Source organism: Quercus suber, unplaced genomic scaffold, assembly GCF_002906115.3.
Source record: "Quercus suber isolate HL8 unplaced genomic scaffold, Cork oak 2.0 scaffold_102, whole genome shotgun sequence".
In the NCBI taxonomy this organism is placed as follows: Eukaryota; Viridiplantae; Streptophyta; class Magnoliopsida; order Fagales; family Fagaceae; genus Quercus; species Quercus suber.
Genome location: NW_027069567.1, coordinates 627,123 through 693,040, shown reverse-complemented (window position 1 = coordinate 693,040; position 65,918 = coordinate 627,123). Strand labels below are relative to the sequence as shown.

General features: G+C 33.0%; 5 protein-coding genes across 7 annotated transcripts; 1 reads left to right on the top strand and 4 right to left on the bottom strand.

Annotated features, from left to right (window-relative positions):
* Positions 1-4,987: 4,987 nt before the first annotated feature.
* Positions 4,988-11,933, top strand: LOC111984596 (uncharacterized). The gene is given in 7 exon segments (XM_024016221.2): positions 4,988-5,472; positions 7,314-7,508; positions 8,701-8,737; positions 8,740-8,816; positions 8,924-9,073; positions 10,688-10,746; positions 11,550-11,933. Coding segments are annotated over 7 exon segments (888 nt in total). The 5' UTR covers positions 4,988-5,238; the 3' UTR covers positions 11,686-11,933.
* Positions 11,934-16,065: 4,132 nt separating this feature from the next.
* Positions 16,066-30,249, bottom strand: LOC111984597 (uncharacterized). The gene is given in 14 exon segments (XM_065774971.1): positions 16,066-16,397; positions 16,758-16,797; positions 16,932-17,041; positions 18,588-18,783; positions 21,933-22,071; positions 24,128-24,210; positions 25,115-25,127; positions 25,195-25,311; positions 25,431-25,666; positions 27,043-27,096; positions 27,911-27,977; positions 28,409-28,499; positions 28,813-28,905; positions 29,807-30,249. Coding segments are annotated over 14 exon segments (1,746 nt in total). The 5' UTR covers positions 30,144-30,249; the 3' UTR covers positions 16,066-16,227.
* A 5,279-nt stretch (positions 30,250-35,528) lies between these two features.
* LOC111984554 (probable thiol methyltransferase 2) lies at positions 35,529-39,916 on the bottom strand. Of its 3 annotated transcripts, none has more exons than XM_024016186.2 (8): positions 39,591-39,916; positions 39,120-39,250; positions 38,322-38,408; positions 37,522-37,622; positions 37,344-37,443; positions 36,985-37,031; positions 36,733-36,811; positions 35,529-35,822 (listed from the first exon to the last, which is right to left on the bottom strand). In XM_024016186.2, exons 1-8 carry the CDS (start codon positions 39,832-39,834, stop codon positions 35,760-35,762), a joined length of 852 nt encoding a protein of 283 aa, XP_023871954.1. In that variant the 5' UTR covers positions 39,835-39,916; the 3' UTR covers positions 35,529-35,759. The 3 variants fall into 3 exon arrangements, with proteins under 3 accessions (XP_023871954.1, XP_023871955.1, XP_065631042.1); XM_024016187.2 differs by having other exon boundaries at positions 35,529-35,813; positions 39,591-39,913; XM_065774970.1 differs by lacking the exon at positions 35,529-35,822 and having other exon boundaries at positions 36,999-37,031; positions 39,591-39,915.
* Positions 39,917-47,562: 7,646 nt separating this feature from the next.
* LOC111984583 (inositol 1,3,4-trisphosphate 5/6-kinase 4) lies at positions 47,563-57,135 on the bottom strand. Its single transcript, XM_065774968.1, is given in 12 exon segments — positions 47,563-48,133; positions 49,064-49,220; positions 49,463-49,589; positions 49,695-49,761; positions 51,088-51,221; positions 51,497-51,645; positions 52,892-52,918; positions 53,254-53,323; positions 54,488-54,627; positions 54,768-55,996; positions 56,099-56,141; positions 57,019-57,135. Coding segments are annotated over 8 exon segments (825 nt in total). The 5' UTR covers positions 53,280-53,323; positions 54,488-54,627; positions 54,768-55,996; positions 56,099-56,141; positions 57,019-57,135; the 3' UTR covers positions 47,563-47,995.
* A 1,641-nt stretch (positions 57,136-58,776) lies between these two features.
* On the bottom strand, positions 58,777-65,271 carry LOC111984594 (putative disease resistance protein RGA3). The gene is made up of 4 exons (XM_024016220.2): positions 65,046-65,271; positions 63,412-63,722; positions 59,912-63,159; positions 58,777-59,082 (listed from the first exon to the last, which is right to left on the bottom strand). The coding sequence occupies exons 2-4, from the start codon at positions 63,709-63,711 to the stop codon at positions 59,058-59,060; spliced, it is 3,573 nt and encodes a 1,190-aa protein (XP_023871988.1). The 5' UTR covers positions 63,712-63,722; positions 65,046-65,271; the 3' UTR covers positions 58,777-59,057.
* Positions 65,272-65,918: the final 647 nt, after the last annotated feature.

Below are 65,918 nucleotides of genomic sequence, written 5' to 3'. Positions count from 1 at the left end.
TTCTAAAACTCTAGGGTGAAAATCTAAACACCTTAAAACTCTAGGGAGTAAAATCTAAATACTCCTAAAATATAGGGGTAAAATCCAAATTCTAAAACGTTAGGGTATAAAATTCAAACATCACCAAACTTTATGGGATAAATACCAAATTCTGAAACTTTAGAGTGTAAAATCCAATCACCTCTAAACTTTAGGGGTGTAATTTGTAATTTACCTTTATTATTTTAAAAGTGTGTTATGGCTTGTGAACTCTTTCATTTCACAGCTTGAGACACCTTTTTTTTTTTTTTTTTTTTTTTTTAACTTGAGATAAAAAATTTTCTCTTGTATAATCTAAGTTCCTATAATATCGACCACAAGTCCCTGCACATAAGTGGACATCCTCTTCAAACAATGCTTCTCGCAAATACGAAGGTAAAACATGAAACAACTAATACTATATTTACATAGAAAGCCGGAGAAAAGTAGAACAAAATTTATATTAATAATATATGTGGAAAAATCTTGATACTGCACGTTATACACTTAGCAATGTACACTCAGTAGTCAGTACACGTTATATCCAAAAATTGCGTGTATCATATCCGTGATAAAATGTGAACAGTAACAATGTACAATAGCAGTGTATGATAATCACTGCTCTTAACATCTTTCTCTGGTCTTTTTTTGTTGTTCAGGCCGAGCAAGCCTCTTAATTCTGACTGTAAGCCTCATTGAAAGTGACAAGGATCTCCTTTAATCTTGTTCAAATGAAGGCCGCAAAATGGAACACAAAGTAAAGGTGACTTATTGTACGACCATAAAAGAATTTGAATTTAGTTGTGATTTTCACTGTTGGGTTGAAACCCAATATCACTCTTATGGACGCAAGAATTACTGAGTGAAAGTAGAAGCGTGTTTACAAAGGGAAACTAAAAATCCCAAGTGACTACTATGTGGATCATAGAAGAGCTGTATACAGTGTGGATGATGGGGTTTTGAGTATTCGGGTACCTACAGGCTACAAGAGAGCTCCTGAGACTTGTGGAGTTGGCGTACCAGAGATTCCTAATCCATAGTTTTTGAAGTATTTTGTTTAAAATTTTACTAAGTTGATATCTTGTGTTACATGGGTTTTGAATGTATTTGATACATTTACTTCATGTTTTGTTGCCTCAAAACTCTCAGCTTAAATGCTAGGTTTCAGCTTTTATTTTGAACTGGTTATAAAAATTACTACGTAAATATACCATTCCTTCCCCATGTTTGGAACTCAGGCTCCCGCATTTCCCCCATACACTTTAAGGCATGGGGAGGTATCATCTGGCTCAACTCACCACGTGCTCCGTGTTTCAAAGCATTATCTAATGGCAGGTCTGCTCTTCTTCTGCTATTTAATGATGTGCTAGTTCATTCATTATAATGTTAGGGGTTATTTGGAGTTTTAAGGAGCCATTATTTAGTTGTTGGTTTTTATTTTATTTATAAATTATATTGTGTTATGAACTGGAAAACTGTAATGATAGTTTGGTCGTTGAGATGACTAATCTCCTGAACGGGGGTGAGAGAAGGGAAATTTGGGGTAAACTTTGCTTCATCATTTATTATTTGCTTACGCTCTTAAATAGTCTCAAGCAGAATGCTCAACTAGGAAATTCAAATTACAACTTGATAGTTCTGCAGCAAATTCAAATAATGAACTAATCCTAATCAACAAGTTGAAATAACAAGGGAATAACAATCGGATAGCAATAAATTTGGATGGAACTTATTGATAACTCCTTATCTGGTGCATGCAGCAAGCTTATCTTCTCCCACAAGTTCAGATGTTTTACGCAGAATGGTCTCATCCTTGTCTGAGTCATAACATATTGTTATTTTTTTTTTATGGATTGGTGGAGGGCTGTTTATGTTAATGTTTGATGGTGCATAGATTAAGAAACGATAAAAATATTCTTATTTTTTATAAAGAAACTTAAAGGTTTCACATGATCATTAGCATTACTCAAAGCATGCCAAAACAAATGCTTTAGATAAATATGCACAAGGTGCATATCTGCTTTCTAAACTTCATATAAGAAAAAAAAGAGGGGGGGGGGGTTGGTTGTTTATCTTTTGTATTAAATAATACCATGTCATCCGTATCAAAACGTAATAAATAAGAGACATGTGATTATTTACTGTAGTGCAGTGTGTATAAATTGCTCTTTAACTTTTTTTTTTTTTAATTTTATTTTTTAAAATTGGGTGCTGTGCTGAATATGTTCCATTTGATACTCTGATAATGCCATCAAAGTAATTTAAAATTAGAAATTGGGGCCTAAATACCTGAATTCAAATCTTCTATCCAATTCTTTTTAATCCCATTTTATGTTCCACAAATTAGAACTTTTCAATTTATTCCTTATTGAATGCCTTTTTCTTATATCACACACCTAATCTGGTTGTTCAAAAAGCCAAGGCCATCATGGAGAGATGCATGTTACACTATGATTTGAGCTCAATTTATCCATGTGCCTACCTTGCAATGTGGATCTTGGAAGTGGTGAATTTCAAGCACTAAAAAAACTGAAGTCATCTGTTTGATTAATGATGTTACTCTTTTGGTTTTATGTGACATCCTGAACATTTTATAAATGTGGATCTCTGTTTTCAGGGTACTTGTTATTTGTTACTTCCAGAAAGGATAGTAGGTATTGTATTTTTGAGTTGTGACTTGTAATTTAATGATATCCTAGTGCCTGTGTATGTTTTGAGCAGTAAGCATATAAATATACTAATTTGGTGTCCACCACCACCAAATCTTAGCTAATGGAAATATATGTAGATACTGTAACTAATAATGTCGAATCTAGTCAAAAGTCAATCAACTGTTGTGGGTGAGAAGCCGTACTAAGAACCTTGGACCTAAACACCAAAGCAAAGGCAATGAAAAGCATCCTAAATGATCAGGCTGCTATGACGTCTTAACAGCACATATCTTATCTCATGAGTCCTTAAATATTCTAACTTTATTTTACATAATAATTATCAAAAACAGTTTTAGTTTGAAATAACACAGAGACAGAATAGTTTTCCTCTTTTAGATAGCAGAAGAAATAAATAATTAGTGCATTGCAGTGATACAAATTTTTTCACAATGTATGCTATGATTGACACATATAATAATATGAGTAATGTTTATTATACACACACAACTGTACACACACCACTTTTGTACATAAATCGTGACTTCAACTCACAGTTTTAGTTCAATATAAGTGTGCTATGTATATAGTTGTGTATAAAAGACATTAACCTAATAATATTAGTGTTAGTAGTGAGTCCATGTAAAGTGATGTTGTTTTGTTGCCACTTTTGTAGAAAAAGATATGAAAAGAAAATTATGACCCTAGGATTGCTCTAAAAGAAAACCAACAAAAATAAAATATGCTCATGATTTGAAGCTCTTTAGAATACTTATTTTTTATTGCAAAAGGTATGATTAGAACATGGAATTTTCTTTTCTAAGACTTCAAACAGCACTTTGTTGGACTCTTTTAACAAAAAAAAAGAAAAAGAAAAAGGCAATTCACAAACAAATATGCAATCTAAGATCATTGCAATACTTTTGTTGTTGTTGCAGCAAATAGTGTGACTAGAACATGGAATTTTCTTTTCTAAAAAACTAAAACGCCTTGCATAAAAAAAAAAAAAAAAAAAACTAAAACGCCACTTTGTTGAACTCTTGTTACCCAAGAAAAAAAGGCAATTGGCAAACAAATATATGTAAGATCATTGCAATACTTTTTTCTGTTGCCAACAGCATGACTAGAACATGGAATTTCGTTTTTCTTTTTCTTTTTTCCTAAAAAATTTGAAACAACACTTTGTTGGACTCATTTTACCCAAGAAGAAAAAGACATTAGCAAACAAATATGTAAGATCATTGCTAATTTGCCATAACAAATTGTAAAGCCACATGCCTTCTATGGTGACCTTGCACTCTGCAAAAAGTTAAAAAGAGCACATAATAATAAAAGGACAACTTCTATCTAGCATATGTTCTACATTCAACTAAAGGTTGCTCGCTATTAATTAAAAGAAAAAAAAGAAAAAGAAAAGGGAAAGCCTTGTATCTAGTAAGAAACCAAATTTTATAAAGTTTCACTTTTTAATTATGAACTTACTAGGACTGAGGTTCCTTCAACAATAAAGTCTCAAGCAATGGAATATAATATAATTATATTATTAACTTGTCAAATGGTAAAAATGCTTTCGTTCGAGTTTGTATTTTGTATTTTTTTATTATTAAAACAGTGGTATACCAATTTCAGGTTTTTGTTATTTTAACTAAATATAATTTTATAACAAGTACTCTATTAAACCCTATAATTTAAAGATATAAAAAATTATATTCTATAAAAAGTATTAAATTAAACTCTGAAGTTTTAAAAATTAATAAATTAAACTATATAATTTAAAAAATAACACATTATTTTAAAAAATAATAAATTAAAATCTTGAACTTTTAAAAAATAAGAAATTGTTGTCAGGTATCTTGTAACTCAATTGACACTTCTAGGCGTCTCCAACAAAGACGCTTAAGTTCAAATCTCACTTCCCTTATTGTGGCTATGAAGTTATTATAAAACAAAATTGTTCTAATAAAAAATAACAAATTAAACCTCTGTTGATTTACTTTCTGGTTATTAACTTATTACTTTTAAAATTGTATAAGATTTTACATCCCTAAATTAAAAGTTTGGAAAGATAAAAGTTTCTTGTATTTTTTCATATTTATCTTGATTTATCATGTGGTAAAATTCCTTAATTTCAAAATACTTTTATTCCCTTCTTTTGTGCTGATTTTGATAGGTAAAAAGATTCAAAGCTGACCATCCTAACTCACTTTTTTACCAGTCAAACAAAAAAAAAAAAAAAAAAACAATGAACAAAAAGGTTACGTGAAAGGGAACCGTTTTCTTAATTATCTCAAACTACTATATATATATATATATATATATTAATCCATTTGCTCCAATAAAAAAACATCCTTATATCTTTGTTCCTCACTCCGTCTCTCCTTCTGTGTTTTGTGTCTGTGTGGATTCTCTCTTTGTTTTTTCTTCTCTGGAAAAGGGATTAGAAAGAAAGGAGGAAAGAAAAAGCTTTTTATTTTTTTGGCGATAATCCCAAAAGAAAGGAAAGAAAATTCAGAGTTCCTCTCTGCTGTGAAGTGAGAGAGTGAGAGAGAGAGAGAGAGAAAGCAAAGAAAGAATGACTGTACCTTTATCTTCAAGGCTGTGTTTGCCTCTGACCACTACCACTACTTCTCTCTCTTCTTCTTCTTCTTGTTCTTCATCAGACTTTCCTTCCAAATCCCTGAAAACCCTTCACACTGCAAGCCCCAATTTCAGTCTCCACTCTCCCTCTTCCCCTTCATCTTCTTCATTCCCTCATTCTCAACACACATGTACTCGAAAACACAAACGATCTCTCTCCACACCAACGGTATATAATCTTACTCTATGTGTTTGTAGGTGAATTTTAAGTGTTGGGGTTTTTGTTAATTTTGATGTTTTGGATGCAAAAGTTAGTAAATTTTTATGAGCTTGGGAGGTTGTTTATTCTTTGCTTTTGTTTGGAATGCTTAGGCTATAATGGGTTCTGTTCATTCATTGCATTCTTTGAGTGTGTAGGTGAATTTAGGAGTTGGGCTTTGGTAATTGAGATGTTTTGGATGCAAAAGTTTTGAACTTATTTTTTTTTTATGAGCTTGGGGATTTCTTATTCTTAGCTTTTGTTTGGAATGCATAGACTATAATGGGTTCTGTTCATTCATTGCATTCTGTCTGTGTGTAGGTGAATTCAGGTGTTAGGATTTGTAAATATAGATGTTTTAGATGGAAAAGTTAGTAAATTCTTATGAGCTTGGGCCTGGGTGGCTTTCTTGTTCTTAGCTTTTGTTTGGAATTCATGGGCTATGATGGGTTCTGTTCACTCATTGTATTCTTTGTGTGTGCAGGTGAATTTAGGAGTTGGGTTTTGTTGATTTAGATGTTTAGGATGCAAAAGTTAGTAACTTTTTTATTAACTTGGGGGCTTCTTATCCTTAGCTTTTGTTTGGAAGGCATAGACTATAATGGATTTTTGTTCGTTCATTGCATTTTGTAATTTTTGGACTTCTCCCTTTATGTCAAAAGAACCTTACCTTTTCTATTTATTAGATTGGTGAGAGTTGTATTTCCTATGATTGTAGGTGGAACCAATATTTTAGATTTGTTGTTGATTGCTAATAGTGTATGGTAGCTTGCAATGGAGAACTGGGGCTATGTGCTAATTATGAGATTTTAAATGTGAATATGTAGGTAAGAGAATCACATACAAAAGATTGGTAATTTTGTTTATTCAGTACTTGATGGACTAAGTTATTAGAAAGATAGGGATTTTTCTTTTGGAAGGGGGGAAGGGGGATGGGAGACTAGAAAGCATTGCTATAAAAATACATACAGTGATACAGATGAAACTTTTATAGTTTATACATTGAGTATTTGTGGAAAGACTAAAATATTTTTATGGGGTGAGTAGCCATGTATCAATTACTACCCTTCATATTTGGTGTTGGACATATTACCATTGTAAACCTTTTACAGTAAATTTGTTGTAGCTTTATCATTTTTCTTTTCTAATATGCTTTAGAATCAGATTTTATATATTCTTTGAATCTATCCTTTTTGCATATTAAAAGGAGAAGAATCCATGAAAACATTACCAAAGTGATATATTCCACTAAAGTTGCCCCCATAAATGCTAGTTGGGTTTGCAGGAATGTAAAATTATTGATTTGTGTCACTCCCAAAGGAGACTTGCCCTCCCACCAGTTTAAATTAATTGTTAGAAGGTCATAACTTTATTCAATCAAGGACAACCATCTGGTAGATTTGTTTACATGGTGGCACCTGTCAATTTGGCCTTAATGTATCCGCTTGCATGTTGCGTCAATAATCCTTTATGTCTAGAGTTTGAGCACCTATAAATTATTTTTTGATTTCATATGTAGTCAATCTAAACAATTGGGTAAGGCTTTGCTTAGTTTACCATATATCAGATGTAATTATCTCTCTGTTACAATGCATAATTGCTTACAGGGAAGTATCAAGCTTCCTGTAAACCTGCTTGGCCTTGAAATGAACAGGGTTGATACATGTAATTTGCACTGTATGACCATCTTTCCACCACCAACATGAATCAAAGCTCATGTTAGTTTGAACTTGTAGATCACCACTCTTGTGGGCAGTTGGTTTTCACTAATGATTTACTACCAGGGGCTCTGTTTTTATTTGCTGGTATAGTGGCTTTGTGGACATACAAGAAGAGATCAAGACATGGATAATTGGAACTATGAAGAGGAGAAGGTGTTTAACAAGTTTGGTTCAGATGAAGAGGCTGGCAATCAAATTCCAACTCAAGCCCAAACTATTGTAGAAGGATCAGGGGCAGTTCTGATGTCAGAGTTTAAACCTGTTCCAGATGTAGATTATTTACAGGTATGTAATTATCATGTTTCAAAATGGTTCTGCAGTTGAGCATTTATGTTCTTTATTTTCATTTTGATTTAATTTTACTTTTTTCCGCATGGTTATTTGACTATGAAAGGGTCCCATCTAATGTCTCTGATGAATTTGACCATATAGGTTTTTATTTTTTAATTTTTTATAAGTAATAAACTTTATTGATAGAGGAAAAAGTAAAAAAGAAGAACAAAACAACCAAAGCACACAGGGCATGTACTAAGGTAAGCAAAGAACAGACCGAAGCTAAGAAGTACAAGCAAATCAGACAACGAATTATAAACGAAAGTTCGAAATATAAGTTTGACATATTATTGCAAATGGAGGCTTACTTTTGTGCGACTTTTTACAAAATCTTTTTGATTGGCTTAGTTTATCTTTACTGTAATGATAACTAGGCATTTACAACTTTCAAGACAGAACGAGCATTTTGGCAGTTTCTTGAACTGTCTTAAGTTGTACTACCGGATATGTTCTTCAGTTTGTTTTTTAGTTTCCACTAGGGATGACCATGGGACACATGCACATCTAGTGAAGCCATGACCTCACCTTCCATGGGAGGATAAAAAGCTATTTAAAATTTATCTCATTGGAAAAAAAGAAAAAAGAAAAGGTTGGTTAGACTATGAATGGAGGTGAGTACAGAGTGGAGGTAAAGAGCTGTCCAAGTCTTGCCCTTTATATACATTTGTTATTGTTATTATTATTATTTAAAAGCTCATACCTTACACATGTCTGTATGTGTAAATTTGGTTTGGGTGTTGTTAGTTTTTACCTGCTAGCTGCCTCTCAATGTCACACACCACTGGCAATGTTGCAATTCTCTCTCTCTCTCTCTCTCTCTCTCTCTCTCTCTCTCGTGTGTGCATGTCTGTGTAAACATGCATGTCCACTTTGACTTTGAACTCATTTATACCTATGAAAAAACTGTGTCCATCTGAGTCTACAGATTTCCCATGGCGTGAAAGGAAATTAGTGCAATTAAATGCCACAAGGAGAGGAAATAAAGGGTTTGTGAATGACTGTTTTCAATAGGGAAGTAGACATCCTACTGTTCCTAAGTTTGCAACCGTGCCAAGTTTTCTCATTTCAGCTAATTTCACATGTACCTAGAATATGTTTTCAACATAAAGTTCTATGTTTATTCTTTTTTTGCTTTTATTTGCAGGAGCTATTGGCCATTCAACAACAAGGGCCAAGATCTATTGGTTTTTTGGGACAAGGAATATGGGTTTCATGCATCAAGAACTTATTGAGATTCTTAGCTATGCTATGGTTATAACTGTAAGATGCTATAATTGAATTCTTGTATGTGGCATTGTGCGTACACATTGAGAATTTCAAAATTTTCTATACTGTATGTTCCTGATTTTCTGCATAACTTCTTGCAGAAAAATCACATTTATACATCAGGAGCATCTGGAACTAATGCAGCTGTCATCAGAGGTGCTTTAAGAGCTGAGAGGCCAGAGCTGCTTACAGTGATTTTGCCTCAAAGTTTGAAAAAGCAACCTCCTGAGAGCCAGGAGTTATTATCAAAAGTAAGAGTTTGGTTTTACATATTCATTATGTTCATCCTTCATCTTTTGTACTGTTGATTTTTACTTTAGTTTTTCTCATATTTTATACCATCAGATAAACCCAAATATATTGTTTTTCAGTTTATAGCGTTACTTCATACCTGATGTGCCTGATTTTTCTCATGAATAAAATGATTTATTAAAATAAAGAACAAGTTGTGTACTAATGAGCCTAACCAATTACAATATGAAATTAAAAAATCTAGAAAATCTAAAAAATATACAGTAGGATGTTTCCTGGTGCACTCATTTAATCATACAAAGATAATATAATTGATGTGCTTGATCAATATATTTCATAATTTCTGAAAGGGAATCCTACGAAAGGTTTATTATTGTATATAAATATTTATGTTTTTATTTATATGCTAATAGGACAATGTTTGGCTACAAAGGCTACAACCGTCAATAGGAAGATGACATGTGTCCATGTCATGTGCAATACACGACTCACTTAAAATGGTTGTATACAATCACTTAAGTGTGGTTTAGTAAGACCAATATATTAAGCCCAAATAGCCTTTTTTTTTTTTTTTTTTTTTTTTGTAATACCTTATCATTTTTTTTAATGTACTGGCCGAGACCTCAATACTGGCTGAAACACCTGAAAAGCCCCTCGAGCAGGCCGGTATTTTATCTGATATGTTTCAGTGTCGTGCCAGCTTAATGTTTTGTACAGTACGGTATTGACAACTTTGGTTTTAGCATCAATTATGTAGTACAGTATAATATAAAAGGATTGTTATGTTGTACAGTATGGAAACTTACCAATGCATGTCCCCTTCTTGGAGATCGTTAATTCTAATGATAAACATGAATACATGATATTGTATTTCTGACTGCATGGCTTGAAATGTTTCTGAACAATAACTGTGGAGGATTTTACTGATGTCTTATGGTCTTCTGTTTTATTGAAACACTATACTATCTAGATCTTTTAGTCAAGAGTATTAATTGTTTCTCAGTATATATACTTGCTAGTAAAAAATTCTGTGAAACAGGGTGCTTCTAGTAGTTAAATGGTAGATTTCCCTCTTGTATTGGTTGATTTTTATGGTTTCAGAAATTTTGAAGTGATCCAGGTGGTTTGATCCTTCCAGAGTTTTGGTTTCTATATTCTATAGCAATTGTCTTTCTCAAAAGTAAAAATAAATATGAATAAATGGAAGATAGAGAGGTTTAATATTCTTCATGTTTAATAATGCATCTTTTTGAGGTGCAGACTTGTTTTGAATTTATATATTATAATCTTGGGTGATGGTGATAAAATATTTGTAGATATGGTGTATAAAACATTTGATATGCCCCCATAAGAATGCTTCTCGTATTATGAAGTAAGGTCAAATTATTCGTTGCTCATTGGCTGCTAACTGAATATAAATTAGCTTGCCTTGAATTAAGTGACCAAATGAAGTCAGATAAAGGGCATGGAGGCATAGTATTTCTTAGGAAGTTCAATTACAGTTCATATATGTTCCAGTTATTAAGTCTATTCTTGTTCTGACCCAAAAAGGAAGGGATAAAGGAAGAACAGTTATTGTTGTGATAATTTAAGTTTTTTTGTTGGATTTGCAGGTGAAGAATGTGATAGAGAAGCCTCACAATGATCATCTACCCCTATTAGAAGCCAGCAGGTTTGTAATTTATTTTCTCCAGTTACTCGTGTAGTCTTGATGCTTTATAAATGAGCAAGGAATGAGACTCATCTTACTGATGGCCTCTTATCTTGGTTGATACCATATTCATCCTTGGTGTGAAGGGAAACCTGTCATAGCTACATGTAAAATATCAATTTATAGTGGGTGGCTGATATTGGACACCTGTTCGGAAAAAAGGCTGAAGTTACTTGTTAGTGCTGGACAGGGTGAGTTCTATCGGGTAAAGCGTCTTCCTGCTAGATGGAAATTGTTGCAATTGTTGAAACAAATGCTGTCTTTGCATGGCTAAACTCACTGGCTGCAATTGTCAATGAGACAAGCTGACTCTACTCTGGTCAATGCTCTGTTAACCATGTGGGTGAGCTAGATTTTTTAAATAAATCTCAACTAAAACGTTGAGGTTTAGATTTCTAGATGACCAAGCATGAGCAATAATTATGAGCTTGACAAACTTGCGTGACAAGCCTAGCTAAAGTTTACCTGCCAATTTGTTCAAACAAAAACCACTTTGAGAATTGGGAATTAAGTTCTTGCTTATCTATCATGTTTCTCATTGCAATATAGTGATAGCCAACTTGTATTGGTCTAGACTAGTAAATAACCTATCTTATAAGCTGACAAGCCCTAACATAACCTGAATTTGGTTTTGCATCATGGGCTAGTGCCTTGCATAGGTGCAGCCATTTCTCAAGATTTTAGTAAGGCAGACAGCCAAATCTTTTATGAATTTCATATATGGTTTTTGAGAGGAATTTATAGCTTTGATGGTGATCGTGCAGGTTGTGCAACATGGATATCATTTCACATGTACAACAAGTCATTTGCTTTGCATTCCATGACAGTAAGTTGCTTATGGAAACCTGTCAAGAGGCCAAAAATATGCGCAAGATTGTGACCCTCTTCTACTTGGACTAGAGCAGATTGCTCACTTCTGTCCATACATTGCAGAAAGATTCTTATTTTTGTTTGTAAATTAGGGGATTAAATGAGACATTATTTTTCTTTGTAGATTGTAACAGTGAGAAAGGGGGCCAATTTTCTCCATTATTTCTTATTGTTAATAGGAAAGAAACTATTACAGATGTACCAATTCAAATGAATGCTCATGCATGTTGCATGCTTGCAATATGCCAATATATCTGATTCGTTTAGATTCGGTGAAATTAGAATTGTTGATGCAGTTTGAATGAGAATGTCGTGAGCTTGTATAACAGTGCTGCTAATATGCAAGTACTACATATTTTTTGTTAATTGGTTTAATCTTTATAGTCTGATGGGTTGGACTTTTTTAAAATGTGGGGTGGATCACATTTGATGAGCCTTGTATAAAAAAATATAATATATATATATATATAAATATTATACTGTTAGGTCGATTTTGGTTTGGCTCGGTCTGCTTGTTTTTGAAACCGGGATTTAACCGAAAAAAAATCAGCTTTTAAAAATTAAAATTGAAAAAATTAGCTCAGTTCGGGCAGTTTTGGGCAGTCCATTCATTTTTTTTTTTCAGCCATAGTAAACATTCTAGTCTAGGACAGGTAATAATGACATTTAAAAAGATCCCAAATATTGCATTCTTTATTCTTTTTATTGTTTGAATTGGGTGAAAAGAGCTGTTGATGTGGTTCAATAGAAGCAAAATAGTAATAAATGCTATGTTTCAATTGTTAAATATTATATAGATATTGATATTAATTTGGAACATAGTTCCATTATGTTTGATGTGCACAATATCGAGGGAACTAACTCATACAATTGGGCGTGCAAGGAAGTGTAGAGACTCAATTGGTAGTTATGTTTATTAGTTCAAAATTTGAGACTGTTTAGTAGTTCAAAATTTGATTGGTCTCTTGCATTGGGTTTCACCATTAATAACTAGTAAGTTCAAAATTTGAGACTATGTTTACTAGTTCAAAATTTGATTGGTCTTGTTCATTGGGTTACACTAGTAGCAACTAGTAAGTACAAAATTTGAGACTGTTTACTACAAAATTTGATTGGATTCGTGCATTGCGTTTCATTAGTAGTAACTAGTAAGTCCATTCTAGGGTTGTTGCCTTTTGTATTATTTATTATTCTTTAGACTCTTTTGTGTCCATTGTACATGAAGTAGTCTTTTTGCAATAAAATATTTCTTAACTTAAAAAAAAAAAAAAGAATAAATTATATTGACCTCCCATAGGGATTGTTGAAAATACAAACACCTTTCTAGGCTCTTTTGAAATTACACTGACCTTTCCTTGGGTGAAAAAAATGATCTAATTTTAAAGGTGGGGGTTCAATTCAGATTGGTGTCTGGAACTAGTATTACGTTGAAGGTGCTGTTTTAGTTTTGAAGTCAGATTTGGATGGTGATGTTGATGGTAATGGTTTTGATTGCTCTATTAGGATTTTATATTTAGTGAAAGGAGGGGAGAAATGAGCATAAAGATGACAAGGATGTGAATTATTTTCTCTCACTGGGGAGTCGTTATTTTGGATAACAAGTCATGGTTTTGCCTATTTGGATTATCAGATCTCAATGTAATTTACCCAATCAAATAATAAGAACATGAATGATCAATGGCTAAGTATCCAGTCCTTCATGTGAACTTTTTATTGAATATGCAATTTCCTTACAAAAGACGGAAACCACCCAAGGAGGGCTCATGTCAATGTAGAGGAATTGGTCTCCTTTTAACATAGAAGAGTGCATCAGTCAAATACTGAGATCATTGGAGCGATCTCTCTCTCTTTTCCTTTTTGAGCTTTACTTGAGGAAGCATCAAATATCTTTGAGGTGCTCTTTTGGTTTGAAATGGTTAATTTGAATAAAATGTCAAATGATGCTCTGGATGAAATGCCAAATGAAATTTGAAGGAAACCACCCTTGTTACACTTTGTACCTGGGCGTTAAGTTTGTTGTTAACTTGAATTAAAATTCAAAGTTTAGGGTGCAAAGTGTAATTATCCTTTCTAGTCTACCTACATATTACATTTCCTTATTTACCATCCCTATAGCATTGGCTGATAGGTTGGAACATATTCAAAGAAGCTTTTTATGGGGGTCTGTAGAGGAGTGTTTCAAACATTCTTTGGTGGCTTGGGAGAAGGTATGCACACCTTTGGAGATGGGTGGTTTGGGGATTAGGAAGATAGTGCTTTTTAATCAAGCCCTATTAGGGAAGTGGTTATGGAGGTTTGGACAAGAAGGAACCTGTCTTTGGTGGAGGGTTGTCGCCACTAAATATGAAGAGGGTCAAGGGGGGTGGAATACTAAAGTATGTAGAAAGGGCCACGGGTGTGGTCTTTGGTGTGGTACTAATGAAGGTTGTGAGAGATTCTCCAAACATTTGGCCCTAGTGTGGGTGACGGCTCTCGTATTCTTTTTTGGCATGATAGGTGGATTGGGGATACTTCACTTAAAATGTTCTACCCTCAGCTATATGCGTGTTCAAATGACAAGGAAGCTTGCATTTCTAATGTATTGCGTCAACGGAAGGGTGGAAATGATAGTTATTGGAATTTGAGATTTTATAGGGACTTTCACAAGAGAGAATTAGAAGTTGCCTTCTCTTTCCTCAATTTCATTCAAACTCGGATTCCTAGGGGTGCTGGGTGTGACAATTCCCATTGGTGTCTTAATGGGAATGACAAGTTTGATATTAGGTTCTCTAATCTCACCTGTCTTTGACTCTCTTTCTATTTTCTTTTTCCTTTCCCTTTGCTTGGTCAAATTTAGCCTTCGATGGGACTTCTTTCTCCTATCCGTTCCTTTCTCATTTTCTTTATACAGGTTAATGGCTAGATTTGGGTTTGGCCGACATTTTGTGGTGGATCCACTGCGGTTGAGTTAAGGCCATTAGGTTTTTTGGGTTTCTTTACAAAGAAGAAGTTTTTCCTTTTGGTTTTCTTGGCTACCAAGCACTAATAAGATGAGACTTTGATGGGCTTTTTCTTTCGATTTCCTTGGCTATCAAACACGGAATAGAGAAGATTCATATGGCTTTTCCTTTAGATTTTCTCAACTAACCAAACACAGTCATTAATAATTTTCTTTTTTTTCTTTTAATTTTGTTTTAAGAAAAAAAAAATCCTAAGAAAAAAAAAATCCTAAGAAAATCATTATTTGTTGGAAATTCAAAGACAAAGGGGAAAAAAAAAAAATCATTGTGAAAAAAGAAAGGAGCATCAATTGTTTGTGAGTTGTCTATCTTTTATCTCAAAAAAAGTGTTTGTGGTAGGAGTGTGCAAAATATTCGCTTGACCCGTCAACCCGTCCAACCCGCAATTGACCTGCCCGCCTTGTGTGAGTCATTAAGTTAGGTGGTTTGGGTTGGGCGGGTTAGATCCCCAAAATAATGAATTGGGTTGGGTAACAGATTGAAAATTTGTCTACCTGTTACAACCCAACCCGCCTGCTTAATTAATCATAAATTTGTCTACCTGCTACAACTCAAATTGTTCAATTGTATATTTTGTATTTAAATTTAATCGATTCACTTAATCAATTTTTACAGCTAAGCAGTAATAAATTCCTTAAACAAAATATAAAAAGTCAATATTGAAACCCTAAACTCACTTCAATCATATATTACATTCTGTACTTAGCCTTCACCTTCAACCGCTTCCTCTCTCCCACCCCACCCTTTCTTCTTGATGTTTTGTCTTTTTCTTCCTTAACCTTTTTGAAAAAATTGAGGTCATTTAGTTTCTAATAATAGAGTTAATTATACTGTTGTGCACGTGTAATATTCTTAGTGGTTCTTATAGTTTGTAATACAGTAAGTTTATGCACCAAAGTTGGTTATCCTTGTATGTAAGTATATATATACTCTATAGAAATATTGGTCTTTACCTGCCTAATCCAATTTGCACACACCTCTATTTTGTGGGTTGGAGAGAGAGAGTGAGGAAATAGTGTGTAACACCACTTGTGATTAGGGATTAAGTTGGATAGTTTTGAAATGTCCTGAACCTCCTTGGCATTAGCCCAAACCTCCTAGATAGTGTATTTTACCTTTTTATTTATTTATTTTTTGAATGTAACTTGGTCCAATTTGGGGTGTGGTCATGAATGTTTCAGGATTTAAGTTTAAAAGGTGTGGGTAATTGTAGAGAGCTGTTACTTCATGCAGAAATGGCTAAACAAAGATGAAACCTAGGCAGTTAAGGCCTGTTTGGATTGAGGGAGGAAGGAGGAGAATAGAGTAAAGTTGATTAAAAATAGGCTAATTTTGAGCTAATTTCACTCTACTCTACTCTTCTCTCTCCCTCAATCCAAACGAGCCATTAGTTGGGCCAATTGGATTAAGATTATCATCAAACCCCCAGTTCCCCCATTATGTTTATGTTATGATTACTTGTGAATATTGCAATACGTGTGGTAAGAAATATAGTCTACAGTAGTTGAAAGATGCATTGAAGAAGACTGCCATACGAATAAACCTCTGTACATAACTTCTAAAACTAGGAACATTAGCAGTCATCGTCATCAGAGTAGTTGCCATCACTATCAGGTTCATATATCTGATATTCTTCATCACTTGAATTAGCGCCATTTATATTATTATCACCTGCTTCTGTGGATGGAAAACTATCAAAAAGCTCCTGCAAATGGGTTCTCGATATGTTCTCCATGTTTAGATCTAGGCAATGTATAGGAAAGCCAATGGTGACAACAAATCTAAACAAATTTCCACAACAGTTTGCACCGATTGGTCTCAATAATTTTTCTTGGCAAGGTAGGGCAGCGTTATCTTCATGGATTCTTTATAAATGTGAAAATTCTTCTAGCATCTCCACTGTTGCATTGCAATAGAATTTTCTTTTTGGCATGGTACTACTATGTCAAATTGAAATTTTGTTTAGTTGATTTTTTTTTTTTAATTTTTTAATTTTTTTTTTCCAAGGTACGTAAAACATGACTGAGGGCTGAATTATTAATTCTTGCGCCAAAAATAGAGGCTTAAACAAAAGAACATTATCGAAATGGTAAAAAAGGATACATGATTGTGTCTGCAAAGATATTTCACCGTCCTTTTCAGCCTAGAAACAAGAAAGCATTGATAAACACCAAAATAAAACACAAACAAAGGCACGTAAGAAATTAAGACAACATTGATTATATATGTATAGAAAATCCAGCAAAATGTAAATTCAGTTAATAGAGAAGTCAGTACCAGATCAAGTGCCTCATATCCATCCAATTCATCTTCAGCATTGTCAACTTCATCCTCCTCATCATCTTCAACATTATTGGGTTCCCCGTTATCTTCATAGCCCGTAGGTTCTACATCATTAAATTTAATTAGTACTTTCAAGTCACAAAATTAAATGAGTGTGCAAGAAAATATAGATTCTTGCAATCTCTCTCTCTCATACGTTCAAAATTGGAGAGTTACAAAAACCACAGGAACCACAGTAAACTAATAGGAGTTTAAAAAGTATTGACAACCATTTGGAATATCAGAATTATGTGGAAAATACTATGATAGGAAATTAGGGAATGAACCCTAATATTAGTTCAGCAATGTTTCAGTGTAAGAGAATAAGATCATAAGCAGATATGAGGTGACGAAGAAGACAGAAGAGAAGGTAGGGTAAAGGGGTGAAGTAATATACATGCTATGGAAAAAAGCATATATATGGAATAACAAAGAAAGCATCACTATACAACTGATATTTCAACACAACAATTCCACGCAGACAGAAACATGGGATAACTTTCCATTATTTGCCTATAATAAAGCAATGATCCATGTGTACAGGACTTATGCTTGTAAAGATTATTATTATTATTGATTTTAAATTGGTAAAAAAAATAGTTTATAATAAAAGTTATAATTTAAACAATTCTCATAATATTGACAAGATTTCAACAAAATTTACCAAGGAGGATGGGACTAAGTAAAAGATAAACTAATAGATATCTGTGCTTTAGATGTCAGACTGACAGGACTGTTTATTTGTTATTGTAGTTCATTGATTTGATGCACTTTTTCAGCCATTTGTGAATAGTATAGAGAGTGGAATGATGAAAAAGAACATCGACAATTTAAAAATAGTTTCTCCAATTATCAGGTGATAAACCTTCTCACCATAATAATTCTGCTGTATATTCTGTTGATCAAACTGATACTACAATGTTCACATTTGGAGTTCAGAAACCTACCGTTTAACTTATTTGCCGTCTATCTCAAGGTGTCCATGGGTAATCTGAATTTTTGGTATTTTTTTTTTTGATAAGTAAGAATGTTATATATACGAATGGCTACTCTATGCATGAAAAAACATAGAGCAAACCCAGAAAATACAAGAAGAAAAACTGAAAAAACAAAAAATAAAACCAAACAACAAAATAATTACAAAAGAGAGAGAGAGCTAAGAAAGAATTTTTGGTATTTCTTACCCAACAATCATAAAGTGTGGATTGAAGTCAAATGAGTTATAGATGTCTTTTTAACGTGATCTGGCTTCCTGCACATTTGGAATTTCTTTTTTCTTTTTTTTATTTTCTTTTTTTGTGGGGGGAGGGGGGGTTGTTCAGGGCAGGATTGCATGTCTTGATTTGGGATCTTTTCTCATCCTTTTTAGCACTCTTTCCAAACTCATAGTTTATGATAGACTTGAGTTTGAGATGGACATTAGACAAATTAATATAGGGTATGCTTAAATTTTGTGGGGATTACCCTATTACCTGTTGAGCACATATTATTGCTCTAGTAAAATGGGCATTTGCCCTTATGCCTAATAAGGATGACTTCACATTATAATCATTATAACCAAACAAAAATTAAATAGTTGAAGAGTCCTTGAGTTTAGTCAGCGTGTGGTACCTGTATTGGCTTGTTGGTGCTCTTCATGAAGCTTTAAGGCATCTTTGTTGCATTCCTTCTTTAACTTTTCAAACTTTTCAGAAGCAGCTTTAAGTAAGTTTTCTGCACCAGCTTGGGGGAAGACTGATAAAAACCTCACCTTAACACGTTGTCTTAAGCAATCAAGCATGTGCTCTGAGAACCATCCTGCTCCAAACTGCAGATGTAAATAATAAGTTAAACATGATCCAACTAAAACCGAGTATATAGCTTGCACATTCAAATACTTTAGGCATACATTAAAACGAAAAGATACCAGGATTACTATCACTAAATTAACTGTATGGAAGTAAGACAAAATTTTATAATTCAATTTGATAATTTTTCACCAAAATATTTAGGACTTGTGCTAAAAAAAAGTCAGTATCTCTAACCAACTTATTCCATGACAGAAACACAGAATTTCTTACAGGAAACACTGTTACTAGATATACTAAGTTATGTCCATGGCATTTTAAATGAAAAATCCAGCAAGTTGCTTTAAAAAACCCTGGAAGCAACAGAAACAGGTAATAATTCTTGCCACTATACGCTTTAGGTCAAATTAAACCTTGCAAAATCAAGCATCATATTTATAATATACTCAGCCTATCTGTTTCATATTTAAAATATACACAAATCCAAAGAACCAAGCCAGCAGCCTCTACCTCTATCCCAATTCCCACCTTCAAAAACAGTTTTGTAATTCCCTGTAACTTAGGCATCTTATTAAGTTTGTGGCAAAGATATGGATTATGATTATAAGCATTATTATTAAGGGGTTTTGCAATTAGCATTGGCCAGACATGACGTGTCACAATGTTGTTAAAAGCACCAAGCACACTTTAGCACTAAGACCTTTTTAGAACCTAAGCACAAAGTATAAAACAGAAGAGCACATCTAATTGAAGTAAAGCGCACATTGTTAAATATAAAGTAGAATGAAGTCTCATAAAAGATTATTAAATCAAAAAAGTTTTAAATAATTAAAACAGTAGCATATATAGCTTATTAGCTCAAACAGTTGGAGAATTTCAGAATTGTGCAATTGCACAAATCTTGTAGGCTTTAAATAATATATAGGCTATTTCAAAGTCTTAAAAGTTCTACACAGTAAATTTGGAGAGAATTATTTACGCAGAGTATGACAATCAAATAATTATATTAAATTTAAACAAGACGCTGATCATGGACTTTGCAAAATAAAATAGACAGTCCATAGGCAGGGTAGCAATGATCAAATACACCCAGAAAATACACCCAGAAAAAATCAATAACACTAAAACAGGCAAAGTAGTGACTTTTATTTATCAAGCATAGTATTTTCTGTGTGTGAGTGTGTTGACTAATTTTTGACACCAATCTGGCCTTTCTTTTTTTTTTGCTTAATTTTGTTGCCCATGTTTATGTGTTTATAGATTTTTTTTTTTAATTGGATTGAGTTGCTTTTATAATTAATGTAATCCTAGTGCAAACAAAATGTAGTTTTTTGATTGATTGAAACAAAGCATTGTACGGGAGTCCCAGTAACTAGTAAAATTTAGAGGAGCATGATGAAGATAATGAAAGAATCTCAGCTTGATAATCTTGTCAAAAAACATGCTTTCCATTTCTTTGGACCTATAATTGGAGCCAAAGTATCAACCCTGCTTAAGCCAACATGGGTAGCGGTTAGCAAAAGCATAATGAATTCCTTGAGCAATAAGTCAGTAACCACCACTCCCTAGTCCGAAATACACTAGACAGGGTGTAGTTTTCACCTTAAGTGGTTGCTAATGAACCCACAAGACTAAAATTCTCTGGCTATATATATCAGAACTTTTATCCATCAACTTCTAGTCTTAGGGCACATAATAAAGGCTTCATTCTATGGATTTCAGAAAAATAAGGATCATAATATTTAAAGTTTTACTACCCTTCAACAATCAATTTTCAAGTATAATGTTAATTTATTACTTATCAAAAAAAAAGAAATAATGTCAATTTATTTATCCATAAGCATCAACACAAAATTTTTTTAAAATAAATATTTATAGAAGTAAAATTTCATTAAAAAAGCAAAAAGGGTGTCATCCATGTACACATGAAGTCAGTGTTGTTAAAAGCACACTTAAGCGCAAAGTGTAGAGCCGTTGGGGCTTTTTCCCTCTAAAGCAAAGCGCCCTCACAAAAGCGCACATTAAGCGCGTTTTTTGAGCTTTTTTATTAAGCGCAAAGCACGGTTTTTTGAGCTTTTTGTAATTTTTTTTTTTTTAAAATTCCTGATTTGATTTTTAGCCATTAGATATAAATATGTCTGATATAAGCCATTGATTTAATATATAAAAACTACTAATGTGGTGTGCTACCATACACCTAAGCCTATCTCTTTAGATATTTTTTAACTTTTAACCACAACCACACAAACAAACACTAAATCAGGCACTCACAAAGATAAGATTACTTAACATTCTAGTACTTTTTAGCCTTTGCCTTCTTGGTTCTATACTTCTATTCTGATTCAACCATGTTTTGTAATCATGACCATCAAATATCATGGTTGCATATATTTTGTAAAGCACAAAAATATTATATAAATGTTATATAAATTACATAAAATATTTTATTGTAATTTATATGATTAATTGATCACTTGATTGTTGTATTGATCATTAATAATTTTTTTTTACTTTATTAATTTTTTTTTTAAATGTGCGCTTCACATCGATTAGGCATGCGCTTGCGCTTTGCTCCTAGGCTCTAGGAGGCCTTTGCGCTTAAGTGCGCTCAGTGCTTTTAACAACACTGCATGAAGTGTACAACAGATAAACCAAAATTAAAGGCTAAATGAAGCCTTACACTTAAGCATAATGGTGTGGACACCAAATTAGACTCACTAATGCTAATCGATTTTGTTGGACCTGATTAATCACGATTAATGCTGATTGACACAGATTGATGTTATTAGCGAGATTTGATTTTTACTTGAATTTTATCTAAATTTATGATGTAATCTCATTTTGACTTGAATTTCTTTCCATATTTGATGCAATTTTGGAGACTCTTTAAAGGGCCTAGAGTTCCTTATTGTAAGCAATTGATCATGAATTCATAAAATTGGGTTGGGAGATTTCGTCCCGTGATTGGTTCAGATTCCAAGCAAGCCCAGGTGCTGATTCTTGGGTTCATATCATGCCTAGTGCTGATTTCAAACCCCTCCCACATTAGATAGATGGTATGGATTTGATGCAACCAGCAGAGAGTTAAAGGAAAAACATGACTAAAAAATATTCAAAATTTGGCTTATTTTTTATGTTGGGCCTTCTTGGCACCTTTCATGAAACTCACTGTGCAAGTTGTCTGTGTTGAAGGCTTCCTTATCTCTTGTTGAATGTAATCATCAGCTAGTTCAAAAAACTGCAATGATGTATGGAGCTTGTAAGGAAAAACTCGAAATGCACATATGTCCTCCCATCTATGCTTCAACCTAGTCAAATGAATAACAACAAAAACAATCAGAGTAATTACTTCGTACAGTCACTCAACCTGCATAAAGTACGTTCTGTAATTCAATAAATATTTTATCACTTATCAAGAAAAAAATGATGAAGGAATCAGAATCTATAAATATGCTCTATTGTACTCCACAGCTGTTACAGTTCAATTTATGAGAAACTGGATAATCTAGTTCATTGAAGGCAAGGTTGCCAAGTTCTTTTTGCATTTTTCTTATTTTTATTCTTCTTCATCTCCTTTCATATCTGCATTTGTTCTCTGTTTCAATGATTTAAGCATATGGATATCTAGTTTTACTTCTTAACTACTATTTTACCAACTCAACCACCCATTGTTTGCCAAACAACCCTAAAATTAAGATTACCAAGTGAACCTTATATGAGCCCTACATTTACATCAAGCATGTATAAACAGAGTCCTAGATATCTATAATGAAGCATACAAAATCAACAAAATTAAAAAAGCATAACCCACTAACTCTTCATAAATAATTCTCAAAAATTCTTGCAAAAGAGTCATGAAAGTAAACTCCTTTGTCCCTAATAAGATGGATTTCTTAGTCTGCTCCTTCCTCTTAGTCAAATAATTTTCTTTCATAAGTAATAAATTTTTATTAAAAGAAGACTACATGTACATAATAACACACACAAAGAAGCCTAAAGAATTACAATGATTCTCTTACTCAAATAAATTGATACTCTATTACCTTCACTGTAGATATGCAAAATATTAACCTCCAAGTTATTATCACAAAATATTCTTTTACAATCCTGAATGATAATTACGATTTTACAAAGCTCCTTTGGTGTACCTTAAATGCTTTCAATAACAATTTTTGCACCAACTTCAATAAAGAAGCTTCTTATTTAGTCCTCCAACAAGCTAAGATTTATATATTTCTTTTTTTGATAAGTACTTAGATTTATATATTTCTTAAATCCATACGCTCTAAAAGCAGAACCAGGAGATCTCTAACCCAATTGACTTTTGCACATATAGGACGACTAGAAGAATCTATTAAAATTTTGATGCATAGATGCTAAATCACTCTCTTTAACCATCAAAATTTAGGTTTAGCCAACCCTCTATAAAAGAATGCCCTTTATATAATAATGTTCTTTTTTGCTCTCATAGCTCCATTAAAATTAGCACATATTTTTAGACATTTCCTCAAGGCTTTGTTTGAGTGGATAAATGCTTTGACTTTGTTTTCATTTAGTTCTTTGTACTTTCACTGCTTGATGTTGATGTACCTGTTGTACACATCCTGTGTACATGGGTTATGCCTATTTTCTTTTAATTAATGAAATATTTACTTGAAAAAAAAAAAAAAGTTATACCATACGGACTAGGGTTGATCCTATTAAAGTTAAAACAACAAAATAAATCATATTTGCAACTGTTTAGTGTCATTCAGATGTTATCTTTTAGAAAAGAATTCTTTACCAACTTCAAACAGTTAATAACACGATGAACACCTATTAACAATTAGGTCACCAACATGCTCAACTATTGGACACCTAAGGAAAACGGGATCTTGGTTTTCAATATTTCCCCAAGTATGTATAATAAATATTGTCTGTGTTCTTCCTCTTTATTTAACAAAATTTTACTAGGGAGTTTGGCTTTATAAGTAGTTCCTTTCCAGAGTTGCTGATGATTGACAGCATACTATAAAGTATCACACTGTGCAGGCCAATACACTATGAGAATGCAGCTTCAAAAAAGGATCAATTATCATATATCTTAATCATAGAAGTTTACACGAGAAATTATTAAATCCCCTCTCTCTCTCTTGCATCCACACAAAGGTAATCTGCAACATGGTAGATTTGGGTTTGTGGTATGGATATCAGGACAGTACACTTTTGTGCCCAATACACAAAGCAGTGGGGATAGGCTTGGTTTGCTACTTGGGGTCGCATGCTGTTGTGGTGAGCATTGGGGTGCTAATTTGGATTGCTTTAGGAACAACATATAATATGAAATTAAATTAAAAATTAGATTAGGTTTTGAAAAGAACTTACCCTTTGTCTGTAATAGCATCACAATAACTCCGCAATGGTTGTGGTACTCGAAAATCAATTCTTTGATATCTGCATAAAAAATACTAGGAAGATAAGCATCAAAGTAGTAAAGGTTCAAAATCATTCTAATTCTAATAAGGGTTTTGTTTAAAAACATGTATAGGTATATGTATGTACATATGCATGATATTTATGTTACTAGAATGAGAACAAGTGAAGGCATCACAAGTGAGTTTCTTATTATAATAAGTTTACATCAAGGATTAGCACTATGTCTATATTTCTTCACTGGATATGAATGAACTTACTGGATTGATTTAGGATGAAGTTTTGTGGTACCAAAATAAATAAATTATGTATATAATTTTTATAGATGATTTGATTTTAGTAGATAAAACTAGATGGGGAGTTAATGCCAAGTTAGAAATTTAGAGGAATGCTTTAGAATCTAAAGGCTTTAGTTAAATTAGCACATGGAGTGTGTAATTTTAGAAAAAGTAGAAACAAAAATTAACTGGTTGAAGGGTTGTAATATTTGATCATAAAAACGCTTAAAGGTAGTTATTTTGATATCTGGATTAATAATTCATAAGGAGGGAGAAATTGGCGAGCATGTAGATTATAGAAAAAGAGAATGGTGAATGAAGTAGAGAAGTAGGAGCATTGTGTGAGCATAAAATACCTATTAAGTTAAAGTAAAAATTTTGAAGGACTACTATAAGACCAGCTATGCTCTATGGTATTGAATACTGAACTATTTAGAAACAATATATTCATAAAATAAAAGTAGCTAAAACGAGAATATTAAACTTAATACGTGAAAGTATAAGGAAAGATAAAGACACAAGATGAAGAAATTCATTTAAAGATACTATTGGCTCTTATTGATGTAAAGATGAGAAAAAGTCACTTGACATGATTTGTCCATGCGCAAAGGAAATAATGCACCAATGAGAGAGAGAGAGATTTGATTCAAGTCAAGGGAACAAAAAGAGGTATACTAAAACCTAAAATATGACAAGATGTGACAAATGCGTTAAGTATTGATTAGAAATAGAAGTTCAGACATATTCAAGAATTCTCACATGCATGAACCAGGATCTTTGCGAGGATCGTATCCTTTTCTGATCCAAAACCTGAGAAATGGTCCGCTTGAAAAGTAGTATGCAATCCTAGACAGATGCCTGCAAGATCAGATAGTGCAAAGGCCACTGGCAAATATCAGATTTACCCAAGTTCCACAAAACATTCAAATAAAAAATAAGTTAACTACAAATGGGCAAGTTTTTGGGCAGAAACACACCTTCTAAACATCTCAATTGTAAAACTTAAGCCTTTATCAAGTAAACGTTCATTTAGTGATTCCTTGGGCCATATAGGGCGCTCGTCAAAGAGATTAGTAAGAAACATCTGCCACTCCCATTGATTTGAGCCTTGTGTTACATATTCCTCCCAATTTACTTTCTTAGGAATCTGTATGAATGTTAAGTGCAACATGGACAAAACAAATAACATTGTGCAATGCTCATTTTGAAATTTCTCATGTTTTATTCAGTAACAATTATACCTTTTACTGGTACTTCTCTTAACTGACAACAATACTAACAGAAAGAACTCACAGCATTGTAGATTATTAGATAAAATGGTAATGAAATTTTCTAAAACTGACTGCTAAGAGAACCACACAAGCCTTTAGTTTAAAAGTCAGCAACCTTGTTGGAGTGTTAAAATCATTGAAAGAAATGGATATCAGTCAACAGGGGCCTCACAAACATCTAGGAAGGATTGCCTCCAATATATAAACAATCTCAAACGCATCCACAACTGACAACAAAAAAAAAAAAAAAAGGAATGCATTTGACCACACATGAATAACATTATCACATCGCACAAAAAAACACTACATTCTTTGAAAGGGCCCAAAATAGATGTAGAACAGTGATGTGCATGACCTCTAAGCTTACAAAATTCTACTGTAGAAACTTTTTTTTTTTTTTTTAAAGGCAAACTTGCTTAAGACAAAAGAGTGCACAAGTTTCTTATCATCCAACTTATGCAGGCAGCATAAAAAAATAGTCCAACATAATAAAGAGTAATCATGTATCTAAATTTCCCACAAAATAATTAGTTAGTTACATCTTATGTCATCATTGATGTATTTGCCACATGAAACTTTGGGTTGGTCAAAATATCTTCTCACTTAATTTTCACTTATGCTTACAAAATATTTTCTGAGCTATGAGCTATCAACAACTTAAATGACATCAAAAAAGTTTAATTTACAGGGTAAAGGATAATAATAAAGATTTTCTAGTGAGACTGAGACTAAGTCACAAATGACAGAGTGAGCTTCCAAGAAACATAGATTAGTTAGGTTGGGTTCTACCCGATAACAGCTGAGTCTAATAAGAAGTTTCTATAAAGGTAAGCCTCAAAAATCCCAAGTAAATATTCTCATATGGAGCTTCATTTTTCCTTACAAAGGATTTTTTGTGTACTAATAATTATTATTATTATTTTTTAATTTTAGAATAGTTTTTTGGTCTTCCTCCACCCCCCCGACCCCCCTCCTCCCACCCAAAAAAAAAAAAACGCTTGGGATGCGCCTTTACCTGGCTTTAATGGAATATTATTTTAGGGGAGCTTAAAAGGATTTATGACTAGGCTTTGACTCCCTCAACACAACTAAGGTCTCTTTTTTATCATACTAAGGATGGTTGCATGATTATCTTCTATAAAAAATTATAACCATATTATATGCATATAGGTAGATCTGTATCCCATATTTGTCCTATATGGTTAATAAACCTAAGTCCTAACTAAATTTGCTAGTAGAAAAAAACATAACAATGAACTCTACAAGGATGATATCTAAAGTAAAGGTCTACATAGAAAATTAGTTTAATAGAAGTTACAGGAAGGATATCTTTTATGTTAAAATCAATTGCAAGAACTGGCTCCATATCCATCTGCACAGAACAAGATATATAAAAAAAGTGTCATTTTAACAGTTATACCCCCTTAAATATCTTCTAATACATACTATAAAGAGAGTTGAAAATTAGGCAAACTAAAATGATTCATAGGACATTTGGAATGAGACACAATACAAGTCCTAAACAACATAAAAATCTCTGGAGGAACAATTAAATTACATTCATATTTTAAATTGTAAAAACAAAAACAAGGCAGAAAGAAGTTATTTTTTTATATTTATTATTTATTATAAATTTTGATAGTTGGGAGAGGGGAAATTTGAATCCTGGACATTTCCGTGGAAACACCAGGAAGTGCCAGTTGAACTACAAGGCACTGGACAGGAAGAAAGAAGTGATATTAGCAACAATAAGGCCTAAAAGTGGGGACACAAGTGGGCTTGCCTAAAGCTTGGCAAACATTTATGATTTACCTAAGCTTGACCTGCAAATTAATGATATTAATAAGAGATCACACAGACCACCCAAGGCACAAAAATCTCTAGGAAACTACACTTGCCCATAGTAGAGGCAAAAAGTTGTTTGAGCTAGAGCAGAGGTAGATTAAATACGCTTTGATTCCTCAAACTTTTGTATCAGCGTATCAGGAGTATCTATGACACCTAAGTGACCGAATTTCAATTTCAAGTTGAATTTATTATATTAGAAGGTAAGAGAATCAATTAATAGAAGTTTATAATTTTATAGATGTTCATAATCATAAAATCAATTTTGGACTAGCTGGTGTATTAAATAAATAAAATTAATGCATAAATAATTGTCACTGTAGTCAACAAAGAAATTTCACCTTCCAACATTGTTCTGCAAATTCATCTTGTTTTGTTTTAGAACTCAGCGTGGGTGGCGGTCTTAACCTGAAACATAATTAGGCCAATAAAAACCAGTTCAAAAAATGAAAACAATCAACAAGTTAGTTGGAGGATTTTATTCTATGGAATTTTAGAGTATTTTTAAAATTCTAATGAAATTTAACCTCAAATACTCGGATTTGCATAAATGATGTGGAAAGAAAAAAAATTGTCCCAGAACATTTCAGGATCCCTCACTATCCTTGGGCAGGGGAAGCTTAGGTATCCTCAGAGATAAGTTGCATTACATTAATGCTTACCTATGTATTTTTTTCTGCAGTATGTGTTATATAAGTTTCTTTGTCTAAAACAAGAAAAGTGACATGGGCACCTTTAAAAAAAAAAAAAAAAGAATAACAAATCTTACACAAATTTCTTATGCCAAATACAAGAAAAGGATCGGATATAACCAGATAAGAAAATCCACAACATCTTACACTATATTCTCTGGCACATCCTTTGGCGAAAAAAGCGGGGGCAACAGAATCATCACATCCTCATGATCCACATCCATCAGTCCACCCTTATCTAAAAAAAAAGCGCACAAAAAGTTATAGATCAAGAAGCACTTTAATTTGTATGCTCTGTTATAATATTAGGCGTAGGTCAGCTCGGGCTCAACTTCCTATTGTAACATACTTTTTTTTTTTTTTTTGATAAGTTTCTATTGTAACATACTTGCACTTGTAATTACTAATACCTTTGACTACCCTAACTAACCCCAGCTAAATTAAGGGACTAAATAAATGCAGTTATTGACATAGAAAATATGCATTTTTCTCTTCTCTCAGTTTTATAGCATGTTCAAAGTGGTATAGATAATGAAACATATAGACTTCACCAAAATGTGGCTCCTCCACTTCTGCCCAATTTCTCTTTTTCCTTCGTGCAACATCTGCATGAATGGCCACAACATGCTGGTAGTCTACCATTCCTTCACACAAGCGTGCACACGACAATGTTAGAATACCACAGAAAACAGATGTAATACTGAAAAGAAAAATGTGAAAACTTTTAGGGACATAAATGAAAACAAGTCAAAATTAGAGGGCACGATTAGTAATTTAGCCTAAATTTCAAGTCCAAATTGTTAAATAATCCAACTTTCAGCAATTCAACAAAGCAGTAAATAATCCAAACTCTTACTAACAAAACAGATGTAATTCAAAGGAATGAAATGAAACAAAAAAAAAAAAAAAAAAAAAAAAAAAAAAAAAAAAAAAAAAAAAAAAAAAAAAAAAAACGAAACTTTAGGGATGAAAATGAAAACAGGTCAAAATTTGAGGCCATGATTAGTAATTTAGCCTAAATTTTAAGTCCAAATTGGTAAATAATCCATCTTTCAGCAATCCAACGAAGTAGTAAAACAGATGTAATTCAAAGGACTAAAATGAAACAAAAAACGAAACTTAAGGGATGAAAATGAAAACAGGACAAAATTAGAGGCCATGATTAGTAATTTAGCCTAAATTTCAAGTCCAAATTGGTAAATAATCCATCTTTCAGCAATTCAACGAAGTAGTAAAACAGATGTAATTCAAAGGACTAAAATGAAACAAAAAACGAAACTTTAGGGAAGTAAATGAAAACAAGTCAAAAGAATAGGGCATGATTAGTAATTTAGCCTAAATTTCAAGTCCAAATTGGTAAATAATCCAACTTTCAGCAATTCAATAAATAAATCATCCAGACGGTCATAATGAAACAGATGTAATACAAAGTACTGAAATGAAAAAAAGTGAAAACTTTAGGGACGTAAATGCAAACAAGTCAAAATTAGAGGGCATGATTAGTAAATTTAAAGTCCGAATTGAAAAAGGAGCTAAGTGCAAAACCTTCGAAGTGATAAGCCTGAGGGACTCGAGCGACAATGTCGGCGGCGAGTTCGGCATCGGAATTTTGTTCGATTGTTTGAGTTTTGGAGATTTTGAGAAGGAAATTGTTGTTACAGGGACGGAGCTCACCGAATGCCGGGTGCGAATACGGGTCGTCGGGTCGGAAACGGAGCTCCAGTTTGTTGGAAGGCGAAGTGCGTGCCTTGAGGAGGGCTTGGGCGCCTCCGAGAGAGTCGACGGCGCGGGAGGTGGAGGAAGGGTAGCCTGGATAGTGTACCGCGAATGCTTCGTTGCTTGGTAATTCGCCTGATACGGTACCGTTTTCTATCACTCCCATTATTTTCCCATGCAAAGTTTGAGCAAGAGTGAGGGGGGAGAGAGAGAGAGAGAGAGACTGAGAGGTTTGAATTGATGGGCCTTTTTTTTTCCAAATAATACTAGCTTTTTCTAAATTATATTTAGAGTAACCATATTTCATTTGTGTCCTAACATTTCAATTATATCAATTTAACTTCTAATAATTTAGTGCTATGTCAATTTAGTCAATGTCGTTATTTTTTGAATGGAAATTACTGATGTGAGAAATGATCAAAATAAAAAATTGGTTTATTGTCACATCAATAGAAACTAATTTTTTATTTTAGTCGTTTTTACATTAACAATTTTTATTTAAAAGATAATGGTAAAGACTAAATTGACATATCACTGAAAAGTTAGGGACCGAATTAATATAATTGAAATGTTAAGAACTAAATTGAAATATAGTGTAAAAAATAGGAACCAAATACATAGTTTACTCTTATATTTATTAGCAAGTTATATGAATTATGTATTTGTGTGTGTGTGTGTTTTTGCTTATTTTATATGCTAATTATGAGTCCACCTTAGTTTTTGTTTTGGTTTTATTTCAAATAATTTTATTTTTAGTTTTTTGAAAATAAGGTAGCTTTTAGCTTTTTGTCTCATTTTTGTAAATAAGTTGCTAGAAATAAACAATTCCCAAACAAAAACCTCTATAAACATGATTTCACCAAAATTAAGTTCTATGCAAGCCCACAAGTTTAGTAAACTCAAGTTTTTAATTCCATATCGGTCGTGCCACATCACTGGTTACTATTATTATGACATCAATTCCATGATAATTGTTCATTATCATCAGGTGTCCAAGACACTAATTAATTTTGGTATAGCTAGGGGATCGAATTCTATATCTTCTATTCAACGATAAGAGATTTTATGAGTTAAGCTAAGTAAAACCCACTAAAATTAAATTAATTACACTTTTCTCCCCTTAATTATTGAACTAACTTTAATTTCCCCTTAAATTATAAAATCAATCCACATCTCCCATGAATTATTGGAAATAAGCAAAACACATTAAGCGGGTGTAGTTGGATGAAAAAAGAAACTAAACATGCTTTAGCTCTAAGAGCTTTAACTAGATCCACCACCGAAATTTGGTTGCAAGGAGATTCCCTTGTTTGCAGCAAACTAATATATTGCTTTAGATGTAACTCAATATATGCAGGGTAATACACAGGGATTAAAGTTGGGGGATGAATATGGTAATTTAGCTTAGATATTTATGGATTTGTGTACAGTACTGCATACAGTACATTAGCACATGATACGAACATAAATACGTGTATATGATAATTCTGAGACAACAAACCATGAACTCAGAAATTCAACATAGGTGATACCACAATCGGACTCCTAACTTCATGCTTTCCATTTTCCTCAACCCAAACAAGGGCACCAAATTAAACTTCCCTCTTCTCATTCCCTCTATAACCTATGGTAATATTGTATGACTGCTTCTCATTCTTCGTTCCGAACACCAATACCTTTGGTGAGAGAGTAACTATAGAAACTTCTGGTGTTGTCATTTCAGCATTGTACAACTTGCATAACCCTTGCCAACATTCGTTACAGTTCTACGAAATCTTTTGGCCATCCATGTTATATAGTCACTATATAAAGCAATATAGCCGGTTTGGCATTCGGTCCAATTTGGTTTACTTTGGTTCATTTCGGTTCGCTCGGTTTGTTTCATTTTGGTCCAATTCAATCCATCTTGGTTTAGTTCATTTGAAGGTTGAATAAAGTTTTCAATCAAAATATATACAACTTTAAATTTTCTAATAAATATTGCATCATTAAGGTTTCAAATTCTATAAATTGTGGTTTCATAATCGAGTTCCAAACAACAAAATATATTTCTAAAAGGGAGAGCGGTGCAATGGTTAGAAAGATCATGAAAGGAGTTATTGTGATAACAATGTTGCCCATTGTTGTTTATGTTATGGTGCAGGCTTCCTCTTCTTGTCTTTCTCTCGTTTCATTTAATGTCCTGCTGACAAAAATTTTCATCACTAACATGTCTAATTTTTTTTAATAAAAAATGATAGGCAATGGAATTTTTTCGTCACTAAACATTATACTACAATACCTAAAAAAAAAAAAATATATATATATATATATATACACACACACAAAATGCAATGAACAGATTTCGTCACTAAACATTATACTACAATACCTAAAAAAAAAAAAATATATATATATATATATATACACACACACAAAATGCAATGAACAGTCCCATTATCAACTTAGACCATCACATAACGCTATGCAAACTACCTACTTGCTCCAATTCAACAACCCACCAAAATATCAAGCATCATCAATTTCATTGAACAAGTTTACAAATATTCAATATAGATTACTTACTATACTAAAGTCAGTTGCACAAACTTTCATCTTAGTCCATTTGCCCTTCTCTTAGTGCTTTAGTGCACTAGCTTTCCTCCTAGTACACTACAAATAAAAAAAGAAAAAGAAAAAAAGAAAAGCGAATCATAGATTGTAATAAGGTGTGTATGAAGTATGAATATATCAAGTAATAAGGTTACATGTATTTTGGAGATACATGCGTATACCAAATAGTTGAATAGCACATGCTTGGCAAGCATGCATGAACCTTTAAGTAATTTAATTGGCGGGCTGTTTTCAAGCATTATTAATTTGTGTTGAGGAAAGTATCTCCACTGATATCAGTTTAACTTAACTACAGAAATCCCCTTCCCCAGAATCTCCTCTAATGACTGTGCAACTACCATCTCAGGACCATATTTAGCACATACTTACCAATGCAATTGCAGGAAGAATGCTGGGATTTTTGGAAGAACCATGCATTCTTATAATACCACAAGTTTTTTTTTATTTTTTATTTTTTTAGGATAGAATTATAATACCACAACCACAAGTTATATACAAAGAGACTAGGTGAAGATATAGTGATATACTATAAATCCCTATAATATGGACTGGGTTCTATTTAAGGCCCTTTGAAAGATTAATTGTAAATGTATCAAGTTAGTTTGTTCTATGGCCTTGTCCTTATTTTTTTTTTAAAAATCCAAAATTTTCAAAATTCAATGGATTTTATATGATTAAAACTTTTCAAATTTTGGATTAAAATAGAATTTGACTCAAATTTTTGAGACCAAACATATATTTCTGTCAAAAAGTTACAAGCTTTAGTCATCAAGTTACGTCTATAAATCAAGTTAGTAATCGATTTTAATAAATAGAAAGGAAAAAAAAAAAAAAAAGAAGAAAAAAAGAAGAGGAAGAAGACGATGAAAACAACATAATTCCAAGTCACATTTGGAGTCTCCACTTAAATGGTGCAGGAAGTTGGTTGTATTTGAATGTTGATTTAGAGTTTTTTTTTACCGTTTGAAGTTTACCAAGGTGGAGTTATAAGTAAGGCCACTATGAAGACCGTATAATTTCTTGAATAAGAGAGAAATTGGAAGCTGAATTAAATACTTTGTAATAAATGTTTTGAGTAATAAGAACATCTTACATCCTTGTTTTAACCAACACTCTTTGGTTTACACGATTGGCTGGGAAAAAAACTTTGAGCACAAGAATTCATGAAAAAGATGCATAATTTTTTGTTATAAATTATGTGATAAACTTGTCAACATCATATGTTGCTCCATAATTTTTTTAAAAATAAATAGGTATTTAATGATGCCCAGGTATTCGAAAATTATTGTTGTATCCTAAACTGTAATTGAAGCATTGGAAATCAAATTGATGATTCTTGTTTACCTCAATTAAACATATGCTAAAAGAGTTTCATAAATTTGTAAAAAAATGTTGGGTCAAGTCTGATTTTACCAAGGTTGAACAAATTTTCGACCAATCAGTAGGAGTAAGAGCATTCACATCAGCTCATGCATTATACACATCTATTTTTATACTAAAAACTTACTTTTTCTATTTTACACATTCATTTTTACAAAACACCCACATCAGTTTATCTATTATACCTCCTTCTTTTATTTAAATAATCAATTTTATCCATTTTTTTATTATATTCTCAACTACCATCGGTTAAATACGCGGGTTTCTCTTTTTCTTCTCATTTTGTCTGATTTCTTGTTCTCTTTCCATACCCATCTCTCTACTCTACCCATCTCCATACCCATACATCACTCTCCCTCACAGCTCCGGCCCACTCTCTCCCTCACAGATCCGTCTCCCTCACAGCTCCGGCCTAGATCCGTCTCCCTCACAGCTCCGTCTCTCTCACAGCTCCGTCTCCCTCACAGCTCCGGCCCACTCTCTCCCTCACAACTCTGTCTCCCTCACAGCTCCGACCCACTCTGATCCCACCCCTCACAGCTCCGATCTCACCCCTCACTCTCCCTCACAACTCCGATCTCACCTCACAGCTCCGATCCAACCCCTCACTCTCCCTCACAGCTCCGATCCACGCATTAACGAGCTCCGATCTCACCTAGCTCCGATCCACACATCAACGAGCTCCGATCGTTCCAGTCAAGCTCCGATCAGTATCTTTGTTGTTTGTCCGTGTGGGTTTGCTTGTGTGTGGGTGTGTTTGTGTATCTCATGTTTTTTTTTTTTTTTTTTGAGCAAGTGAATCTCTGTGTTGATCGGAGCTGTGTGTGGATGTGTTTGTGTGTGAGTGTGTTTGTGTGTATCTAAGGAAAAAGAAGAAGATGAGAAGTGGTGAAGTTACTGAGGATGTTGAGCACGGAGAAGAGAGAGAAAAAAGGAGCGAAAAAAATTAATAAAATAATCTATACACGAGCTACAGTAACCATGTAAATTTACACGGTTACTGTAACTCGTGTATAGATATACACAGTTTTAAACATTTTTAGAAAGACTGATGTAGTGTAGTTTTGAAGCAAAATGTGTAAAAACAACTTTTTTTTTTTTTCTATTTTACATGATTTTCCATTGACTGGTGCGAATGCTCTAAATGAGTTGCCATCTTAAAAAGCATGGAAGTTTCTCTCAGTTTAACTTATGCTACAAAATCGAATTTGAACTGAGGGAGATTTCAAAATTAGAGTTGAAATTTTTATCAAGTAATCTTTGGGGTTCTTAAATTTCTCCACCATGATCCAAATGAACTAAAATTGGTTGTATTTGAATGTTTTTCAACTGTCTGAAATTCACCAAAGTGGAGGTTAGTGATTAGTAAGGCCAACACAAGTTAGAGGATGTGAGGGTAAAACATGGAGTTTACGAATTATATACGGCAAAAGTTGTGTGTCAAGATCATATCTTATCCGCTCTCTGTTTGTGTGAAAATATCCCAAATAAAACCCAAAAAAATTTAAAAAATTTTACTTTTTACATTGGGGTGAAGGGAAATAGGGAATAAGAAAAATTACCTGAACCAAATCTCTTTTTTAACTTTATAGTATAGGGCTACATAGAACTGCATATATCAACAAATAAATTCAAAATTGCAGGTAAAAGTTGTGTCGCTAGACTTATTGATAACATTTTACAATAATCAAATTATTATAACGATTCTTTATGTTTTATTGTCATAATCAATACGTGAACAACTTCAATGTCCCCAAGTGCTCCACTTTTCACAAGACGACCGACGTTATCATAGTGAGCATTGGGCTAGGGACCTCTTCCACCTGCCAAGCTTCTCTCTTCCCTGTAAAAGCTAATAAAACCAATTGTTAGAGCACTTTAAAGGGTATTATGATATCTAAACGAAAAATTCATTAAACTTCTAAACTCCCCAGACAGAAAGTTACTAATTAATTTTCCTCACTCTTTCTAGGAACATTCCTCTTTCTCAGAAATCATGAGTGGGTGCAAGTGAGTGTGTGTAAGGCATTCGATCAACTTGTACATCAGACCACTACAGGGAACGCTTTTTTGTTTTTTGAGAGAGGATTACAGGGAACACTTAAGTTATGTTTATCAGAGGAAAACATGTTTATTGTTTTCAAGTGTTTGGTGCAGTATAAAATATCCTGGTCAAACTGAAGATATTTCTAAATGCCCACTCCATTTCCAAACTCATTTATCTCCTCCCTCAAAGTATAAGATAGCCAACTTGGTAATTTAGAGTGGAATATCTGTCCACAAAATCAACTTTTAGTGGCGAGTTGCAAAATACCAAGACAAGTATCTCATTCAGTGAAATTCAACCCATTTTTGAACTTTAATGCCTCAAATAAAACATCAATAAAAGTATTTAGCAAGGTTAAAGAGATGATGTTTAATAACAAGTTGTCAAAAACAATGATGGAAAAACTTCAATAAACAAAATTTCAACAAATCAAAACAATAAAACAAAGAATGATACACATGATAAGTGATACAAGTACCTATGCAAAGGAAATTATACAAATAAATTACTTCACTCTTGTCAAGACTCTCGTGTGAGTGTGTTAGATTTATCTGTAAGCTAGCAGGCTGTCCCAATGGCTGTTATTACACCTTTGTTGACTTTTCAAAGTGTACCATGTATCTTAGAGAACTTATTATCATGTGATTAGCATGCTTGATTTTGCAAGCTCTACATTGCGTGTTCTACTGAACTAGGAGAAAATGTTTTGACATACCTTGCGTGGTCCAATAGCCAATTCATTATCCACAATGGATACTTCCCTAAAGCCCATGGGAAGTAATACCTCTTCATAACTGCAAAGATTTAAATTAGTAAGTTTGAAAAAAAAAAGTTGTTAGTGTAGACAAACATCCATGCAAAAGTTTCTTCAGTGATATCGATACTAGATTCAAACTACCAAGCCTCCCAACCCCCAAGGGAAGGGCAGGCAAAAAAGGAAAAAAGAAAAAAGTAAATAAGTGTGTACTCTGAAATTGATACTTTGAATGGGGGTCCACCAACATGATCGCTGATCTGCCATCACGAAAAATTTAGTTTCAACAGAGCCATAAGGAAACCATTTTCACAAACATTTATAAATTCTGAAATTTCACTAATTAATCTGAACTTCACTTTAAAAATTGGAAGGTCCCTAAAATTCTAAGGACATGGCTATTGAGAAGAAAAGCAGGTAAGATTGTGGAAAAAGAAAAGAAAAGAAAAGATGAGAAGGTAAGATTGTGGAATGTCTAATCAAATATCATATGATAGTGTTTTTCACATGCAAACAAGAATAAACAAAGAGAAAATAAGTGGGAAAAATTAATGAGGAATTAAGATCATTACTGGAAACATTAGTGTTATGAGCTCTCCACCAGGTTTCAATAAATCACGAATTCTCTGTGCCCAAGCCAACCTCATGTCTGGTTCAATGGCACAAAAGAACCTGTAAATTCTCCATTAAAATATGATCATATAGAGATTCTTCTCACGGACAACTAAACCACCATTCATGCCAACTCACGTATAATCGAGAATGAGATCAAACAATTCACTTGGATTCCAAGTGAAAAAGTCCGCCTTTAAGAAGTTAAAATAACTTGCATTCGGTAATGAGGAAGACAACTGCATTAACATTAGAACAGACTATTAAAATGAGAAGTAAAGAAAGAGATGAAAACCTATACTAGATCACCTCTTTAAACTGTAAAATAATTTAGATTCCATGACTTATCACAAGTTATAGTCACAAAAATACCAGCTTCTTATGAAATAGTAACTGAATCTATCAGGTTCAACTCTCTATTGGTCTAGGTAATCCCCACGCAAGACGTTTGCAAATGATCGCCATAGTAATTGGTCTTTACAGTGCTCTAAATTTTTCTATAACATAAATTTCCTAAGCATCAATTTTAATCTGAAAATGAATAATGGCATGTTTTCAGAAATTAGAACAACCCTGTTATTGTTCCTAATCCAATCTAACAGAGATCACAAGTGCGATACATCTAATCCCTGTCCTTAATACAACTGTGAGAAGCTGGGGTAACCCAGCTGTAGTTCCTAATCCAATTCAGAAATGCTGAATAACAACCAGTTCAGGGAGGCATTCCAAAAAGTTGATAAATTAGACAGTAATGGCAAAATAAACATGGGTAATTCAGTTTTAATAATTCAATTATATCATCATAGCCACATACATGGTTGTTTCTCCAAAGGAAACAGAAAATGAAATGGTAAAAAGTAAAAACTTTCGGGTGTCCTTTCTTTCTAAGAGATTGCAAGCCTTAGTGAAATCAGAATTTTCTGACCAACTGCTCTTACCTCCACTGCTTTCTTAATGGCAATGTCTGATATATCCAATCCAACAACATAGCGTTCAGGGCATGCAATTGCTGCTACATCATAACCCTGCCATATTTGAGCAATTTGTTGTTGGCCACAATAGCAAGCTAAAATGCTAGCGAACAGTAAAGATATAAGAACGGCACATAAATAATGTAACATGCAGACAGGGTAAAGGGGGAGGAAAGATATACACTACACCTTGTCCCCTTTTTAGTAATGCTTGATCAATTTGTAGTTAAAATTCCATGTGTGTGAAAGGAGGAGTGAGGAAAGATACCAAGTGATTGATTTTTGATACAATCGAATAATTGCATCAGGAATTCATTAAACAACTGAATTTTGCTTCAACTTCAAACTCAATTGCAGAGAGATTTAATCGTTATTGTTTAATCTTTTATATTTTTTTTGGGTCCCCTTCACTGGGATGAGATAGATATCGTGTCAAATATCGTCTACCATATTTTAAGATGTCATTAATGATCACTGAATTAATCTTAAAACAAGGTGTCATTATTTTTCTCCACAAATTATAATTTCATCAAACATAAGATCACATGTAGATTTTCTACAGGATCATTGACCCAATTAATCATTGATGATGGATCCTCAAGGGACTAATCTTCCTGATAGAAAATATTTAGATAGAAAACCAAGAAAAAGGAAACAGATACAAAATATTGACATGCAGAGGACTCAAATCTTGCATAAATATATAAGAAATTGAATTAATATATCAGAAAGTAATATCTTGTAAGTATGAACCATAGAACTTACACTGCCACAACCAGGGACTAAAGCCCTACCCTTGGGAAGAGCTCCTGTCTGATGAAGATGTACAAAAATTGGTGTCGGTTGTCCTAAATCCCATGGGATCACACCTTGCTCCCAACTCTTTTCCCAACCATCTGATATGAGTTAACATACAACAAAATGAGTACTGAACAACCACAAAAATCACATTCCATCCATAGTACAATCTGAATGTGTGCAATTTTCACATTTCTGCCATATTATGAGATATATTAATAACATTGATACAAACATAAACTTATCACTCAACCAAGTCATTTTCATGTTCTTAGGACCCATTACAATAGAAATACAAAGTTAATACAAGAAAGAACCAAAACCCAACAGAAAAAAAAAATCACATCTTTTAAACAAAATCGGCATACCCATTTGACAAAACCATCTTAAAAACCCAAAAAAAGAAAAAAGAAAAAAAAAGTTGTTTTTGGTTGGTACCAGTAGAATCCTTGTGTACGAGTTGTTGAAGCTTATCAACACCGGGGTTGTTTAATCTTGTGGTGCTCTCCACAGTTACACTATTTTTATTTTCAACCCTTTTCTCCATCTTCCTCGGTTTCGTACCACGAATTCCAGCGTTTGTGGACCAAAAGGTCCGTATGATTGATGGCAAGTTTCGAAACGGGATGAGCGCCGTAGCGTATGTGTGACCCAGCAAACGCGAGTGTGAGAGGGATTGCATTGCATAATGCCCAAATTGAGACCTTCTGTTTCTCCCCTTTCCTATCTATCAATTTGCCATGCCAAGTCCATAGTACATAATCCATACCCAAGTAGCCCACTTGAGATGTATTTTTTAAGGTAAATTATTAATTACCCACATCTAGATTGCTGAAATTTTAGTTGCTTTATCTGTTATTTAAAATTTATACATTACCTATCTGAGGATAGCTTAGTTAGATTTCTTTAATCCAACTCTGTTAAAAACAAGACTAAATACATAATTTTTCTCTACTTTTATATTTCTTCTCCAAAAATACAAAAAAAAAAAAAAAAAAAAACTAGCAAAACACTAGCATTATAGGATTTCAAATCACATGTAGACAACTTAAATTTTATTCAAATCTCAGGTGGATAAAGTGTCAAATGTTAAATCACAAGTAAGTAACTTAAATTTCAGCCAAACTACAGGTAGATAAATTGTAATTTGCCATATTTTTTATTGTTATTTTTGTTTCCATTTGTTAATTGGGCAAAGTTTAGCTACTAAACATGCTTGGAGTTGTCTTTTACAACTCACTACATACAATACGTAAGACTGTTCATATGTATTATTTAAACAATTCATTAGCTAATTAAACAAATCATGACATTTGTTACGGCTTACATACAACTCACTACACGTGATATATTGAGATTGTTAATTTTAGTTTATTTAGTCTATTTCGATTTATCTTGGTCAACTTTGTTCCAATTTGGTCTATTATGGTCCATTTGAGCCCACTAAATAGATGAAGACTCGATCAAAGCCAAAAAGATTGAGAAAGAAGAAAATAAGTAAAGAAGAACATGCATAAAAATGGAAATTGTAAAATTAAGTAAAAAATATTTTTTTAATTTCTTTTTAAAAAAAAATATCAATAAGGAAGTGATGATAAATAATAAAAATATGGAACGTAAAAGTTATTTTTTGTTGCAAAGTAAAAACTCACTTAAAAGTTAATGCGAGTACTAGCACCCAAGTATTTTAAGGCAGTAAGATCATAAGTTCTAGCGGTAACCTCCACAATATTATTGTATGCAACTGTATACAAATACTTACGAGCTCTTAAATCATCAATAGTATCCAAACAATATTATATTTCACGGTCACGCTTTTGCTTAGGATCATGTAGAGTGTTGCAAAGAAAAAGAAAAAGAAATACTAACCCATCTTTGAATTTTGAGAACACACTTAAAAGTTAAAACTATGAAACATTCTAAATGTTTGAACTTTGATACGGTAAGAATTATAATATCCATTTGGCAGATTCATACAACGGTAGATATGCCAAATCCATTGCATTCATTAAAAAGAAAAATTGGAATCCTCAATTTTCATTATATATATATATATATATAAATTGCCAAAACTAAGGGCATGTTTGGTAGGCTGTAATAGGCATTATAATATAATAGTTATTCCTATGGTTTAATTATTCTTTAGTTTGGTTATGTTTTTATTACATTTAATAATCATTCCTTATGAATAACTATTCTTCAAAATGAGGAATAACTATTCCTCTTTAAAAGGTTGTATTAGCTATTCCTTAGTAAGTACAATAATTTCAAAATTTAATATATTTCCAAGTAAACTAACTTTTCATATAAATCTAACAATTATAAATTAAAAAAATCATAAAAAATAACACATATCTCTCTTAAATTTAAAAATAACAATTTTTAAGGAAATATAATTATATGAGTAAGAAATTTCCTAAAATAAATGTTAAGTTTCATTCTAATATTATAACTCATAACCAAACTAATGAATAGGTTTAGTTATTACATTACAACACATTTTATTCTTAGTAATAAAGATTACAATTCCTGTCGTAATTTTTATTCAGTGTACCAAACGTACCCTAAGAGAAAAATGAAAAATTCAATTAGGTCTTAATTAGATTCTTAATTTTGCGCCACATGTCCCATTTAATTTTTAATTTTGTGACAAGTAAATTATTGAGTGTAAAAATCAAAGAGCTCAAATCAATTAGATTCTATGTTAGATTTCAATTGGAATCCAATTTTCCACAACGTGTTCATCTATGTTTTTAATTTTTGTGGTAAGTGAATTATTTGGTGGAAAAATCAAAGAGCCTAAATCCAATTAAATTCTAAATCATATATATATACATACATACATATATATATATATATATATATAATGAGAAACCATTACTTATTTTTAGAAATGTATGGTTTAAAAAAGGTGTAAGCTAATACGATGTATATTTTGAATATCTTCTAATAAATGAATAATTTAATCCATGTAATTGTGATCGTTTTAAATTGTACTCGTGCATATGCATGGAGTTATACACTAGTTTTTTACAAATATTACATTAAACTTAATAAATTAAATTGACACATGGCACAAAAATTTGACCCTAACTAAAATTCAATTTGAAATCTTATTAGAATTTCTCTCAACGTTGACTTTAGGCAATTGAACTCCGTAGACGTAGGAAATTTGCCGAACCATATAATTTATTGAGTCTTGTGATAGCTTTCTTTCTTGCAATTTTTCATTTTAATTTTCACATCTCAAGTAAAATTAATAAATTAAATTGACACATGACACAAAAATTTTACCCTAACTAAAATTCAATTTGAAATTGAATTAGATTTTCTCTCAGCGTTGACTTTAGGCAATTGAACTCCATGGATGTAGAAAATTTGCCGACCCACATAGTTTATTGTGTCATGTGTGATTGCTTTCTTTCTTGCAATTTTTCATTTTAATGTTCACATCTTAAGTAAAACTAATAAATTAAATTGACACATGGCACAAAAATTAGACCCTAACTAAAATTCAATTTGAAATCTAATTGAATTTTCTCTCAACATTGACGTTAGGCAATTGAACTCCGTAGACATAGGAAATTCGCTGAACCACATGATTTTTTGTGTCATGTGTGATTGTTTTCTTTCTTGCAATTTTTCATTTTAATTTTCACATCTCAAGTAAAATTAATAAATTAAATTGATGGATGGCATAAGAATTTGACCTTAACTAAAATTCAATTTGAAATCTGAAATATCTGATTGGATTTTCTCTCAGCGTTGACTTTAGGCAATTGAACTCCGTAGACGTAGGAAATTTGCCAAACCATATAATTTATTGTGTCATGTGTGATTGTTTTCTTTCTTGCAATTTTTCATTTTAATTTTCGCATCTCAAGTAAAATTAATAAATTAAATTGATACATGGCATAAAAATTTCACCCTAACTAAAACTTAATTGAAAATCTGATTGGACTTTCCCTCAATGTTGACTTCAGGCAATTGAACTTCGTAGATGTAGGAAGCTAAACCACATAATTTCTTGTGTTATGTGTGATTGTTTTCTTTTTTTCAATTTTTCATCTTAATTTTTATATCTCACAAATTTGGGAATTAGGATAAATTTCCAACATGATTCACATTCCACATGCCATAACGAAATATTATCATAAGCAGCAACGTTTTCAAATTTAATAGTAATTGCCATGGTTGTGATTACCGATCCATAGAGTAAATTGTCATCTCTTTCTCAAAAAAAGAAAAAGAAAAAAAGAGTAAATTGCCATCAATACCATTTGCAGTTGTCACCACAATTAGAGCATAAGGAACATCAATATATAATAGCAAAAGATCCTCCAAGCTTAATCTATCCGATGCACCTAATCCCTACAAGCTTCTACTTCAACAACACTTCTTGAAACCGTGTTTTGTCTAGCTTTCCCAAATCTCGTAATTCAGCCCGATTGCATCTGCCAATGAATGACTTCTTCCAATGCTTCCCAGCAGCACCAAAATCTCACTTTACACTCAGATTGAATGTGGTAAGTCTTTGGGCTAGCAACCTCTTAAGGGTATGGATATGGAGAGGTAGGAGTTGAGGAAAACTACAAAGAATTGTGTAGATGATTACGGATATGACAATTTCTAACTCTCAAGGGTAATTTCTAGGGTTTTCTTTATGAAAAACACTCATTCCAATATATGGGTAATGAGGGTATATATAGTGTGGGTGAAGACATGGTGGAGTAGATATGCCAAAATAGCAAAACAGAATATTTCGCAGGAATGCCTTACCCGCGAATTACTCTTGAAAACCAGTTGCCATGACTCTTTGCATTCCAATCATGTGCTTTGCATGTGGCTCACTTCGCGGGATAACTTCTCGCGAAATCCACTTGGTCTTCAATAAGAACTTGAGTGTACACTCTCTCTCACACACAACCCTTACAATAAAATTCCACATAAAATAAAGGGTAAACATGATTGAACAAAATTACAATTAAATTTGGCACGAAATTAAAGCCAACACAATATAATTGTAAATAACAACTTTACAGAATTGTTGTTACGCTTTGAGAAAGTTTTGTAGTGTCATAATTTGTTTTTTCATATTTCACGAATTTTAATATTATAAATGATATATTTTAAATCAAAATTTATTTATTTATGTAGAAACGTTTTATTTTCTTGAGCACTAAAACTAATTTTGTAATTAAATTTTGTAATTTTTGATTTACTTGTTGGGTGAAACATGTTAAATACGTTGAATTTAAAGTCCATCCAAATATATGATAGTTAACGTTATATTCCACCTTTTACTTTTATTTTGAAATAAACATCTAGATATCAGCATCAATCAACACCACCTCACATACATTAAAGTTTCTAACTTTTTTTTTTTTTTTTTGGGAATCAGTTTGTAACTTGTTTGATGCAACTAAGGTGGTGGAATACTATATGGATACTTGCAATGGCAATGGGAAGAAGATTTATCTGTTATTTCTCAGTAGTCTTCACTTTCTTTAAAAAAAATTGTTATATACGAATAAAAAATGAGGGATGTTATTCTACGTGGAAGATATTCTACGTATCAAACTTGGTGAAGAGCATGACCGAGACAAGCTTCGATGGAAGGAAACTAAGAATGGGTGCTTCTCGGTGAAGACAGCTTATCGGGTTGCACTCCGCCTTAATCAGCCAAAAAACGCTGAACATTCCACTGCAAGAGAAGATAAGAAATTCTGGAATAAGATGTGGAAGCTCCCTATTCTCCCAAAGGTCAGAAACTTCATGTGGAGAGCATGCTCCGATATACTCCCATAATCCGCAAACTTATGCCGTAGGAGGATACCAGTGGCCTCTACCTGCACTATCTGCCAGCAGCATGAAGAAACAGTGGCCCATGTCCTATGGGAATGTCCACTAGCTAGAAACGTGTGAGATATGGTTCAGGGACAGCTGCAAAAGTGTAACTCCGAAGCCCCAAACTTCAACATTCTTGCGCGACAACTGGAGGAAAAACTTCCCAAAAAGGACCTGGAGTTATGGGCGATGGTGTCGTGGTCCGTATGGAACGCAAGAAACCGCTTGCTTTTTGAGAAGAAGCAAAGCACGCCCAACGATATGAAGTTGATGTTGTATTACTGCATACTCGGCCTAGCTACAATAAGCTGAGTTGACTGCTAGCACAGCCTCTTGCTTTGTGCACATCTGTAACCCTTATTCCTTTTTGCAATATATATTTTCTACCACGGTTCACAGAACCGGATGGTTTGACCACGGTTCATACGGTTCGCTGTTTTTTTTTTTTTTGCATGGAATGGTTCTTCATGTTTAACATACCGTAAAGATAGCTGGTTCGAGGTTTTTCGGTTGGACCGTACGGTCCGGTTCGGGTTTCAAAACCTTGTTTTCTACCTTTCGCTAAAAAAAAAAAAAAAAAAAAGAGAGATGTTACAAATGTTTTGAGTAATAAGAACATCTTACATCCTTGTTTTAACCAACACTCTTTGGTTTACACAATTGGTTGGGGGAAAAAAACTTTGAGCACAAGAATTCATGAAAATGATGCATAATTTTTTGTTATAAATTATGTGATAAACTTGTCAACATCGTATTTTACTCCATAATATTTAAAAAAAAAAATAGTTATTAAATGATGCCTAGGTATTTGAAAATTATTGTTGTATCCTAAATTGTAATTGAAACATTGGAAATCAAATTGATGATTCTTGTTTACCTCAATTAAACATATGCTAAAAGAGTTTCATAAATTTATATTAAAAAAATGTTGAGTTAAGTCTGATTTGACCAAGGTTGAACAAATTTTCGATCATCCAGTTAGAGACTAGAGTAAATGAGTTGCCATCTTAAAAAGCAGGGAAATTTATCTTAATTTAACTTCTTATGCTACAATATCAACTTTGAACTGGGGGAGAGTTCAAAATTATAGTTGAAATTTCTTATCAAGATATTTTTGGGTTCTTAAATTTCTCCACCACGATCCAAATGAACTAAAATTGGTTGTATTTGAATGTTCATTTAGAGTTTTTCGACTGTTTGAAATTCGCCAAAGTGGAGGATAGTAACTAGCTAGTAAGGCCAACACAAGTTAGAGGATGAGAGGGTAAAACATGGAGTAATCGAACGTCAAATGTTGTGTGTCAAGATCATATCTTATCCGCTCTCTATTTGTGCGAAAATATCCCAATTAAAACCCAAAAAATTTCAAAAATTTTATTTTTAATATTGGGATCAAGGGAATAAAAAATAATAAAAAATAAAAAATTCCTGAACCAAATCTTTTTTTTTCTTTTTTTTTTCTTTCTTTTTTAACTTTATAGTTATAGGGCCACATAGAACCACATATATCAAGAAATAAATTCATAAATTGCTAGTAAAAGTTGTGTCGCGACTCGCTAGACTTATCAATATCATTTAGGAGAGTGATATATGGTTGTATTTCCATTAACAATAATCAAATTATTAGAACGAGTCTTTACATTTTATTGTCATAATCAATATATGAACGATTTCGATGTCCCCAAGTGCTCCACTTTTCACAAGATGACCACCGTTATCATAGAGAGCATTGGGCTAGAGACCTCTTCCCTGTAAAAGCTAATAAAGCCAATCTACTTCTCTCGTTCTTTCAACTCTACTTCTCTTGTTCTTTGATTGTTCTCCTTGTTCGTAGCTAGGATTGTGTTTCTCTCATTTTTTTGAACCATATATAGCAGTACTATTGGATTATAAACCTTACTCGATATCTTTCTTCTTCTTCTTTATTCTTGTTTTTGAAGGTGGTACCATTATGTTATCAAAAAGCTTATCAAGTTTTCCATTTTGCAACTTTCTTGTAAAAAAATGTGCCTCAGAATAATTATTCAATTAGATGTGTCCTGGTTCATTAAAAAACCTTACAGTTATTCAATTAAAAAAAATCATGTGTGTGTGAAGCATTGTTCATTTGAAGATACATATTATTACCATTATTATTATGGTTGCTTGCTTATCATTTAGTGTGGCATGACATAAATATGGTTGCCTATGGTTACCCAACGTTATTTTCTGTTTTTTCGTTAGCTGGTAGTGTCAAGTTCTATACTGAAGTTTTTGTGAGATCAATGCTCCATTGCAGTCTATTGATTGTCTAGTGTAGACGTAGATTTGTTGGTTTAGGCTGGGTTTTCAGGGGCTAGCCCCTCTCTATGTTCACATTTTTACGAGTGAAGTGAGGTGCTGTTGAAGAGATGTTTGATGCACCAACCGCTTTAAAGTGGGGACCTTTAAATAAACTAGGATTGGGCAGGGAGTTATTGAAAAATGTTTTCCCTGCACTTTTTCATTAGAAGAATAGCATATTAAGAGACATATAGGAACAAACATTAAAAATCATGATCAACTACATAAAAAAAGTCCAATCTTTACACAAAATGTTCCTTTAATAAAATCATAGTTATGAACATCACATAAGGGGGGTAAAGTGAAGAAAGCTAAATATATGTTCCCTCCCCCAAACAAACAAAAACAAGGTACTTCATATCCAAAAGGAATATTACAGGGAAAAAAAGGAAAGAAAGAAAGAAAGATCGTGCATGGCAAGTTCATATTGCGAAGCAAGTGTGGACCGTTGATAATAACACAAGATTCTAGTCTCTAGACATAAGGTGCAGTGAAAGGACTTGTGCTAAGAGAAAGATTACATGATATTTTTGTTGCTCAGATTTCCTCCCAAGTGAGATACATCTTATATCTCACTTCCCAAATGAACAGACCATGGTTGGTCTCTTTAACACAGATGCGATGATCAACCCCCGTCTTCACTTATCATCTTGTCAAAGAGGAGCTTTTGTTGCTTATTTTGACCTTTTCAATTCAAATTTCTTCTTAATAGCCTCCCAAAAGGCAGGTATTGCAATATCATCAGGAACTTCCTTAAAATACGGGAGATAATTTACATCCACAATGACATGATCAGAAGTGCCTTCCTGAATCTGAAATTTCCACACAACAAAGAAGATTACTTTTATGGTACACAATGGACAAGTTTGCCTTAAGTAGCAAGATACATATATCAATCACATGCTTGGAACAAATCTTAAGAATGGAATACTGGTTAATATATCATACTTAATTATTAAGTGAAATCTCAAGTGAATGGTTAACCTATTAAACATACATCTAAAATAATACATAATTCACTTTTGTTTGTTCCAACTAGATCTGGTTGATGCAGGTTGTTTTTTTTTTTTCTTTTCTTTAAATAGTAATTTGGTTGGTGCAAAAAATATGAAGGAAAGAGACCCATCGGCCATCAAAGAGCTAAGTCTAGGAAGCCAAAGTCACCTATTTGAAAGGCCAAGGACAATCACATGTAAAGCTTCTCCATAGATTGTAAGCCAACTTCTTATCCACTGCTTTTTCCTTTTCCTTGTTTTTTCTTTTATATATATATATATATATATATTGATTAGCTTTTGACCATCTTTTCAAGATTTCATGGATTGTTCAAACATAAGTTAAGGCAATTTCAGTTTCACTCAATGTATATAAATTGATTATAGACAACTTTTTAAGTGATAGCTCCTGCTAAATTAACCAATATACTAGAATGGATACAAGAAAACTCAAAGGCAAGTCAGTCAAGATGGAATATAGTGTCTGAGATGGCTTGCTTTCAACTAGGAGGATTTTGAGGAGTATAAGAAAATCTAGGGATTCCAGTTTTGGATTATATTGTGCAGGATTGGTCATCATTACTAATTATGGAAACATTTAGTATTATATTTGGTGTTAATCTACATGGTTCAGCAATACAGAAAATCAATTATAACATATTCATGGAAAATACAATCATCATAAGGAGAAATGAGTGCAAACTACTGTAGAATATGAATTCAAGAAAACTCGACTTGGCTACTTACAACAACATCAAAGCCAAAGATGGTAAGATCAAGCACTCCCCTAAGCCAATTTGCTGCGTCTGTAACCAGATCAAGATCAACACAACTATTAGTGGCCTTGGAACAATTACTATCGCCATAATGCTGGTCTTCTTTGGCAGGGGGAAGAGATTTTAAGCTGCAGAGAGAAATGGTCAAATTATGGGTTATCAAATATATGCTCTTGAACATATATCATCAAAGAAAAAACCAAAAGAAGAGGGGTTTTTAGAGGTAGACAAAACTCATACACCCACAAGGGTGCGTTTGAAACTTACCTATAAATAATTAATCTTAAAAAAAAAAAAAAAAAAAAAAAAAATTGGTCCAAAAAACCATTATCAAAAAGGAAGAAGCAAAACAGAAGCAATAAACACATACCTGTCAAAGACTAGAGGTTTGAGTCCATTACTTTCAGATAATTTCATCAAGATATCAGCATTTGGTGTAGACAGACACTCACTTCCATAACTATGTCACATATAGTTGGAGTTAATCCAGTTTCCAACTTTCCATATTGAAATTTTTTAAAGAGAGAAATTCGAGAGTACTAATTCCACAATAAGGATAACAGAAGTACTCCAAAGTCTTCATAATAAAAGTTGTTTCTTGCTCACCTGCACAATAGCTGGAAGAGGAACACTCAAGTCCTTAAAATCTTCATTTCTGAATATGATTGCCTGTTTATATAAAAGATAAGCTATTTAATTTAAATAGTGAAAAAAAAAGGAATTCAGATCATTATAGCTTAACATAATAGACCAAGGACAATTTCCAAATAAGGAACAGGCAAAATGAATGCTTTAAAATGACTGGGCAAGCTGAAGAGATGAGCTACAAAGTTGCTTGGATGCTTGCATAGAAATCATCACAGCCAATTAACAACTTTGAACCAGCAATACAGGAACTTGAATGGTGATTTACTTTTACAATGACTTTAGTCACATTAAGTGCCCAGCAAGAAGTATAAAGGCAAGAGCTGGCACTAAAACTGGGGTGCAGGTAATGAATAAAAAAGGAAGAGCTATCAACAACCTGAAACAGAAAGATGACATATTCAAACTAAAAATTGAAGAAAAGGATAACAAGCTTGTTATGCATATGTTGAAGTTGTTTGTTTATCAAAAAATGTTGAAGTTGTTTGTATATTGCAACTGTATATTTTCATGGTCAAGACGAAACCCTCTTTAATTTTGTTAAGTGGTTGCTTGAAAAGGGTAGAGAACGAAAACGAGTTGATATTTTTGATTCTTTAAATTTGTCTAATAATTCAGTTTCAAGAGAATGAACATTCAACTGGCATGAGGTTAGAACAACAAAAGCTATAAGATTTTCTTCATCGATTTGAATAAGTGCAACTCTTCTCTGTTCAAAAAAATTGTTTTCATATTGCCACCATATATTTTCATGGTAAAGATGAAACCCAAAAAAGAATAAAAATTAAATGGTGACATTATATCTGCATTAAACATCAATGCCCATATTTGTGCCCTAGCCAAAAATATTTTTTAAGAAATGTCAATTTGTTCAAGCATTCGGAAAATTACTAGATAATGTGCAGCAAATACATGAAGTTTTGTAATACTATACTGCTTCTTTCATTCTTTTTTGATAATGCAAGGAACCTTTCTAAAGAAGAGCCCTTTGGAATTGTCTCTAGCTAGTAAAACCTACGTGCAACTAACTGCACCCGCCATAACCAGTTGCTGGGTAATACTATACTGCTTTACTGAAGCATACATGATGCTTTGTAATACCATACAGAATGGTATGGACTCATCTCTAGCCAGTCCATACTGCTTTACTTTGGCTTTACCTCATCTATCCTTAATATGTCTATCAATTTCAGTCATTTGTACCTTCTAGAAATATGAAAGTTCCAGGTAATTGGCCTAGATAAACGGTAGCTTCTTCTTCATCCTCTTCATATAAGTGATAAAGGGAGAGAATTTGAAATTTTAATTAATAATACATAAATCCAGTATGAAACTAGATAAAGTCAGTACCATCTTGTGAGCATTAGCTACACCTCATGCAACTTGAGGCTTCACTATACTTGGAAGAGATAATTTAGCTTCAGAAATCCTTTGCAGCAAATCAGGTTCTTTGAAACTATCAACCTGCATATAAAAGATCCAGACTTACTAAATTTGGGAAGAAATTTGATCAATTTTAAAATGGATCACTATTCCAACTTAAACTTTAAGACGAGTTTCGTTAAACATGATCAGAATTACTTCAAACATTCAAATCACCCAAGGATTAAATAATTGAGATATATCTTTGTGTGTAGCAACTAACACAGATAAATCCCAATTAATCATTCCCTCAAAAGAATACCATGGTTGAATTGAAAGGAAAAAAGAAAACTTGATACAGCAATACCATAACCAAAAAACCATCAAGACATAAGACCTTCAGAAAATCCCCTGATTGTAGAGTGGCCTTCAGTTTTGAGATCCTCCAAGCGAAGTAGAATTTCTTGAATTTCCAGCCGATCTAGCACAGGGTAGATGTTGTTAAATGAATCAATCACACAGCAATCAGGGTGATCCTCCAAATATCTGTGCAAGAACAAGTTTTTTATTAAAGAAAACTTAAAGAATGTTCATTATTTTCGTTGTGACTTCTGGATAGAATAAATGAATACAAAGAGACATGTAAAAACAAACTACTGATTATGTTATCAGCTAAAATCATACAGGGGTTTTAAAGAAATTGTTCAATAACATGATTAGGATGCCTGACACTTTCAAAAGTTCTTAATTCCTTTTTTTCCAAAGTGGCCCACCAAACACATAGCAGAATTTCTTTTGTATCTTTTTTTTTATAAGTAGAATTGCTTTTGTATCTTTGGTCCATTACAATGATGCATCTTCCTTGCTAGCATTCCAAAATCTGTTGCACAGTTTTGGCAAAACACAAATTACTAGAAATAATGCAAACACAAAAGATCAAATATCTCGTGCCAAGAATAATGGGGTAAAAGATGTTCAATTGACTCCCCACTATTCTTGCACACGCAACACCAATTAACAAGCATAATACTTCAATTCTGAAGATTGTCCAAAATCTAAATTTTACCCAGGGTAAGCAACTTTACACAAGGCACCTTAGTACCCATATGCTTCTCCACGGGAATTGCACTTAGACAGACCCTCTCATAATTCGAATGACTTTTAAAAGTTCCATATTAAAACAACCTCCATACTAACTGTTCCTATTCTTGATGAGACAAAAATTAGAATACAACAAATTAAAGAGATTGTCCATTGACTCTAGTTCCCAGTCCTGTAACAACTAAGAAGACTGAGGATTCCAACACCCACTTCTATCATCTTCAATGACCAATAAGAAGCCATTGAAGCTTCCTTATCCCCTGCATTGCTCAACAAAAAAATCCGGAAAGAGATCTTTTTAAAAGGAAAATCCCCACACCGTAGGTCATACCAAAATTAACATGAGAACCATCCCCATGGTCCAATAAGGCTTTATTAAAAGTACTCAATTTACGGATCCTCAAACCTCCCTCCTTTAATGAAGAACATTTTTTTACCCAATCTACTAAATAAAACTTAGACTTATCACCCATCTCTCCTTACAAGAAGTATCTTTGGACAATAATAAAGCTAAGGTAGCCCCAAGACATTTATAATAACAAAAACCTAAACCCTTCAAGAACAATGATATAAAAACCTATTCTTAAAAAATCTAGACTTATCTGTTTCTCCAAGTTATTTTTAAACATTAAAACCTATGCCTAAAAATAGCACCCTATGCAGTATGAACACAGAAGAGGGAAGTGCACACCTTCTGCTGATTCTTGACCAAGAGATCCTGCAATAGAACATGAAGCCAATTAGATGTTTGCAGTTTTATTTCTGGTAGACACAAGAAAAACAGATTACAAGGTCCAAAGAAGTTAAAAAATTTATAGGTCACTGTCATCCCATCAAGATAACTGATTTCCAGAATTGCATATTTTTTTCTAAATAAGATCCCAAAGATCTCACACTGTGGTAGCTTAAACTACTTTTATCAGTATTCAACATAAGTATCTAAACATAGAGTACTTTAATTTATCATTCCTCCTTATAAGTCACAAATCCAAATTTTATTAAAAATAATGAAAGTATACAATCTGTGTTAGTTTATACAAAAAGATCCATCACCTTATGCTTAAGATATTGGGAACCATCCTCTGACCATTTGCCTGATCTAGAGAAACCACCAGAATGTCTCCTGTTGAGAGAGACAATAATGTAAAGGTTCAAGAAAAAAAAAGAAAAAGAAAAAAAAAAACCCAGAAGAGATGGAAAACCCCAATCAATGCTAGTGTTTTTAAATTTTCTAATAGAGAGGCGTGCAAATGATTTTTAGTTAAATACTTTTTAATGACACCCAACAAGTAAAAAGACTGACTATAGGTGTCTACCTTACAATCCAATAAGCTGTTGAAGTCACCGGCATTAAATTTTCAAGTTAGGAAACCATAACAAACAACATTAAAATAATTTATCTCATCAATTATTTCTCAAGTTTGAAGCATCAAAATAATTCATGACATTAACAAACTACGAGGGAGTTTAAAATTCCAGGTTCACTTAAAGTAATGTCAGAGGCCATACTCATATATTCAACATTTTCTCACATATGGGTTAACATGATATTGACCTTTAAAATTTGTAATAAAAAGCCTACTTATTAGAGAATGGACAAGTCAAAACATTAGAGTGAAGTCAATGCAATGGTAACAAGTAGAAGAGAATTTTATACATAAAACTAATAAAAAAAACAAAGGAGAAATTATACTTTACCACCTTAAACTATACCTTAGATTACATTTTACACCTTTTCGAATGCACATTTTGCACCCTAAACTATGACTATTGTTACATTTTGCATCCTAAACTATGATATCATGTAAAAAGGTCCAATTGCCCCTATTCTCAATACCTTAAAAACAAAAAAGAAATTACACTTTACTACCCTAAACTATACTCTTGATTACACTTTGTACCTTAAATTTAGATTTTCATTCAAGTTAACGGCAAACTTAACATTGAGGTGTAAAGTGTAACAAAAGTCATAGTTTAGGGTGCAAAACATGCATTCGAAAAAATTAGGGTGTAAAGTGTAATTTAAGGTATAATTTAGGGTGGTAAAGTGTAATTTTCCTTAAAAAAAAAATTAAAGGGATTGAATTAAACAAAAATTTGAAGGTCTACATACACAATACAGCAAAATATGTTGCACACTTGCACTACATTAAAATACAAGTTTGAAACAAAATAAAAGTGATATCACAATAACATAAGTATACAAGAAAGATGGTAAGTGAAAAAAAGAAAAACTAGTCTATTCCAAAGTGACAAGTTAAGAAAAAGAACATTTGAGAGAAAATACCAATTTTAGATTATTTTGAGCTAGCTTAGAATAGGAACCAAAAATTTTTCTGGATATTTGGAACAGGGTGAATCCTGGACCACTCTTTCCCTTTCCTGAAGTACATGGCCACTACTTTGGAAATGAAGGATAACCAAAACCTGTAAAGTATATGAACAACAAATTTAGTAACTAGCAAAAGAAATTGAAAGTAAGAAAAAGAACCGAAAAGAAAGGATTCATAATAGGGTTGTGAAAGAAAGAAATCAAATGAGAAGAAGATGAGATTGAAAGAACTCACAAAGTTCAATGAAAGAATCGCATTGGAACCAAGTGCTGCCTGTGGCTTACAACATTGATACAATGATATCGACATGTGAAAACTACATATATCATAATATCAAGATGGAACATATACCAAGTAAAAAGTTAGAAAATGTTGAAGGAAAAGTGAGAGGGAAGAGTGGATAATTGGCATGAATGATATATACTTATTGGATTGAATTAGTACTTCATATATTAGAAGAGAAGAGAGGATTTGAGAAAACTTAACAATCTTATATACTTCCATTATCTTGAGATTAGATAAAAACTCCCTAAATTAATTAAATATTTCCTTCAGCTGAACATAATAGACAATTGTCCCTAGTGACTGCACATTGAGGAAACAAATTTATTGATTTATAAGATATTTGCGGAAACTGAAGAGACAAAGGTAGAAATTTGGAGAAATTATGAAAATACTCCAATGTTGTAGGAAAGGAGAGTATAAGAGAAGAAATGAGGATAAGGTCGGAGAAAACTTACTGGTCATCCATCTTAATACATGATCTTCGAACATTCGTCAAAATAGATATTTGGAATGTGGGAAATCCTAGACCACTCAGCACTCCCCTTTGCACATTTTTCCATTAATTTGGGGAAATGACAGATATTCAGCTCTTCGGTTGGCTTGAAAGTGGGTTAAAGCTCCATGAAATTTTTTTTCCTCTAGCTGAACAATGATATTTAACTTATTGAATAATCTTTTAGTTCTTTGAATAATGAGAATCCATGTGTTGTTAGTTTTGTACTTTTGTTAGCTTTCTAACATCCTAACTTTTTAGTTCTTTGAACTTTTAGTTAGTTCGTCACATCCATGCTAAAAGAATCAAAGCAAAGGACATTCCACACTGCTCAAGCTAAGCTATCAATGACTTATCAAAAGGTGTCAAACTACAATTCATCAATCTGACTGGACTCAATCTATACATTGTTTGGTTACATATGAACGCACATTTCGAGTTGACATTGCATGCCTTTACATAGACTAAAAGTTTTGCTTATATAGATATGCACATTGGCTACAAACGCAGTGACTCTATAACACACACACACACACACCAGTTTGATATACAAATCCCAAATGGTAAAAGAGAAAACATATTTAAGTACCTTGGCATTAGTTCTAATCAAGTTGGTTATTTTTCCCAGACACAAACATTTCTGTGCTTCATGAGTTTGCCTTAAAATTCTAATTTTGGCAGGTCCCTTCAAAAGGTAAAAAGAACATAAATAGAAATATATTAGAATAATAAAACACCTTCAGTGTTGTCTGAAACTTTATAAGAAAGTGAGTTAAACTTTGCTTACACTAGTAGAACAGAGAATCACATAACTTCATGGACCGGCAAAACTGACCTCCCAATCCAAACATGAAAACAAAAATCAATAAGACATTCACTCACTTAATTTCTCATTCTTATACAGTTCTCTATTTTCCAACAATAAATTCGCCCTAATAAATATAGCAATTATTACCCAGCCCAAATCATCAAAATCTATTGCCAAGAACTGATTCATGAACTATCACAGTATCAGTTCAAGAAACCAGGTGTAGCTATTTGACAACAAAAAGTGAAGGTTTCAAGAAACACAGAGGCCAAGAATTAGCATGTAGACTTCAGGCTCTAATAGTGATGAATCCAATATTTAAAAATTCCAAATTTATAGAAATTTTCAATTTTGAAAAATAACAAGGTAATAATTTGATGAAAGAAAATAGGCTAAATAGAAATTTGAAAAGAAGCAAGACAATTGCTAACAAGCAGGAAAAAAATTTAATTACTATACTTTTAACAAATTTTTAAGTGTTTGTGATAATTTGCAGAGACAAAAATTTAAGTAGAACCAAGCCAAATGACAGCAAGCACAAAAATTTTAATTATATTATGCTTTTAGTGACTTTTTGCAAATAATTGCAGAAAATTTCAAAGATTAAAGAAGAAGAGTAGAGTTTTTCAAGTGTGGCCACGGTGGTTTGTAAGATTGATTTCTACTATTAATTTCAAAAGCTATTAAACTAAATTGCAGCATTTACATATTTCTTCAATGGCATCCAATTAAGTTTTCATACTAGGAATACTACCACCCATTACAAATATAAGAGAATAGAAGAGGATATAGGGTAGTATGAATAGACTTACTCAGCATTGAACTGAATTAGGTTTTGTAAATGACCAATTATGAAGTAAATTATGTACACATAATGCAAATGGTAAGAGAGAGAAAACCTGAAGTGCCTAGGCATCAGTTGTCATCAAGTTAATTATTTTTCCAGATGCAAACTTCTTGCCATCTTTCTGAGTTAGTCTTCTAAGTCTTTGCAAGATGGGTACCTTCAAAAATTTGAATAGCGGCAAGCCAATTGGTAGCCATCACAAAATTTCTAATTAAACTCTTGTTTTAAAAGCTTTTCTCAAATGATTGCAAATAATTTCATAAATTGAAAAAAAAAAAAAAAAAAAAAAAAAAAAAAAAAAAAAAAAAAAAAACTCTTGTCTCTATCTTCTCCTATCTCTATCTCCGCCTCTCTTTCTTCTCCTTCTTTTTTTTTTTTTTTTTTTTTGTGAGGAGTTGGGGGTGGATGGCCAGATGGAATTTGGACTAAAGTTTTTGGATGAACATGGGTTTGTCAAAAATAAAATGATATCTGGGTCTTTTCTTTTTTGTTTTTTTCTTTTCCATTGGCTTTTGATTGAAAATTCTAGCCCAAGCTTGGGAGAAATTGTGAAGTGAACGAAAGTGCTGTGACTTGTGATTGTAAGAAAAGGGTGATTGACGGTAAAAATTTCGTTTTTTTTTTTAGAATTTTTTTCTTTTCTCCTCTTCTTTTACAATTTCAGTTTTATGCTTTTATTATAGATGATGATTTTGGGTTGGGTTTGATTAAGGGTAGTGATTTGGGCAGTGATTTTGAGTTGAGTTTTCTAATTGTTTTTCCGTTAATTTTGGGTTAATTTTCTGTTGATTTTGGGTTAATTTTTTGTGCTAGGTTGTGGTGTTTGGTGGTGGTGCTGGGTTTGGTGGTTGGGTGATTATTTTTTGCCTCCTTCTTCTTATTCTGCCGCGCTAGGTTGTTGTAGACGTTGGAGCCGCACTGGGTTGTTGTAGACATTGGAGAGGGAAAATGCTGTGAGAGCACTTTCTCTCCAGCGTTTTCCTCCCGATTTGGGAGGATGAATTTTGTGGGCTCGGGAGAGAAAATTTTCTCCCAGTTTTTCCTTCCTCTCCGTTTTCCCTATTTTGCCAAATAGTAGAAAACACTGTTTTCCACCATATTTTCCTTCCTATGTTTTCCATCCCCCTAAATTCACCCCAACTAAACACAGTGTAAAGCCCTACCCTTGGGAAGAGCTCCTGTCTAATGAAGATGTAAAATAATTGGTGTCGGTTGTCCTAAATCCCATGGGGTCACACCTTGCCCCCAACTCTTTTCCCAGCCATCTGATATGAGTTAACATACAACAAAATGAGTACTGAACAACCACACAAATCACATTCCATCCGTAGTACAATCTGAATGTGTGCAATTTTCACATTTCTACCATATTATGAGACATATTAATAACATTGATACCAACATAATAAACTTATTACTGAACCAAGTCATCATTACAATAGAAAAACACAGGACATAACAAAGTTAATACAAGAAAGGAACCAAAACCCAACAGAAAAAATCACATCTTTTAAACAAAATTGGCATACGCATTTGACAAAACCATCTTAAAAACCCAAAAAAAGAAAAAAAAAATTGTTTTTGGTTGGTACCATTAGAATCCTTGTGTTCGTATTGTTGAAGCTGTGACCCAGTAAACGTGAGAGTGAGAGGGATTGCTTTTAGTGACTTTTTAATTAAATTATGCTTTTAGTAACTTTTTGCACATGATTGCAGATAATTTCAAAGATTGAAGAAGAAGAGTAGAATTTTTCAAAAGTTGCCACAGTGGTCGGTGAGATTAATTTCTACTATTAATTTCAAAAGCCAATAAAACAAATTGCAGCATTTATATATTTCTTCAATGGCATCCAATTAAGTATTCATACCAAAATTACTCTCACCCATTACAGTTATAAGAGAATAGAAGAGGATATAGGGTAGTATGAATAGACTTACTCATTAGGTTTTGTAAATGACCAATTATGAAGTAAATTCTGTACACATAATGCAAATGGTAAGAGAGAAAACCTGAAGTGCCTGGGCATCTGTTGTCATCAAGCTAATTATTTTCCCAGATGCAAACTTCTTGCCATCTTTCTGAGTTAGTCTTCAAAAATCTAAGCTACGTGGGTACCTTCAAAAGGTAAAAATCATATATAGATATATTAGAACCATCAACCCAAACATGAAATGAAAAATCAGCAAGACCTTCACCCACCCAATTTCTCATTCTTATGCAACTAAGCTCCATTTTCCACAATAAATCCACCCTCATAAACAGAGCAGTTATGACCCAGTGCAAATCAATAAAATCTACTGTCAAGTTTTAGACAGCTGTAAGTAAAAGAATTGATCCATGAACTCTTACAGTATCAAAATGCTGATTGAAATAATGATTATGTGGACAGCTCTAACAGTGATTGATTCAATATTCCAAATTTCCCAATGTCCAGAAAAATTCAGTATTGAAAAATTTGTTGAAAGAAAATAGGCTAGCAAACAGAAATTCGATAGTAGCAAGACAATAGGTAACAATCAAAAAATTGTTAAATAGACTATGCTTCTAATTATTTTGGTAATTTGCAGCAACAAAAATTTGAATAGCGGCAAGCCAATTTGAATAGTAGCCATCACAAAATTTCTAATTAAACTCTTGTTTTAAAAGATTTTCTCTCTCCCTTGTGTGTGTGTGTTTGTTTCTCAAAAAAAAAAAAATCTCAAATGATTGCAAATAATTTCATTAAAAAAAAAGAAAAAAAAGAATTGGATTTATTAAGTGTAAGCAGAAGGGTTAGTGAGATTAATTTGAACTATTTATTTGAAGAACCATTAACCCAAATTGTAGTTGTTATATATTTTGTTAATCGGGTCCAATTAAGTATTTATACCGGAATACTCTCGCCCATTACGAATATAAGAGAATAAAAGAAGAGGAAATAGTAGGGCAGTATGAGTAGACTTACTCATCATCATCATTGATTTTAACCCATGGAACGTGGCTAATCTTGATCCGCTCATTGTCTTCAAATTTGTGGCAATCATAAATGATCAGCGTTTTCAATTGGGTGAGGCGTCGCATGGCTTCCTCCGTGGGCAGATGCACCAAGTTCAAGCAATCCACAATGTACAGCTGTTGAAGAGAGGAAAGATTGCCCAACCCCTCTGGCAAAGCTACCATCTCATAAGATTCCTCTATCCATAGAATTTTAAGGGCAATGAAGTATTGAATTTGGTCCAGCAGGAGAGACCCACAGCGTATTAGCTTTAGCTTTTGGAGGGAGGGGTGAATGGAGGAAGTAGAAGAAGAAGGCAGACGACAATCCTCATTCTCCAAATATTCAATACACTGTAACCCACTGGGTGGGTCTTCAATACCACACCTTATTATGGACCACCGGACACCTGGCAATGACCTCAGCTTAGGACAATTCCATACTACCAACTTCTGAAGGGACCGGACACCTGGCCATGAACTCAGATCATAACAATAATATACTTCCAACTTCTGAAGGGAAACGCAAGTGCGCAGTGAGTCTGGCAAATATCTCAGTTTATTACAAAATCTAATAATCAACTCCTCAAGGCAAGGAAACACCGACAACACCTCATCTGCCTCCTTCCACTCTTCTAGGGTTTCCATCCGCTTCAATTTGAGTATTCTCAATGCCGGAAATAATGTAGTAGTAGTATTTCTGTAACTCCCATCACTGTAAAAGTAAAACTCACTTCCAATACATCTTACCTTCTTCATTCCGTATATTTCAAGAACCCTAAGACAGGGTAATTGCCCCAGAGTGGGAACTTCTTCACATTCATTACAATCTCTCAAATTGATCTCGACCAAATTGTGATATAGCGAAGACAAACCAACCCATGATGGGAATTTCTTTCCAAAATACCTTTCGATTGTTAAGCTTTTCAAATTTGGGTGAGGCTGGAGGCCTTCCAACACCTTTTCATCTTTATCAGAACCCTTATCCCAGTATAATCCCAACTTGAATATTTCCTTTTCTTTTAATTTTGCACTTTTGGCTTCTTCCTCCTCTTCCACATTCTCTAAATTGTATATGTTTATTTCTCCCCTGAGATTCCTTAAAGGTCTCAATTCTGTAATCCTATAACCTTCCTCTGGATCCACAACAAAAAATGGCAATGTTTGAAGGCAAGTCAACCGCCTCATATTTTTAGGTGTTTGCATAATGTAACCATAATCCCTGATATGATTAATATGAATATGTCTTAAATTAAACAAATGGCTTAGGTCTTCCGGAAGCTCTTCTAAACGGCCTTCAATTCTTAAAGTTTGCAAATTGTATAGTTTGGTGATGGATTTTGGTAATTCTTCAATTAAGGAGTCTGAGATGTGAAGAAGCCTCAAATGTATTAATTGCTCAATTGAATCTGGCAACTCCTTTATACTATCCCCAGATAATTTTAAAACGCGTAAGCATTTAAAATTTGATAACATGATGTCAAAGTTGATACTTTGTGAAATTAACGTGCGCAATTTTGTAAAATCAACTCCACTAAATGAACTTCCTAGTGTTGTTTTGCCATCAAGTCGGGCAAATAAATGTTGTATGCTACTACCATCATCCACTAAATCTTCCTCCAAGATTAGAGTTTCAAATTTTGAAATTGAGAGCGCAAAGTCATGCACCAAATCATGCATTTTGCAGCTAATAATATTACCGTATGCATCCTTTCTAACATTTTGGAAAAAGGAAGTGGCCAACAAAATATTGAAATACATGTTACCAATATCTTCCATCTCCATATTATTAGCTTCTTTAGCTAGTAGGAACCCTTCAGCCATCCAATACTGAATTACTTCATCCTTTTTCATGTCATAATCTTTAGGGAATATTGCACAATATGCGAAACATCGTTTTAAAGATGGTGTTGGAAGATGATCAAAGCATAACTTAAGCACAGGAAAGATGTCACTATTATCTTCATCCAACAAATCCCAAATTTTATTATTTTGAATCTCCAGCCATTTGTTTTTATCAAATTGAAAGCACATTGTTTCCCCTAAAATTCTTGCAGCCCATGGAACCCCTCCACATCTTTTAGCAATTTCCCTGCCAATAACCTCCAAATCTTTTAATGGAATTCTTCCATCTATGAATGTTCTTTTTTTCATTATAGACCAACAGTCATCTTTTGATAACTTCTCTAAGTGATGTGGGGGATGTATCTTCATGATTTGCCCCACATTATCACTACGGGTTGTAATAACAATATTATTTCCTATATTGGAATTAAACTCTAATAAGTAACCCTTTAAAGTATCCCATTTCTTAAAATCTTCATTCTGCACATCATCAAGTATGAGAAGATATTTTTTCGCCCACAAAATTTCTGCACATATTTCGCGTACTTCATCAGAATTTAAATTACTCAAGTCTTCTCCTTCAAGAGATTTAAATCCAAGAGATTTAAGAATCTCTCTTAAAATCCCTTCAACATCAAAATTTTTACTGACATTTACCCATGCTAGTACATCAAAATGTTTCTTTATCTGTTCATTGTTATACACAAATTTTGCTAAAGTTGTCTTTCCAATACCTGCCATACCCACCATAGGGAGAACAGAGATAACATGTTGATTGCTTGAACCAGTAAGTAAGTTTACTATTTTTTTTATATCTTGTTTTCTTCCTACAACTTCTAAATCATTGAGGGAGTCTGTATTCATGTTCAAGCTAATAAGTAAGTTTACTATTTTTTTGATATCTTGTTTTCTTCCTACAACTTCTGAATCATTGAACGAGTCTATATTCATGTTCAAGCTAATACTGGGGATTGACTCCATTCTAAGACCAGAGTCAGCTACATCATTCAAATATCTATCCAAGAATTGTTTGATGGACCTAACTTTATCAAGATTGCATAATGAAAAGTTACATACCTGATCCATCATTTCATTTTGAATCTGTGCCTTTTGCCAATAACTCTCATAGCTAAACTTGTCTAGCACATTATCGGCATCATAAGCTACATCTCTAATATGCTTTAACCATATCCCCATAGACTCATCACTTGATTGCCTCTTTTGAGCATCACCTAACATGAATTTCATCTTGAATAATGTTTCAAGAAGGTCCACCTTGAAACTCAACTCAAAATTGATATGCTCAGTGGCAAGTGCTATTAGTCTGTCCACAACATCATTGAGGAAAATTTCAGCCCTATATTCTTCCTTACCCTACAAAGAGAAAATAGTATGAAAATATTTGCAAAGGGTTAAAAAAAAGTAGAGCAATATTTATTTCACACCTGTTGTTGTACACAACCGTGCACACACATTTTTGGCACCGAAATCTGAAGTCACAATTTCAGTGCAAAAAGTGTGTGCAGGGTTGTATGCAACCACCAGTGTGTACTAATATTTATCCTAAAAAGTATTGGAACTGTTAGAAATAAACAACTATGTATAGAGTTGGGACTAGAGAATCACCTGTGAGACAATTTTAATCGTCTTAGTTTTTGATTTTGAAGCTGAGGTTGATACACTTTTAAGTTTTTTGTTGGTCCCTTGAGTTACTTGAGCTTCTCTTTTTTTTTGAGTTGCTTGAGCTTTTTCTTGAACATCTTGAGGCACAGCATTACATGCCACAATGTCATGACCTCGAACTCCAGCCAAGTGTGCTTTAATCCTTGATGCACCTCCGGGAAAATTTCGTCCACAATAATTACATTTGAAACGGGCATTTAAATTCTCAGCATAATCCCAAAATTGATCTCTCTGTCTACCCATATTTCTTTTTCCTTGCAATAAACAAATAACAAAATATCAAAATCAGACATAAATTAATTCAGATGAAAATTAGTGATATAATATAGTAATCCTATTTGCAAACTCTGTATAAGTATCAGATGAATTGGACCTAACATATTAATCCTAGAAGAGCGAGTTCCTTCTATTCAGCAACTTCTCCAAAATGGTCTATCTTCATGATATCAAACTAAATTTATCCTTATGTTTTTGAAATCTGTCTCATGTTTGATCATGTTAACAAATAGTATAGCCCTCCTCAGTCTTTGTTAGTTGAGGAGATAGAAAAGCGAAAAAGAAAAGAAAAAATAAATAACAATACAGGTTTCTAGAAACTATTTTCTGAAAAGTCCTTAGTTTTGTGCTTCCTCTCTCATTAAGTTGTAATTTATATTTCTTATTAATTCACAATTGTTTCCTCCAAATTTATATTTGTTATCAATTTGATCTTTATAGAATTATAGTTTAAATTTAGCCAAATTTTGATCTTGTTGTTTAAGAGTTAGTTCAATTTGGTCGTAAGTACTTAGTACTGACACTGTCACTATTATATGTTAAACAACATTGAAAATGTTTAAAGCCTAAATAAATCAATCTAAAACTCAGAGCAAGTGGTACTCAAAGTCAGAACTGATTTTTTATTTTTTATTTTGCTCCAGTTTAAGAAAAAAAAAAATTAAAGAAATCTCATTTTGCTAATTTTCTTTTTATTCCAAGTTTTTAATTTTTTTATTGCAAACATAACAAAATTAAGTCATTGATTTTATTCTTTGTTTCCCAACTTGTAATTACTTTTATTTATTTTTTAATTTTAATTTCTTGTTAACACATATTTGGATTAAGAAAAAACCCATAATTTTTAAATTAATATAATTAAAATATATTTATAAAAGATAAAAATAATTTTATTCTATTTGTTTAAAAATATTTAAAAAAGAAAAGAAAAAGAAAGAGAGTTCACATCATATAAAATGTTAAAACCAATTTATCAATATAATATTCACTTAGTGATACGATAAACAACTCAGATCTATATCAGCATCAGTTCTCAACCATTGTTTCCTTCCTTCATGTTATAGTCACTATTGAGCTTGTATAACTTTTTGGTTTGAATAAGGTAGGAATCTAGTCATCTCCTCCCTCCCTTATTAGCACAGTGTGTGCTAATTGAGGATACAGAAGATGAAGGAGGTTCTTCCCTTTCGCTGTGTTAATTAGACTATTTATTCAGCCAAAAAAACAAAGCAAAACGAAACGAAAACGAAAAAAAAAAACAATAACAATACAGTATGAGAGACATGTTAGAGTGCACTTACTTCAGTATTAGCTTGCAAGCAAATAGGTAGATTAGATGTGCAATCAATGTACGTCAGAAAGAGCAATAGAGAGAGAGAGCGAGAGCGAAAAGACAGTGAAGAGAGAGAGAGAGAGAGAGAGAGAGAGATAGGGTAATAGGCTGTGAAGAATAAAAGAAAGAGGAGAAGAGGAGCGGTCTAGCAATTTACATTGCCTTTATACTCTTATATTTTAGGAAAAATTACATTTTACCATCCTAAATTATACACCATGTTACGCTTACCACCCTAAACTATGTGGATGCACACTTACCACCCTAAACTCTTGCCTCTTGCACACTTTGCACCCTACTGTTTAGTTAACTCTTAAATTAGACAGAATTTAGGCTCATGTGCAAGTCATGTGAGAGCTGCAATAAGCAAAAGACCAAATTGCCACTTATTAACTGGTATCTTATAAACCTATATGGGCCTCACCGTCACGCATCTTCTTCCCCACACTCCAGTCTCTGTCTCTCGCTTCGCTCCCCTAGTCCAAGTCTCTTGCTTTCATCAACTACAGAGATGAACTTCTCATCATCCAAAAAAGGTAAGAATATTTACAAATAAAAAAAATGAATGAACACCTCATGGATAAAGTCATTTAATACTACTTTCTTCACTGTACAATAAGCATATCTCCTTCTAAAGTTCCAACGACTCCAAATGCAAAGATTAATAAAAAAACAAAAAGCCTAACTTCCATTTAATTTGTTGCAAACATCCACTTTCTCTAAATTTTAACTCTCCTTTTTGAATTTTTTGTCTTCTGTGTCCAAGAAAAAACGAAAAACTTGAATAATTTTCTAGAGAACAAGGAAAATACCAAAGAATTCAAGACTGGGTTTTCTTGAG

What these genes read in the sequence shown, in the direction of transcription:
- LOC111984594 (XM_024016220.2), bottom strand. Translation starts at nt 63,711, where the DNA reads ATGGGTAGACAGAGAGATCAATTTTGGGATTATGCTGAGAATTTAAAT. An exon ending in CGATTAAAATTGTCTCACAG is followed by an intron (nt 63,160 to 63,411) that starts GTGATTCTCTAG and finishes TTCTCTTTGTAG; the next exon opens with GGTAAGGAAGAATATAGGGC. An exon ending in AAAATCAATGATGATGATGA is followed by an intron (nt 59,083 to 59,911) that starts GTAAGTCTACTC and finishes TACCTTTTGAAG; the next exon opens with GTACCCACGTAGCTTAGATT.
- LOC111984554 (XM_024016186.2), bottom strand. Translation starts at nt 39,834, where the DNA reads ATGCAATCCCTCTCACACTCGCGTTTGCTGGGTCACACATACGCTACG. An exon ending in CGTACACAAGGATTCTACTG is followed by an intron (nt 39,251 to 39,590) that starts GTACCAACCAAA and finishes AACTCATATCAG; the next exon opens with ATGGTTGGGAAAAGAGTTGG. An exon ending in TTCAAAGTATCAATTTCAGA is followed by an intron (nt 36,812 to 36,984) that starts GTACACACTTAT and finishes AAATCTTTGCAG; the next exon opens with TTATGAAGAGGTATTACTTC.